The sequence below is a fragment of the Lathyrus oleraceus genome, chromosome 6 (assembly GCF_024323335.1).
Source record: "Lathyrus oleraceus cultivar Zhongwan6 chromosome 6, CAAS_Psat_ZW6_1.0, whole genome shotgun sequence".
NCBI lineage: Eukaryota > Viridiplantae > Streptophyta > Magnoliopsida > Fabales > Fabaceae > Lathyrus > Lathyrus oleraceus.
The window spans coordinates 293,369,395-293,441,483 of record NC_066584.1 but is presented as its reverse complement, the minus strand read 5'-3'; positions in this window follow the sequence as shown (position 1 = coordinate 293,441,483).

Genomic DNA, 72,089 nt, shown 5'->3' with positions numbered 1-72,089 from the left:
CTTATCATGGTCATTAGATGGATTTGCCTCAGGATTTGAGTTTGGTCCTTTTTAGGACATGTTCTTACTTGAATAAATGTGCTTCATGTTGAATATTGGCTGCTGTTTTGACTTTTTGCTTTCCCTTTGACCCTAGTCTTGGTACTAGTGGTTTGTACTCATCTTTTGAGCTTTGTATTTCAGGTTCAAGCTAGTCGCTCTAGTGGTTGATGCAATATTATGACTTGAGATGCAAATTTGCTTTGTCCACTAACCTTTGCTGTGTTGTAGGATCCTTGGTGATGAACTCACTTGAGTTGTTGACTTGCATTGTGTGCATATTGGTTGTAACACTGTTGTTGACTGTTTGGGTTTGTCTGAATGTGAATACTGATTGTTTAGCTTTTCTTACAGGTACTTTAGTAGCTTTAGCTCATTGCTTGAGCTTTTCTTTGCTTGTGGTTGGCTAACCACCTAGGTAATCATCCTCTAACTCCATGTAGTCTGGAAGCCCTGTCGTTTCTTTTGGCAGGCATTTGGCTGAAGTCCTCCTTAAGAGGCAATGACTGTGTTTGTTTACTCATTGTGCCATGTTACTTAAGTCCTCCTAAGTGAAGAGGCAATTGGCAGATAGAAGGGACTAGCAGTCAGTCCCCTACTAATCGTTGTGTCGTTCATTATGCTCGCACTACGTGCTGAGGCTCTTGGACACGTCCCCCAGATCTTGTATATAGAGTCAGTCCAGTGGAGTAGGGTCCCTCATTCTGGATCCCCACGTTTTCATTGATTGAAGCTCACCCAGGCCCGGGTTAAGAGCCATGAGGTCCAATCCTCATTACCCTTTCATCTGCTCACCCTGACGGTCAATGTCAGTGGTTAAGAGCCTTCATGCCCTGCAGTTGGCTTGTTCGTCGAGGTTGATATGACCCCTTGACTAAAGCCCGACTTGTTTGTCGAGGTTGATATGACCCCTTGACTAAAGCCTCACCCTTGATGTTTGAGCCCCTTGTTGGTGTGTTTATTTCATGTTATATGTTTTTGTGTGTGGTGATTGTATCCTCATAGGATTGCTAGACTTCGCATAGTCTCTCGTTTGCATGTCAATTAAGGTAGCACAGTTCCTTCGTCTAGGACTTCCTTTCTTGCGTGACCTTTCCTAAAACACAAACAAACTTGATCTTCTCTTAAGAACACGTTAACTCCTTCTACTACAGGTGAGTAAGTCTCCCAAGGTCGAGCATCCGGTAGATTGCATAGTAACGTCGTTCACCTAAAAAACATAAAACAAACAGAAATAGTTTAGCCGAACTACGGCAACTCTGATTCTCATGTTCAGATGAGATACGTAGGCACGAGATGCGATGTCTTGTCGAGTTTGACTAACGACTAACATTAATCCTTTTCTCTCGCCCTCGTTGCGATCGAGACCTTCCTTTTCTCTTGCCCTAGTTGCAATCGAGACCCTCCCTCTTGTGTGTGTGTTAGGAGTCGGATGTAAGACCATCCATTGGCATTCCGTTTCCTGTTGGCGTTTGCTTGTCTGGAGTTGGATGTAAGTCCATTTATTGGCATTCCATTTCCGGTTGTGTGTTTGTTTTGACGTCTCAGCGTCTCTGTTTGGTGTTTGTTTCGGCGTGCGTTAGCCGAGCTACGAGTGCTCTGATTCTTACTCTGGTTAGAGAAGATACGTATGCATAGGATGCGATGTCCTAGCGAGCATGTTTCCCATTTCCCCGAACTACGTCGACTCTGATGTTTGTTTCGGACAAACTACGTAGGACCAGGATGCGACATCCTGCCGAGTCTGCTTCCTCCGTCTTCTTCCGTCTGTGTTTTATTCCAGTGTGTGTGCATTGTTTTGAGCAGTTATTTAGCAACCTTTTCCTATTCTTTTGAGCGTGGATCTCGTCGAGTACGACGGACGTGAGGGGTGCTAATACCTTCCCCTTGCGTAACCGACTCCCGTACCTTGCAATCTCTGGTCGTAAGACCATTCCTTTCCTTTTTCAGGTTTACTTCGAGCGTTTCCTTTCCCTCCTATGGGATAAATAACGCACGGTGGCGGCTCTGTGTCTTTTCCCGCCGGTTGTTTTTCGCGTATGCGACAGCTGGCGACTCTGCTGGGGACACTAGAGAAGTTGACCTCTTGCTGGTCCATCTTCCCTAAGCGAGTAAATCCTAGCGCCCTCTAGGATAGTTTTGGTTGCTTGTGCTGCTTTATTTATTGCATTTATGATTATTATGCTGTGATTGTATATATTTACATATGTGTTTGCATGCATCATATTATCATTGTGCTGGATCCTGTACAGGTTGTTCCTCTAATTTGGGGTGGGTGTTCTGAGTGGGGCTAAAACCCAGGCCCGAGTATACACCTAGGATTAGCGTGGTCTCATGTTTCTTCACATGTTGTCATGACATGATGGGGAGGCGTGACATACCACAGCTGGACGAGATTCATTGGAGAAAGCCCTTCCGGGTGGAGTTATTCCGCTTTGGTTGGGTTGCCTCTTTTGAGCTGTTGACTTCGGTGACCGTTCTTTCCCGGATCTTTGGTTTAGATGATCTTATGAGAGCTACAACGACACACCCGAAAGGGCAAACCCGTTGAGTATCTTGCCCGATTGTCGAGACCATTATCCGCCTTAGGATGACCTTGTTAGAATTCACCTGTGAGGGGAGGGTTTAATTCCTACAGACACAGGTTCTGTCAGTGATGCTGTGATGGTAACTTTGGTTCAGTCGGACTTATGGATTTCTGGGACGCCGGAGGTTTGTCCGTGGTATTTATCAGCGGGTTCCGTTTATTTCGGATCCTCGGGTTGAATCGAAGGGTACTTGTTCAGAGGATCTGGTTGTCATCCGTTTAGTGGATGTTCCTGTGATGATGGTGATATATCCTTCGTTCCGTTTATTTCGGAACTCCCAAAGTTGGATTTATGGTTACTCGGGCCCTCAGATGATTGTAATCAGTTCAGAGACCGGTCCAGTACAGTTGATCTTCAGATGACTTGGAGGATGCACAGTGACTCGCATTCATGCATCTGCATCATTCCCATGTTGCATTCATCCGCATCCAACTTATGTCTATCCATACTCAGGGTACATTCTCGATTGAGATTCTGATTGAGAGACATCTTGATGTCAGAATGTTATTGTCAAATTATTATCTATCTCGATGAAGCCAGAATCAAAGGACAGAATCTTCCTCATACGGATAGACATTGCATTCATGCGTGAGTCATATTAACCTGTTTTCTGTTTTGTAGGTGTCAGTATCTAACCTGTTTGGTTGACAGAGGAATCACTGCTCGCGCATGCCGAGTCATTCTCTTGCACATAGCTCGTCCGCTCAGACATCCTGCCAGACACAACAAATCCAAGCTGATGGATCCACCCAACGCTGACATTCTCGAATTGAAAGAGATGATGAGGGAGTTGATCAATGTCATGCAAGGGTTCGCCTTGGGGCAGAAAGCGATCGCCGAAAAGGTGGATAAGGCCGAGGCTTTAGCCAGGGCAAAAAGAAACATGCGGTGAAAGAGGATAAGTTTGGGATTGGCTATCAGCCGGGCCAAGGCTCGTCTGGACAAAACAGAGGGCGTCGTCAACCGTTCACGTTCACCAGTGCTGGAATGCAAGATTCAGATCGTGCCTATGCAAAGGGTGAAGAGATTGACAGTGACTGCGAGCTCGATCATTGGATAAAATCGTGCGTACCAGGGAACTGGAAGGCCTAAAAGATCATCATTGTCACTCTACGTAAAGAGTAGTGTTTCTGTTTTTCAATTCTGTTTGCATGAAAGCCATACGTTTTGCCCGAAACGTAATGGTCCATTGTAAGGGCCACCTCATGTGTTTCATTTTGCAACATTTTGCATCATTAATAAATGGATTTTTTTGCATTAAAAGCGGTGTTCCCTGTTTTTCATTTATTTTTACAGTAAAAATAATAAAAATGGCAATGTTTATTTTCATTTTTCCTTCCTTTTGATTGGCTTCGTTCTGACTTTTGTATTCTCTGGATCTCATTGATAACGATTCTGTTACACCCTGTATGACTTCGACAATCTAATCTATCATGACCGAAGAAGAAGGCGAAGAAGATTGTGAACTGCCGGAAGAATTAGCCAGGTTGTTGAATCCAGAGGAAAAGGTGATTCAGCCGCACGAAGAGTGAGTTGAGGATGCCAATCTGGGCACCGAAGAGGTCGAAGGGAAGTGAAGGTTGGGGCCACCTTGGAGGAGAGTGTCAAGAGCGGAGGTGATGCCATTCGGTCTCAAGAACGTCGGTGTCACGTATCAAAGGGCTATGGTGACTTTGTTTCATGATATGATTCATCATGAAATTGAATGTTGTGTTGATGACATGATAGCAAAGTCCCAAACAGAAAAGGGGCATTTGGCAGATCTGGCCAAGTTGTTTGACTAGTTGAGACAATTCAAACTGAGGTTGAATCCGAGTAAGTGCACTTTCGGAGTGCGGTCCGGTCAGTTGCTGAGGCTTATTGTGAGCGAAAGAGGAATCGAGGTTGATCCTGCAAAAAAAAAGCAATACAAGAAATGCTTGAACCGAGAATAGAAAAAGAGGTTCGTGGTTTCTTAGGTAGATTGAACTGCATTTCACGGTTCATATCTCATCTAACTGCCACGTGCGAACCCATATTCAAAAAAAAAAAGATCAAACGGTCAGGTGGAGTGATGATTGCCAGGCGGCCTTTGAAAAAAATAAAAGAATATTTGCAGGAGCCTCCGATTCTATTGCCTCCCGTGGAGGGACGACCGTTAATCCTGTACTTGACGGTCTTCGAGGGATCTATAGGGTGTGTACTGGGGCAGCATGACGAGTCTGGTCGAAAAGAGCATGCAATTTACCTTAGCAAAAAGTTTACCGACTGTGAAACAATATATTCACTGCTCGAGAGAACTTGTTGTACTTTGGCATAGGCTGCTCGCCGACTGAGACAGTATATGCTGGTTCATACCACTTTATGGATTTCCAAGATGGATCCGATCAAGTATATATTTGAGAAGCCAGCATTGAGAAGCCAGCATTGACCGGACGGGTTGCGAGAGGGCAAATGATTTTGACTGAATACGATATTCAGTACACGTCTCAGAAGGCCATCAAGGGGGGTATACTGTCTAATTACCTCGCCCAGCAACCCATTGAGGATTATCAACCGATGAAGTTTGAGTTCCTTGATGAGGACATCATGGTTCTCGAATCAAAAGATTATGAGAAGCTGATCCCGGATGAGGGGCCTGACCCTGAATCCGAACGGATTCTGATGTTTGATGGGGCCGTAAACGTTGATGGTAACAGAGTTGGTGTTGCTTTGGTTACGCCAAAGGGGATCCCACGGTCCTTTTGCTGCCCGACTAGCATTTGAATGCACCAACAACAATGTGGCTGAACACGAAGCTTGTATCCTGTGTATCGAACCTCGGTGCATACATCTACTAGGGCAACGCCTTTCTCGCTTGTGTATGGGACGGAAGCCGTGCTACCGGTCGAGGCCCAGATTCCGTCATTGGGAGTCCTGATGGACGTGAAATTGAAAGAGACGGAGTGGGTAAGGACTCGGTACGAAGAGTTGAGCCCGACTGAGGAAAAGAGGCTGGCAGCCATTTGTCGTGGGCAGTTGTACCCAGCGAATGAAGTGGGCTTTTAACCAAAAGGTACGACCTCGTGGGTATCGTGTGGGAGACGTGGTGTTGAAAAGGATCCTTCCTCCTCAGAACGATCGTTGGGGCAAGTGGACACCCAATTATGAAGGTCCATTCGTGGTCAAGAAGGTCTTCTCTGGTGGAGCCTTGTCGTTGACGACCATGGATGGTGAGGATTTTCCATCCCCTGTGAATGCGGACGCAGTTAAAAAATACTTCGTATAAGAGACCCGCTGGACGAAAAGAATAAAAGAGTCCAGGAAAAAAGGGGCATCCCGGCGAACCGAAAATAAATGAAAGTTCGGGCAAAAATTAGGGATAAAAAGAAAAAAGTTGTACACCCGGCAAGTCGAAAACCCCACAAGGGCGGCTTGGGCAAAAAAAGGGTATCCCGGTGGACTGAAAACCCGAAAGGGCGGTCCAGGCAAAAGAGGGATTGAAACGAACAACTGCGTCCAGCATGATCGTTTGTACTCTGGTTAAGACACCTGGATAATCACCGGCAGAGATCGATCGGAAGCGTCTTATTCAGAAGGCAGAAAGTGCGGAGAGTCTTGAGGACATATGGGGTGTAACCGAGTTGGAACTCGATGAGATCACGGTTTCACATTGCCATTAGGATAAATTTTCCTTTTGTGCGCAATCACCTCTTTTCAGGGATTTCTTCCTTTGTGCTGCTCTGTTACGAGCCACACCTTTTTCAGTCAATAAAATGCATGTTCAGTCAAATAATTTTGTTTTTGTTTTCATGACCGCTTTGATTGCAAAAACATCTGTTTGTTTTGATAAAGAATCTTTGCATTTTGAGACATGGAGATCCCATCCAATGCATGCTTATAAGATTGAAAACGTGAAATCTTATTCGGAAGGTTGAGTGACCTAGGTGTTGAAATTTTGGCACGCCTGGGGCACGCTTTTATCTAACGATCTCTTTTGCATGTGCTGTTGGTTGTTTTCACTCACTTGCAGGTAGTGATGTGAAGCATTCTGACAAGAGATCCCCGCAGAGTTCAATCTGGGACGAGGGATAGAAGAACGGTGAAAAGACGGCGAAAGAATGGCGACTATCCTAGAGGGTAATCAAGAAGACTCTTCAAAGTCTGAAGACTAGAGAGTCAGCCCGGATCTGAGGAGATCGATTATCTCGAAGCAGAGAAAAGCCGAGAATACAAGGTAATGAATCAGAAGAGACCGGATGAGTCTGGGAGCTCTCAAAAGTGGAAAGCCGACACTGTGGTGGGATGGTGAACACCAGTGTTCGACGAGTCGACGGGCGGTCCGTGTCAAGTAGGCCGTATCTCCCCAGCGGGTTCGAGGTCGTTATCTCCCCAGCGGGTTCGAGATCGGTGTTCCCTCGGCAGCCAAGCCTGAGATTGGTTATATCCCCCAGCAGGGTGGAGTTTGGTACCTCTCCAGCGGTTTGAGATTGTTATCTCCCCAGCGGGTTCGAGATCGGTGTTCCCTCGGCAGCCAGGCTTGAAGTGTTGTAATCCCCAACAGGGTTGAGAATGTTATTTCCCCAGCAAGTCTGAAGTTTGCTGCAATCCCCAGCAGGGTTGAGAACGTAATCCCCAACGAGCCTGAAGTTTGCTATTTCCCCAGCGGAGGTGTCTGTGGGTGGTTTGTTCCTCAGCAGCCAGGTTTAGAATTTGTTGTAATCCCCAACAGGGTTGTGACTGTTAGTTCCCGAGCTAGTTTGAAGGTTACTATTTCCCCAGCTAGTCCGAAGTGTTGTAATCCCCAATAGGGTGGTTTGTTCCTCAGCATCCAGGCCTGAAGTGTTGTAATCCCCAGCAGGGTTGAGAATGTTATTGCCTTAGCAGGTCTGAAGTTTTTTGTTTCCCCAGCGGAGGTGGGGTGTTGTTTGTTTTCCCCCAGCGAAGTCCCCAAGCGGATCGAGTTCAGCGGAGGTCGTCCCCAGTGAGGATTATCCTTTCCCCAACAACAGTGCTATTCCCCAGCAGGGTGGAGACTGTAGTGATATTGAGTTCCTCAGCAGAGTTCCTCGAGCTCCCCAGTAAAGTCCCCGAAGGGGGATATTTTTTATGCATTCATCATTTAGATAAGCATAGAATATTGCATCATTAATTGCGTAGCATTTCCATGGTTATGGAGCATTACGCTGGAAAAAAAATTCATGCATCAGCATTGCAAGCATAAACTAACCCTAAGCTGTGGTTATCATCCGAGAATTGGTTTAGATGGTTGGTGAATATGTTACTCTGATAAGCTTAGCATCACGACGTTGGGTCATCTGGGTCGATTTCAGAATTGGTTTCCCCAGCATGGTTGAGAGGTTGGTGTTTTCCCAACAAGTGACTCCCTAGTTGAGTGGGTTTCTCTGCCGTTTCGAGAATGACAGATCAGCAAGCGTCCCCAGCAGTGCTACTCCCCACAGAGTTGGGAGATCGAATCAGGAATTGTGTGCTCAGCAGAGTGATCATTTGCTTTCCCAGCAGGAGTTTTCCTCCCCTTGCATCTTGCAGGCTTGGATCATATCCCCAGTAAGGGAGGATCAGTTTTCAACATCTGAATGGCACATTTGCATCGGTTACTCTTGACAACATTCAGAATTGACAATCCCTAGAGAGGTTTATTTCCTCACCCGTCCGTGAAAGGAAAGCGTGACTCCCCAGTGTAGTCCCTGGCAAGTGTCTGCCTTGCTTGACATATGTGGATGTCATCCTTACGATACCAGTAGGTGTCTTGTTGATCCCCCACGTGGGTCTCCTTGTCTCCTTTCTTTTGGTGTCAGTAGACATCATCTTTCGATGTCCGTAACATCGAGTCTCTTCCCATTCGTCCGTTGACATCTGGTCGTGGTTTCTCTTCCCATTCGTCTGTTGACGTCTGGTCGTGGTTTCTCTTCCCATTCGTACGTTGACGTCTGGTCATGGTTTCTCTTCTCATTCGTCCGTTGACGTCTGGTCGTGGTTTCTCTTCCCATTCGTCCGTTGACGTCTGGTCGTGGTTTCTCTTCCCATTCATCCGTTGATGTCTGGTCGTGGTTTCTCTTCCCATTCATCCATTGATGTCTGGTCGTGGTTTCTCTTCCCAGTCATCGGTAAATGTCTGGTCGTTCTTTTTTGGTGTCGGTAAACATCGAGTTCCTTCCCAGTCATCGGTAAATGTCTGGTCGTCTTTTTTTGGTGTCGGCAAACATCATCTTTCGATGTCGGTAAACGTCGAGTTCCTTCCCAGTCATCAGTAAATGTCTGGTCGTCCTTTTTTGGTGTCGGTAAACATCATCTTTCGATGTCGGTAAACGTCAAGTTCCTTCCCAGTTATCGGTAAATGTCTGGTCGTCCTTTTTTGGTGTCGGTAAACATCATCTTTCGATGTCGGTAAACGTCGAGTTCCTTCCCAGTCATCGGTAAATGTCTAGTCGTCCTTTTTTGGTGTCGGTAAACATCATCTTTCGATGTCGGTAAATGTCGAGTTCCTTCCCAGTCATCGGTAAATGTCTGGTCGTTCTTTTTTGGTGTCGGTAAACATCATCTTTCGATGTCGGTAAACGTCGAGTTCCTTCCCAGTCATCGGTAAATGTCTGGTCGTTCTTTTTTTTGGTGTCGGTAAACATCATCTTTCGATGTCGGTAAACGTCGAGTTTCTTCCCAGTCATCGGTAAATGTCTGGTCGTTCTTTTTTGGTGTCGGTAAACATCATCTTTCGATGTCGGTAAACATCGAGTCCCTTCCCAGTCATCGGTAAATGTCTGGTCATGTATCTTTTCAAAATCCCCAGTAGAGTCGTCGGTAAACGTCTTGTCTGGTTCCAGTTGTAAATATCTTTTTCCTCCCTAGTCGAAGCCGCCATCGGTAAATGGCCCCGCTTTCCTTGATATTAGTGTATATCAAGTCGACTGTTTTGAAGCCGCCATCGGTAAATGGCCCCGCTTTCCTTAATATGAGTGTATATCAAGTCGACTGTTTTCAAGCCGCCATCGGTAAATGGCCCCGCTTTCCTTGATATCAGTGTATATCAAGTCGACTGTTTTGAAGCCGCCATCGGTAAATGGTCCCGCTTTCCTTGATATCAGTGTATATCAAGTCGACTATTTTCAAGCCGCCATCGGTAAATGGCCCCACTTTCCTTGATATCAGTGTATATCAAGTCGACTGTTTTCAAGCCGCCATCGGTAAATGGCCCCGCTTTCCTTGATATCAGTGTATATCAAGTCTCCCCAGCTGAAGCCGCCATTGGTGAATGGCCTCGCTTTCCTCGATACACCCCCCCGCATAGTGCAAATTCCAGGTTCTTTTGGTATTCAATCCCTGTTTACCTTGAAGGTCTGACAGCCGTTGCTCTCATCCGTTTAGGTTCTCAGTTGATTGAATAGGGGCAGCTGTAGCACCTCAAATTTGCACCCCCATTCATGCATTCATTTCATTTTTTAGGTCATATATCATTACATATTGCATTGCACCATATCAATAAGCATTGGCATCAAGGAGATTCATCAGTGCAAAAGAGTAAGTATTTACTTGATATGAAGGCCACATGACTATCTTGAAGATCTTTTATGAGCCAAGGTTCATTTTGAAGCAACTGTACCAAGTGGTAGAGACTCAAAGTCATCAGTGCATTGCCAGGTCATCTGAGGCCCATAAAAGTCAACTGCAAGTCAACTGAGGGCTAGGAGGTGGAGAAATGGTTTGAGACACTTCATTCATGTCTAAAAGGAGCCTATTCATCATGTCAAACATCTATATTGAAGATTTTGAAGTCAGATCAAAAGTTTCCAAAAATGGAAAGTGGCCTGTAATTTCAAGTTTCCAAAAATGGCAAGTTTTTGGACCACTTTCAACTTGACTTTCCAACATCAAAGAAGCTTCAAATGAAATTTTGGTCAACATGAAAGTTGAATATCTTTCTCTCCCATTTATAAAAAACCAAGATCATGAGCATCTGATGAATGGTTGAGGAGTTATGAGCAAATGATCACCAAGTGTGCTTGAAACTTCCAAGAGCCATAACTTTTGGTTCAAAACTCCAATTTGAGTCCCTCTTTTTGCATTATGCTCCTTATGATTCATATTTTCCAAATCCAACATTGCATTGCATGAAATTTATTCATATGATCATTTGCCCATGCATGTTCATTTTGGAGGGAAAATGGAGAATTTGAATTCTATTGATCATACATGAAAAATACCATTGCCATTGTGTTTATTGGATAATTTTGAGTAAGTTTTGGTCATGCACCTCATTCTCATTAATCTTCCATTAGCCAATGCCTAATCTTGATTAAAGCATGATTAATACATAGTATAAAAGCCATTTTGCTAATCACAATCAGAAAAATAACAGAATTTGGATCAGATTTTTCACTTCCCTCTCAAATTTGTCTCTCTTCAATTTTCAAAATTCTTCATCTAATTCATCAAAATCCTTGTAGAATCGTGTTCATAATGTGTCATTGAGTAGGATTTGGCTATTGATTTGAAGAATTGGAGCCAAGGTCAAGCTGCACCAGCTCAAGAACATGAAGATGGAGGTTGCAATCTGAGCGAGATCTAGGTGGAATCAAGCATCAATTCACACACAAAGCTTCATAACATCAATATAGGAGTGGATCTAGATCGTTTGAGCATGTGAATCCACTGTTTTCATCCACTTCTCTTCAAGAAGGTTGGAAATTGAACCTTTTAATTCTTCATCTTATGCACCTAGTATTGTAGATCTTTGACTGCTGATTACACTGATATGAACACTTTTGAAAATGGATGAGAATTGACTGAGTTAGGTTGATTTGAAGTTTTGACATGCATTATGTTTGCCTTCGATTCGCACGATCCATTGAGTTATAGGCCTAAATAATGTTAGATTTGTATTCTACGCATCGAGACGGTTTCAATGATGTATATATTGCGTGTTTCTGGAAAAATTTGTTGGATGTCACTGTTGAATCGCCGCCGTCTCAACGAAGAAGACGGTGGAAACCACCGTCCTCCACCGTGCGTGTACAGTAACTAGGGTTTCCTGGTTCAGCGTTTGAAATGTACTGGAGAAGCGCCTTTCACCATTGCGTCTTGTGTTCGATACCGTGCGCTAGCATTTTGATTTTCCACTTATTTCCCTGCCTTGGCCAAAACGGCAGCGTTTCCATGTTAGCGCTTGCAACCTCGTTTCGGTTCCAGGCGTGGAAAATTCCACTTTTATTTTCCAAGCGCTCCTTGTGACTCACTTCAATTCTTGCTGGTTGTATGCTGATGTTTTTTTCATTTTCAATTAACATTTTCTATTGCTTTTCCATTATTTTCATTATTTTTATCAAATTCAAAAAATCATAACAAATTGAAAACAAATCCAATTAAATCCAAATTTTTTGCTACATGTTCATCTTGATGTCTAGTATTTTGTGGTGTTGATTTTCTGATTTTATCATTGCTGGAATTTTAATTGTGTTGGCTTATTTGAACATGTATGCAAATGTACCATGCTTCATTCAATTGATTGTGAAATGCTCATACATTGGCCAATTGCTTTGAAATTTGATATGATGGTTCCTAACATGTTACATGATTTTTGAGGCTTGGTTGTGAATTTTTAGCATATTTCATCTCTGTTTTGGACACATGAATGTATGGTGTGACAATGTGTGTCACACATTTTGATGTTGATCTTGTTCATTTTCATTGACATGTCAATTGAGCTCTTCTGATTCCAATTTTTTGCATGATGCTTGTGTTTAATATGTGGATATCACACAAAAAGTTTCATGATTATTGGATGTGTTTCTGATTTAATGTGAATTTTCTCTTCTTGATGCCCAATTGTTGATCCCATTGTATGCCTTTTCCTTATCATGGTCATTAGATGGATTTTCCTCAGGATTTGGGTTTGGTCCTTTTTAGGACATGTTCTTACTTGAATAAATGTGCTTCATGTTGAATATTGGCTGTTGTTTTGACTTTTTGCTTTGCCTTTGATCCTAGTCTTGGTACTAATGGTTTGTACTTATCTTTTGAGCTTTGTATTTCAGGTTCAAGCTAGTAGCTCTAGTGGTTGATGCAATCTTATGACTTGAGATGCAAATTTGCTTTGTCCACTAACCTTTGCTGTGTTGTAGGATCCTTGGTGATGAACTCACTTGAGTTGTTGACTTGCCTTGTGTGCATATTGGTTGTAACACTGTTGTTGACTGTTTGGGTTTGTCTGAATGTGAATACTAATTGTTTGGCTTTTCTTACAGGTACTTTAGTAGCTTTAGCTCATTGCTTGAGCTTTGCTTTGCTTGTGGTTGGCATACCACCTAGGTAATCATCCTCTAACTCCATGTAGTCTGGAAGCCCTGTCGTTTCTTTTGGCAGGCATTTGGCTGAAGTCCTCCTTAAGAGGCAATGACTGTGTTTGTTTACTCATTGTGCCATGTTACTTAAGTCCTCCTAAGTGAAGAGGCAATTGGTAGATAGAAGGGACTAGCAGTCAGTCCCCTGCTAATCGTTGTGTCGTTCATTATGCTCGCACTACGTGCTGAGGCTCTTGGACACGTCCCTCAGATCTTGTATATAGAGTCAGTCCAGTGGAGTAGGGTCCCTCATTCTGGATCGCCACGTTTTCATTGATTGAAGCTCACCCAGGCCCGGGTTAAGAGCCATGAGGTCCAATCCTCATTACCCTTTCATCTGCTCACCCTGACGGTCAATGTCAGTGGTTAAGAGCCTTCATACCCTGCAGTTGGCTTGTTCGTCGAGGTTGATATGACCCCTTGACTAAAGCCCGGCTTGTTTGTCGAGGTTGATATGACCTCTTGACTAAAGCCTCACCCTTGATGTTTGAGCCCCTTGTTGGTGTGTTTATTTCATGTTATATGTTTTTGTGTGTGGTGATTGTATCCTCATAGGATTGTTAGACTTCGCATAGTCTCTCATTTGCATGTCAATTAAGGTAGCACGGTTCCTTCGTCTAGGACTTCCTTTCTTGCGTGAGCTTTCCTAAAACACAAACAAACTTGATCTTCTCTTAAGAACACGTTAACTCCTTCTACTACAGGTGAGTAAGTCTCCCAAGGTCGAGCATCTGGTAGATTGCGTAGTAACGTCGTTCACCTAAAAAACACAAAACAAACAGAAATAGTTTAGCCGAACTACGACAACTCTGATTCTCATGTTCAGATGAGATACGTAGGCACGAGATGCGATGTCTTGTCGAGTTTGACTAACGACTAACATTAATCCTTTTCTCTCGCCCTTGTTGCGATCGAGACCTTCCTTTTCTCTTGCCCTAGTTGCAATCGAGACCCTCCCTCTTGTGTGTGTGTTAGGAGTCGGATGTAAGACCAGCCATTGGCATTCCGTTTCCTGTTGGCGTTTGCTTGTCTGGAGTTGGATGTAAGTCCATTTATTGGCATTCCGTTTCCGGTTGTGTGTTTGTTTTGACGTCTCAGCGTCTCTGTTTGGTGTTTGTTTCGGCGTGCGTTAGCTGAGCTACGAGTGCTCTGATTCTTACTATGGTTAGAGAAGATACGTATGCATAGGATGCGATGTCCTAGCGAGCATGTTTCCCATTTCCCCGAACTACGTCGACTCTGATGTTTGTTTCTGACAATCTACGTAGGACCAGGATGCGACATCCTGCCGAGTCTGCTTCCTCCGTCTTCTTCCGTCTGTGTTTTATTCCAGTGTGTGTGCATTGTTTTGAGCAGTTATTTAGCAACCTTTTCCTATTCTTTTGAGCGTGGATCTCGTCGAGTACGACGGACGTGAGGGGTGCTAATACCTTCCCTTTGCGTAACCGACTCCCATACCTTGCAATCTTTGGTCGTAAGACCATTCCTTTCCTTTTTCAGGTTTACTTCGAGCGTTTCCTTTCCCTCCTATGGGATAAATAACGCACGGTGGAGGCTTTGTGTCTTTTCCCGCCGGTTGTTTTTCGCGTATGCGACAATGGGGGCAAGAGAAAGCAAGAAGCAACAAAAACCCCGTAGGTGATGAATCATCAATCATTCCGGCTGGGGACAGGAGTTTATTGCACAGATAAAATTTGTTGTATAAGCAACTCCACTGGGGAATCTATCCAAGGGATAAAGGGATTCTGGGGATGAACTACCAAGTACCGTATCCACCAAGGAGATCACATTTGCTGAGGAGGAAAGGTCGCTGCTCCACTGGAAGGGAGAGTGGTGAATATCTCAACAAGCATTCCACTCAGTAGGATAAACCACAAAAGGCTCCGGAGGAAGAAGATACAGTCATGCCAGGAAAATGAACAAATATCTTACCCTGTTGGAGATCATACCATCCTTGGGAGAGCACTGAGGATCTCCTAAGTATCTTTTCGTCGTAGTGAATGTTCACTTTGTTTAAAAAACGAGTTATGAAAAATACTTTTCTTCAAAATAATGATATTTTCTTAATTAAAACATGCAAAATATTTGTCGAATAGAAACAAATGAGAGAGTGCAAATAATTGGATAAAAGGCTCAAATTTATTTGATGGGATGGTAGTCTGCAAATGGCAAGACTCCATAGATCTTTTACAAATTTGAAATTGGTGATATATATTGGAAAAGGGCTACATTGAACATAATGACAATTTCTCCACCAATTCTGAATTCGATGTATTCGAAGCTTCGATTGATGACGAATGGGCGAGAATCTTTGACGGATGACAAAGTCTTGTCAGGATGCAGTTACTTGCCAAATCTTTAATTTTTGCCTAGATTGCCCCAGGATGAGGTACTCAATCTAGCGGGATACCTATATTCATTTTTCATGTCTCTAACTTTTGCCTGGACCGCCCTTTCGGGTTTTCAATCCACCGAGACGCTCATTTTTTCCTAAGCCGCCCTTTCGGGTTTTCAACTTAGCGAGCTATTCTGTTTTTATTTCTAGGCGAAGTATTTCTTGACTGCATCTGAATTCACAGGACGAGTGAAATCCTCCCCATCCATAGTTGTAAGTATCAAAGCACCGCCTGAAAAGGATTTCTTAACAACATATGGACCTTCATAGTTTGGAGTCCACTTGCCCCTGGAATCGGGCGCGAAAGACAAGACTTTCTTGAGCACAAGGTCACCTTCTCGGAACACACGGGGCTTGACCTTCTTATCAAAAGCTTTCTACATTCTTTTTTGATATAACTGACCATGGCACATGGCAGTCAATCTCTTCTCTTCTATCAAGTTCAGCTGGTCATAACGACTCTGAACCCATTCAGTATCGGTCAACTTGGCTTCCATCAAGACTCTCATTGATGGGATCTCCACCTCTACTGGGAGTACAGCCTCCATGCCGTAAACAAGAGAGAAATAGGTTGCCCCTGTTGAAGTGCGGACAGACGTACGATATCCATGTAAAGCAAATGGCAACATCTCATGCCAATCCTTATACCTGACAACCATCTTTTGGATAATCTTCTTGATATTCTTATTAGTAGCTTCAACAGCCCCATTCATCTTGGGTCTATAAGGAGAAGAGTTGTGATGCGCAATATTGAACTCACTACACAGTTCTTTCATCATTTTGTTGTTCAAGTTAGATCCATTATCAGTAATGATCTTATCTGGCACACCATAACGGCATATGAGTTGATTCTTAATAAACTTCACGACCACCTGCCTGGTCACATTTGCATACGATGCCGCTTCAACCGACTTGGTAAAGTAATCAATTGCGACGAGACTAAATCTGTGTCCATTGGACGCTTTCGGCTCTATCATGCCAATCATGTCAATTCCCCACATGGAGAAAGGCCATGGTGATGAAATCACATTCAGAAGTGTCGGGGGAATATGAATCTTATCCGCATAAATCTGACACTTATGGCATTTCTTCACATATTTGCAGCAATCAGATTCCATTGTCAGCCAATAGTAGCCTGCTCTCAACATCTTTCTAGCCATGGCATGTCCATTAGAATGAGTACCAAATGAACCCTCATGGACCTCAGTCATCAACAGGTCTGCTTCGTGTCTATCCACGCATCTTAGCAACACCATGTCAAAATTTCTCTTATAAAGCACATTGCCATTGAGGTAGAAACTTCCTGATAATCTCTTTAAAGTCTTCCTATCTTTCACAGATGCCCCAGGCGGGTAAACCTAGTTCTTAAGGAAGCACTTGATGTCGTAATACCATGGCTTATCATCTTTCACCTCTTCTACTGCAAACACATGAGCTGGTCTGTCCAAGCGCATCACAATGATATTGGGGACTTCGTTCCAAAGTTTTACCACAATCATCGAAGCAAGAGTAGCAAGAGCATCTGCCATCCGATTCTCATCTCGAGGAATATGATGGAAGTCAACCTCAGTAAAGAATGTTGAAATCCTCCTCGCATAATCCCTATATGGAATGAGACCAGGCTGATTCGTTTCCCATTCACCCTTAATCTGATTAACAACGAGGGCCGAATCACCATATACATCAGGATGCTTGATCCTTAGATCAATGCACTCCTCCAATCCCATAATACAGGCCTCATACTCAGCCATATTATTCGTGCATTTGAAAGTTAGCCTTGCTGTAAAAGGAATATGTGTGCCCTGAGGAGTAATAATCACTGCCCCAATGCCATTTCCATACTGATTTACAGCGCCATCAAACACCATACTCCATCCGGAACCAGGCTCTGGCCCTTCATCGAGTGTAGGCTCATCGCAATCTTTCATTTTCAAATACAGAATCTCCTCATCCGGAAAATCATATTGAACTGACTGATAATCCTCGATCGGCTGATGTGCCAAGTGGTCAGCCAAGAGACTACCTTTAATAGCCTTCTGAGCTCGATACTCAATATCATACTCAGATAATAACATCTGCCACCGGGCGATCCTCCCTGTTAAAGCAGGCTTCTCGAAGATGTACTTGATTGGATCCATTCTGGATATCAACCAAGTCGTATGATTTATCATGTACTGGCGTAAGCGCTTAGCAGCCCAAGCCAAAGCACAACATGTCTTCTCAAGCATTGAGTATCGAGACTCACAATCAGTGAACTTCTTGCTCAGGTAGTGAATAGCATATTCCTTCTTTCCCGATTCGTCTTGATGACCAAGGACACAGCCCATTGAGTCTTCAAGAACAGTCAGATACATAATCAAAGGTCTTCCTTCCACGGGCGGAGACAGGATCGGAGGCTCAAACAGATACTCTTTAATACTGTCGAAAGCTTTCTGGCAATCCTCGGTCCAATCATGGGACTGATCTTTCCGGAGGAGCTTGAATATCGGCGCACATGTGGCAGTCATGTGGGATATGAATCTGGAAATATAATTCAAGCGGCCAAGAAAACCTCGGACTTGCTTTTCAGTTTTGGGCGCAGGCATCTCTTGTATTGCTTTGACCTTTGCAGGATCCGCCTCAATACCTCTTTCACTGACAATAAAGCCTAATAACTTGCCGGAACGGACTCCAAATGTACACTTGTTGGGATTCAGTCGAAGCTTGTACTTCCTCAAATGCTGAAAAAGCTTCAACAAGTGCTCTACATGTTCAACTCCCGTTCTTGACTTGGCGATCATATCATCAACTTATACCTCGATCTCCTTATGCATCATATCATGAAACAAGGTGGTCATAGCTCGTTGGTACGTGGCTCCGGCGTTCTTCAAACCTAAGGGCATCACTCGATAACAGAATGTTCCCCAAGGTGTGATGAATGTTGTCTTCTCCATATCCTCGGGTGCCATCTTAATCTGATTATATCCGGAAAATCCATCCATAAATGAGAAGACATTGAATTTAACTGTATTATCTACCAACATATAAATGTTGTTGGTGTAAGCCCTAGAGGCCAATACTTTTGGTACTTGTATCGAATTATTTAAAGGCATTTTCTTTATTATGGTTGATTAATAAAGTCCCTGGAATAGATAGTCCGTTTAATGTATTAAGTGTGACTTAATCATGAGAACACATTAAACATAAGGACACTATTCTTAAAGTATCCGTAGTCGAGCTTTAGTGTGAAGTGGGATAACATTAAAGCATTAAGACTATTATGTTTGTAGACTGATGATCACATCTCATGGATCATGGATAAAGAGTTATCAAGTCTTAAACATAGGTATGAATATTAGGATTAATATTTATACCGGATTGACCCGCTATGAGAATACTATATAGAAAGTTATGCAAAGTGTCATAAGTTATTTTCATGGTGATAATAGTGTATACCACTCTTCGACCTGAAACCACTATGGATACTAGATGTAGAGTCGAGTGCTTTATTGCTGATCCAACATTGTCCGTAACTGGATAACCATAAAGACAGTTGATGGGTACTCCACGAAGCATGCTGAGGGACATGAGTGTCCTAGATGGAATTTGCCAATCCTGCGTAACAGGATAAATGTCTATGGGCCCAATATTGAACTGGACAAGGGTGACACGGTCTATACCTTGTGTTCAATATAGACATAAGGGCAAAGGGGTAATTATACACATAATTATTATCACAGGAGGTTTTGTCAGATCACATGACATTTTCGTGACTTGGGTAGCAGTGATGTGTTGCTAGATACTTCTCACTGTTTATTATGTTAAATGCGTGATTTAATATAATTGCCAACGCTGCAAAAACCTATAGGGTCACACACAAAGGACGGATTGATGAGAGATAGAGTAACTAAGGAACACCGTAAGGTACGGTGCACTTAAGTGGGAGACGAAATATGGTAAGGTACCAAATACTTAAGTGATTTTGGGCATATTATAAGATATGGGCTAAAATACACTTACGTGGGCTTTTTAGCTTGAAGCCCACACAAGTGGTTCTATAAATAGAACCCCTTGGGTAGAAGCATTGTCACTCTCCACTGCACAATATCAGTATCTAGACCGGGCATGTCTTCATATGACCAGGCAAAGACATTAACATATTCTCGTAGCAATTCAATCAACCCCTCCTTAACAGATACTTCCAGGAGTGCCCCAATCTTTACTTCTCGCACACAATCTTCAGACCCCAAGTTGACTGTTTCCAGATTCTCGAGATGCGGCTGAATGATCTTCTTTTCATGCTCAAGTAGACGGGTAATCTCATCAGGAATCTCTTCAACATCATCTTCTTCCGCCTCAAATACAGGGAATTCAAAGTTGGGAGATGGTGTTGGGTCATTATGTTCAATGGGTCTAGAAATCAACCTGCATAATGATTTTGGATATGAAAAGCTTTAGAATTCAAACAAGGCAAATCATTATGCAGATGAGAAGATTGATTTTATTTTATTTTTAGGTTTTTAGGGTTTTATGTGATCACCAATTTCATGCAAAAATCGAAAAGGGAAAATAGTTGGAAAAACAAACATTTGACATGAATTTATTGAATGAAAATATCATTGTATTTATGCGCCAAGAATGTCATCACTCCTCCTTTTGGCATGGGAGGAGGGTTTTTTAAACACAATGAACATTACTTCGACTTATGGATAACTGTTGGAATATCCACAGCGACCCAATTATTGCAGATTCCCCCAGGGATGATGAAGTTGCCATAATCCTCTGCATCCTCTTCCAAAATGGCAGCAGCCTCCTCATCTTGACCAGTGTGGATGAAACCTCCACTCTTGAAAAGCCTTTGTGAATTAGAAACCCCAGAAGAGTAACTGATGCCAGCCCGAGACTTATTGTCTTCTAGCTCAATCATTTTCCCTAAACCAGTAGTTGCACCACACTTAACGCCCAACTTTGCATCTTTATAGGAAGCAAATGAAGGAGTTTTCTTCTCAATAGGCTCAACAATAGATAAAGCTTGGAAAGGAGTTCCAACTTCATCCTCAACATCTATGTATGAGAAGGAAGACAAGTGGCTAACCAGGAGAGCCTTTTCCCCCCCTACCACCACCAGTTTCTTATTCTTCACAAATTTCAGTTTCAAGTGTAGGGTGGATGTCACGGTGCCTGCCTCGTGAATCCATGGTCTGCCCAGGAGACAGCTATACGATGGGTGAATGTCCATAACCTGAAAGGTAATCTGGAAATCACTCGGTCCAATTTTGACTGGGAGATCAACCTCCCCAATCACAGTTTTGCGAGACCCATCGAAAGCCTTCACAACTACTCCACTCTGCCTCATGGGAGGCCCTTGATATGACAGTTTCGAGAGAGTGGATTTTGGCAATACGTTTAATGATGACCCAGTGTCCACCAGCACATTGGACATGGCATCGTCTTTGCAGTTCATAGATATATGCAATGCCAAGTTGTGGTCTCTTCCCTCCTCGGGGAGATCAGAGTCACAGAAACTCAGGTTGTTACAAGCGGTGATGTTTGCAACAATGCTATCAAATTGTTCTATTGTGACGTCGTGATCCACATATGCCACATCCAAAACCTTCTGCAGAGCCTCTCGATGTGGTTCTGAGTTCAAAAGCAATGATAGCACCGATATTTTGGATGGCGTTTGTAGAAGTTGGTCTACAACATTGTACTCACTTCTCTTGATGAGCTTCAGCATCTCATCACAGTCTTCTTTCATATTGCCGCTTGGGCCAACAGAAGCAGGAGTTCCCAATGTAGAGGAGGGCTTAACAACAGGTGTCGGATTCGGAGCGCTCACAGCATTCCCAGAATCAGCATTAGCTTTGGGCTTTGAGGGTGCTGAAAATACACGACCATTGCGGGTCAAACCACTAACATCCGTAATGTTAACAACAGAGGAAGATGGCAAGGACACTTCTTTCCCATTTGCTACCGCAACAGCATTGTAGTGATAGGGAATCGCCTTTTCAGAAGAGTATGGTATTGGTCCGGCTGGCTTGATGGTTAATGTAGGAGAAACCTTCTGCTTGCTACCATCATACTTGATGATAACAGGTTCGGGGATCCGGAATACTGGAGAAATTACGTTGACCTCGTCAGCATCTTCGTCAACATTTCTATTTTGAAGGATCTCAATAACTCCTTCATCCAGCATTTCCTGAACATCTTTGCGCACCTGGCGACAACCTCTTTGATTGACAGAGCAAACTCGGCATCTATCGTAGTCATGCTCATAATGACTATAACCACACAACAAATGATGCATCTCGACCAGCGATTATCGAATATGACTGACATATTTGACTTTGTATTTGCCAGGGCAGCCCTGAACCATGTTGACAAATTTCCCATGCTCGGGCAATGGGTTCTTCTTCACATTATGACCTACATCCTCGAAACACAGAATGCCACACCTCACAAGGTCTTGAACCTTGGTCTTCAAAGGGTAACAATTCTCCACGTCGTGGCCGGGAGCACCGAAATGGTAAACACAGTGTAATTCAGGCTTATACCACCACTGGGGGTTAGCAGGTATAGCCGGTGGGTCTCGCGGAGTAATCAACTTCCTCTCTATCAAAGAGGGATATAATTCTGCATATGTCATTGGAATAGGATCAAAGGTGACCCTTTTCCTCTCGTAATTCGTGCTGGTTTGATTACTGTTTCGAGGCTGGTAGGCCTGCTGCTGCGGACGGTGTTGTTGATGTTGATATTATGGATGTGGTTGCTGATTGTTGTTATGTTGCTGGTACTGCTGATTATCTCTGAAGACAGGTGCTATATGAGCCACCTGGTGTTGGTTATCGGCGGGACACACGGTCTTCCTCCTCACAGAGGGTCTTCTTGGTTTTACATGGGGGATCACAGCATGTGCCTCGCCATCTTTCTTCTTTGCAAACGCCCCATAAAGTTTGGCAGAAGAGCCTTCTTCTCTGGTCAGACGTCCTTCTCTAACACCTTCTTCTAGACACATCCCCATATTCACCATCTCGGTGAAGTCAGAAGGAGTGCTAGCAATCATCCGCTCATAATAAAAAGAACTTAAGGTCTTCCAAAAGATCTTAGTCATCTCTTTCTCTTCTAGCGGAGGCACGATTTGTGCTGCTAACTCTCGCCACCTTTGGGCATATTCTTTGAATGTTTCCTTGTCCTTCTGGGACATGGCCCGCAATTGATCCCTATCGGGAGCCATATCCACATTGTACTTGTACTACTTGACGATGGCCTCGCCAAGATCGTTGAAGGATCGGATGTTCGCACTGTCTAAACCCATGTACCAACGCAGAGCGGCACCGGACAGACTGTCTTGAAAGTAGTGGATGAGCAATTGGTCATTGTCGGTCTGAGTCGACATCTTCCTGGCATACATGACCAGGTGGCTGAGAGGGCAGGTATTTCCCTTGTATTTTTCAAAGTCAGGGACCTTGAATTTCACGGGGATCTTCACATTAGGAACCAAGCAGAGTTCGGCAGCAGACTTACCGAAAAGATCCTTTCCTCTGAGAGTTTTCAATTCCTTGCGAAGCTCAAGAAATTGATCATTCATAGCATCCATTTTCTCATAAATATCTGGACCCTCAGACGGCTCAGAATGATAGATGGTGTCGTCTACCCTGGGCATAGTATGCACGACAGGAGGAGGAACAGCAATGACCGGGCTAGATGTCAGCATAGAAGCAAAGGTGGGAGCAGGACCCTCAGGCATGAAATTGGGAGGCATCCCCCACGGGAATCCGGCTAGCATGGCCGTTGGAGAAAAGTGTGCACTGGCTGCAGGCACAACCGAGGAGACAATCTCAAAGATGACTGTCCTCTGGGGAGGAGTTGAAGGTGTCGGAGAAGACTGGCTCTGGGCAGCCAAGAATGATTCCATCAAGGAACTTAATCTGGCCACTTCCTCTTTCAGATCGCGGTTCTCTTGTTCTAGATGATCCATCAGTCTTGAAATGTTGGCTCTGGTGTAGTACCGGTGAGTCAGCTTATCTTCAAAATAAATGAAGAACACAAAGTTAGACCACAGGACAAGGAGCCGGGAACAAAACATGCTTATGCACATGATGCATGCAATGCTTGTGCATATGATTTTCCTTTTATTTTCAAAGGAACTTTTAGGGTTCTATTTTCAAATTTTTGGAAATATCAAACATTTATCACATATGGAAATATCTCATCAAATAATATCGGGGAAAAGAAGTACAGCATTGTCAATCATATACAAGAGAAAAGGAAAATAGTCATCCTATGGATCCCTAGAAACAATCATCCAAAGCTCGGGACACAGGAAGATAGGATGCACGAAGCCTCTTCACCTCCCTCTCGTAGGCTACCTCCATATCTGCTTTCTCCTTGGCGAGACGATCATACTTCCTCTTCCAAAACCTGGAAGACTGAGGAAGTAGAGAAGTCCATGCATCATCAGGATCATCAATAACCTGATGTTCGAGGAACTCTATCAAAGCGTCCTTCTCCTTAATCTACTGAAGCAACTCTTCTCGTTTACGGATCCAAGCACGTGATCGGTCTTCGTCTCTCAACTCCTCTACTCCTTGGTCATTGAAGGCCCAGCCATAACCAAAGGTGTAGGTCTCGGATACTCGTAAGGCATGAGATACTCAGACGCTCTCTTCCTAACCCAAGCAGTGTACGGCTCCGTAGCAGCACAATTCTTAGGACCCAACTCCTTCCTTCCTTTCTTATGGATCTTGCGCCAAGCGCGGATCATTCTGCCCTTCAAGCCTTAGGGATATTTACCCTCCTGAAAGAACACACCCTCTAACAAAATATTATTGGGTTTATCCTTTAGGGGGAACCCAAGCTGACGACGTGCCAAAACAGGGTTGTAGTTAATCCCACCACATGTACCAAGAAGAGGTACATTGGAGAATTCACCACAAGAATCGATAATCTGCACACCGTCATACACACGGTTGTACCAAGAGATATCATCATTAGTGAGAGACATAAGTCTCGTGGACCACCGTAGCCATCCCTTGTTCTCCTTGAAAGCGACCGTCTGAGGTAAGTGAGAAATAAACCACTTATACAACAGAGGCAAACAACACACAATGGCACCACCACCCTTTGCATTCCTCATATGCAAAGAAAAGTAAGTGTCACCCAACAGAGTTGGAACGGGATTAAGAGTAGAGAAAATCCTAATAGCGTTCACATCCACAAACTTGTCGATGTTGGGGAACAATAGCAACCCATAGATGAGAAATACAAATAGGGCCTCAAAGGCGTCCTCACTCATTGTCGGTCTGAGTCGACATCTTCCTGGCATACATGACCAGGTGGCTGAGAGGGCAGGTATTTCCCTTGTATTTTTCAAAGTCAGGGACCTTGAATTTCACGGGGATCTTCACATTAGGAACCAAGCAGAGTTCGGCAGCAGACTTACCGAAAAGATCCTTTCCTCTGAGAGTTTTCAATTCCTTGCGAAGCTCAAGAAATTGATCATTCATAGCATCCATTTTCTCATAAATATCTGGACCCTCAGACGGCTCAGAATGATAGATGGTGTCGTCTACCCTGGGCATAGTATGCACGACAGGAGGAGGAACAGCAATGACCGGGCTAGATGTCAGCATAGAAGCAAAGGTGGGAGCAGGACCCTCAGGCATGAAATTGGGAGGCATCCCCCACGGGAATCCGGATAGCATGGCCGTTGGAGAAAAGTGTGCACTGGCTGCAGGCACAACCGAGGAGACAATCTCAAAGATGACTGTCCTCTGGGGAGGAGTTGAAGGTGTCGGAGAAGACTGGCTCTGGGCAGCCAAGAATGATTCCATCAAGGAACTTAATCTGGCCACTTCCTCTTTCAGATCGCGGTTCTCTTGTTCTAGATGATCCATCAGTCTTGAAATGTTGGCTCTGGTGTAGTACCGGTGAGTCAGCTTATCTTCAAAATAAATGAAGAACACAAAGTTAGACCACAGGACAAGGAGCCGGGAACAAAACATGCTTATGCACATGATGCATGCAATGCTTGTGCATATGATTTTCCTTTTATTTTCAAAGGAACTTTTAGGGTTCTATTTTCAAATTTTTGGAAATATCAAACATTTATCACATATGGAAATATCTCATCAAATAATATCGGGGAAAAGAAGTACAGCATTGTCAATCATATACAAGAGAAAAGGAAAATAGTCATCCTATGGATCCCTAGAAACAATCATCCAAAGCTCGGGACACAGGAAGATAGGATGCACGAAGCCTCTTCACCTCCCTCTCGTAGGCTACCTCCATATCTGCTTTCTCCTTGGCGAGACGATCATACTTCCTCTTCCAAAACCTGGAAGACTGAGGAAGTAGAGAAGTCCATGCATCATCAGGATCATCAATAACCTGATGTTCGAGGAACTCTATCAAAGCGTCCTTCTCCTTAATCTACTGAAGCAACTCTTCTCGTTTACGGATCCAAGCACGTGATCGGTCTTCGTCTCTCAACTCCTCTACTCCTTGGTCATTGAAGGCCCAGCCATAACCAAAGGTGTAGGTCTCGGATACTCGTAAGGCATGAGATACTCAGACGCTCTCTTCCTAACCCAAGCAGTGTACGGCTCCGTAGCAGCACAATTCTTAGGACCCAACTCCTTCCTTCCTTTCTTATGGATCTTGCGCCAAGCGCGGATCATTCTGCCCTTCAAGCCTTAGGGATATTTACCCTCCTGAAAGAACACACCCTCTAACAAAATATTATTGGGTTTATCCTTTAGGGGGAACCCAAGCTGACGACGTGCCAAAACAGGGTTGTAGTTAATCCCACCACATGTACCAAGAAGAGGTACATTGGAGAATTCACCACAAGAATCGATAATCTGCACACCGTCATACACACGGTTGTACCAAGAGATATCATCATTAGTGAGAGACATAAGTCTCGTGGACCACCGTAGCCATCCCTTGTTCTCCTTGAAAGCGACCGTCTGAGGTAAGTGAGAAATAAACCACTTATACAACAGAGGCAAACAACACACAATGGCACCACCACCCTTTGCATTCCTCATATGCAAAGAAAAGTAAGTGTCACCCAACAGAGTTGGAACGGGATTAAGAGTAGAGAAAATCCTAATAGCGTTCACATCCACAAACTTGTCGATGTTGGGGAACAATAGCAACCCATAGATGAGAAATACAAATAGGGCCTCAAAGGCGTCCTCACTCATGGCCTTCCCATACATAATAGCTTGAGCGATGAGGAACTCATAAGGGAGACCTTGAATTCCACCTTTGGTAGTCATATGAGCACCAACCAGCCAACCAAAGATTCATCTATGTGTAACATGTCTGCTATCTCTTGAGAAGTAGGAACCTTCTCCAAGCCACTGAACGGCAACTGATCCAGAATAGGTATGCCCACAAGATAAGCATACTCCTCAAGGGTAGGCAAAAGCTGGAAATCCGGAAACGTGAAGCAACGGTACAGAGGGTCATAAAACTGCACCAATACACTCATCAATCCTTCATCCACCTGAGTAGTCAGAAGAGGAAGAAGCTTCCCAAAACGAGCCTTGAAACCCAAGGGATCTAATACATAAGATGTCAAATTCCTTAACTCTTTCAAATCTGGTTGTCTGAAACTGTACTTCTTCGTATTCCTTCTTTGCTTATCCATGTCTGAAAATTTGCAAATAGACCTCTTAAGTTCCTTGAAAATTTTCTTATTATTTTGATGATACGGATTCAAATGGGTGCATGAATGCATGAATGCAACAATCACACTCAAGGATCAAGCAAAGCACACCAAACAAAGGTCATGGGATGGATCATATCATCCTTAATATCAATCATCCATTTTGGTGGATTATGGTTTACACCTTATCAACACCCAAGTTCCATTGATATTAAGGATACATGAACGGATCAACCATGAATCAAGGGTTTGTTGCAAGTCACGAGCATGGGGTCTCGGTTAAGAACCAACCAAAGGGAGTGTACTAGGGTTTAAACCTGCCAAACATGTTCTACAAGAGGTTCCCATAGTCATCATCCCATCTTTCGGATATTATCGGAGAAACGACTACTCGTATTCCAAAAATATTCTCAAGAGAGACTCTTATGAGCGTAGTATCGCGTAACAATCGTATCAAATCTTACACTTGAACGACTTTCGCACTACATCCTAAGAATAGGCCAAGATGGGCTTGGTAAACTAAGGTCCTTGGCTTCTAAGGTCTATATTGGAAAGAGTAATGTCTAACCATAACTTACTTGTGTGACATTATTGATCCCAACATGACCTCCACCAAGTGAATGGACTTGCAAGTCAACTTGCTAAGGAATAACTCCACACAAGTCAACAAGACTACGCCATTCTCCTATCCTAAGTGCACTCGAGTCCGGGTATAGAACTCATCCCACAAAGATCACCAAGCATACAAGGAACTAATATCAAGTAAATCAATCATTACATACAATACAGTAATCCCAAATTGCACAAAAATATGTCACAAAACAATACAATACAATAAATATGAAAAGTAGGCAAAACCCACTAGGCAAATTCCCCAGCAGAGTCGCCACTTTTTTGTAGTGGGGTATTTGTTACCATTAGAGATATTGACTAAATCCAAGGTAAATCATACAAGTCGAGTCGCCACCGCACTTCTATTTATCCAAAGGAATGATTAGAAAGCGAACAAAAACCTAAAAGTTTTAACAAAAACTAGTAAAAGAGAAATAGAGATCTGGGTAAGGGGGTTGGTTATATAATGGGAAGGTGTTAGGCACCCAAACATCCTAGGTACTCCTAGGGAGCCCTTTTCACACTTATTGCAAGGTTGTTGTTTTGTGAAAATTTTGTTTGTGCAAACATGATTGAAGAGATGAGAAGAGAATATACAAGTTTATTTACATTTTGTGTTTGGATGGATAAACCCATTGCCTACGTACCATCTTAAAAAAGATTAGGATCAAAACCTCGTAGTTTGGGGTAAAAATCTCAAAATGACTTGGTGAATTGATTGGTCCAAAAGCCTTAAGGTTTTTTGTTATCCAAGGGAGAAAACTCAACCTAAAAAGAACCACAAATCCACCATGTGAGGATAGCTTCAACATGCTAGTGAGGGGTTAACCCTATAATAAGCATGGAAGACTCATTGTCCATCACTAAGGATATAGGTGAGTATTACATCTACCTCCAGGATAACTCAAACCTAATAGCTAAAGGCTATGAAAAAGTTTGATTAAGGAAGTGGCCATTGAAACCACAAAAGACATTTGAATGGGTTATATTTACCAATTAGAAGTATATATAAAAATGGTCAAAGTTGACTTAAAGATTCAATTCAAAATAAGTGTTATGAAAAGAAGGTTTGAAAATCAAAAGCCTAAGGCTTAGGTTTCTAATGTTTGAAAACAATAGTTAAATGTTTGCACAAAAGTTTTGGCTTGGGTTAGAGTGGAGAGAAGAAGAAGAAGGGCTAAAGTCCTAAGCATACAAGAGGTGAGGGAAAAGAGAACAAAACCACACAAGGAGTTCCTCTCTTGAGATCATAGTGATGATCCAAGTAGCTCCCATCCTTTGGAATAAGCAATCACACAAGCATAAGCAATCAACAAACAAGCCTCTTAAGAGATCCTCAATTTATCTTGTGTCTTTCACTTTGGATGAACATGGCAATGGTCCTCCAATTAAGCTCAAGTGGGAACCCCTAGCACAAGAACACACACATCAAAAGTTCCATGAAGTAAATCAAGAATGGACAAGAGTGAGTTTAGAGATTTGGTCCATATTCATCATTAAGGTCCTTTTACTCCAATTTTGCATAGGGAAAGTCCTAGAATCTAAGTCCATTTCTCCATTCTTTGCATAGGGTATGTCCTAGAATCTAAGTCCATTTCTCCTTGCATTTGGTTCACAACAATCAAAACAAAAATACAAGCACAATAGTATATACACAATTATGTGCTCAAGTGAGCAAAAGGCAAATGGCATTAACATAAACATGTGCTCAAGTGAGCAAAGAGAAAAGAAAATGGATAATATGTGCAAGAATAGCAAATTGCATAAAAGTAAAGAGCAAAAAGTAAATGTTAGTTGTTAATGGTTAGTGTTAGTAATTAGTGTGCCATAAGGCAAATTTAGTGCTATGTTAAGCAATCGTAATTGGACTTATGTAGAAGTCACAACTATCTGAGGCCGGTCAATAAGAATGTAGGCAACAACACAAGTTGGAAGTCTTGATTAGTGAACCAAGTTCCAACAACTTGCCATGCCAAAAAGGAAAAGAGAATTGATCTTGTATTGGTTTAAGCCTTTTGCATGATTTAGAAAACAACCTATCCTTAATGCAAAGCCATTCACTTTATCAACCTTTAACTCATTGATCAAAAGGAAGAAAGAAGAAGAAGTAAGAAGGAGATGAAGAAAGGGTAATGAAAATGGAAAGATCAAAATGCATAAAGTGAAATAATATGTACCAATCCATATGTATTGACTAAATGACATTGAAAGTCAAAGTCAAACAATGAGAAATCAGAAGTGAGATAAAGATTGGAGATCAAACAATAAGCATAATATTTTTTGCATTTTTAATATTAAAATAAACTTGAATTAAAAATAAAAGAAAGGTCAAACTTCAAAATTACTTCAAATCAACCTTGAAAGGTCCAAGTAATTTATCCTAAGTTCAACAAGGTCAAACAAAGTTTGACAAAAAATTTCAGCATTTTTAAAAGTCAGAAACTATTTTTAATCAATTAAAAATGAATAAAAATAACCTAATTGAACTAAAATCTCAAATAAATCTCAAATCAATTAAAAAATTGATAAGAATATTTTTCAAAGATCCATCATCATTCAAATATGTTAGGAAAATATTTTTGTATTTTTTGAATATCAAAAACTATTTAAAATGAATTAAAAATAACAAGAAAAGAAAAAATTCACAAAAAATATCAAATGACAAAATAAAAAATATTAAAAATCAGAAATAGAAACTAGAAACTATTTGGAGACTAACGCAATTGGTCCCATAATTTTTGGATTAAAAATGAGAGAGTTATGAATTTTTGAAATAAAAGGGAATTAAAGAAAATAAAATCAGAAATTAAAAAAAAAGGAAAATCAGGAAGCGTTGGATCACGTTCATTAATTGATGTGGCCAATCTGATGGTCCTAAAGCGCGCGCTCATGGTGAGTCTAGGTCAATGCAACCACACGCTGATTAAACAAAAGTCATAACATCTAAAGGTTGGGATTGAATATGGAGATGAGATCCAACGATCCAGATTCAAACTGGAAATGGGCGGCCACCGGAGCCACCTTCTTCTCCGGTGAGCTTCCAAATTCCGGCCAGATTTGCAGGTTTTTAAACCTTCACCATTTTGCACGATCCTTATACCAAAATGAAGCTGGGGTGATGTACATCACCCCTGTAACCTTGAATCACACTCAAGATTCCTATAGGTTAAGAAATTTGAGGTGGAAGATTCAGGTATGAAAAATGCAGATCAAAGAAAAATAAAATTGAAGCTACCACTAGCTTGCCTCTCAGGTGAGGACTTCAGAAAACACTTTGGCCAGGCAAATGGATCAATATATGATGAGTTTCGAAGAAAATACCAGTTGGAGAACAAACTTGAATTCTGGAGATTTGAGCTCGATTCCTTGCTTGCTTTGCCAAAACTGGAGATCAATGAGCTGAAGGATGAAGGTTTAGAAGCTCTAGATCCAAGGATTCAACCAGATGTAGTTGAATTTTGGATCTGAAAATTTTGAAGAAAAATGCAATAGCTTCTTTGGTAATGGTTATGGATTCAGTTGTGCAGCATCTTAGGCGCCATTAGGTTGAGAATTGAATGAAGAGGGGCATGTATTTATAGCTGAGCTTGAAGCAATGCAAGGCAATACTCGTGTGCATGAGAATTGGGTCCTCCATGCATGGGCCTGTACAGGCGCATGTGAGGCCCAAAAGCTCATGCAAATGAATGCTGAACACAAACCAAGTTGAATTGGACGTGTAATTTGAATGGCATTTGCTTGTGTATCAAGATTTCATGTGAATTCCATATTTGGACCTAAATGTTCCCTTCTTCGAAAGTCCCATTTGGAAAATCCAAACATGGGCATGTGAGTAATGGTTGGAAAGGTTTTGATGTAAGGAACAATTGTTATGTTGGGCAAAAATCCATTTGAAGTGTGGAAATTGGTGAAATTGGAGTTTAAAGTGCAAGGTGCAAAACATGCAAAGGCAATGTTTCTAAATTTGGCCAATGTTCAAGCCCTTCTGTTTTGATGATGCAAGCCTCAAATGAAAAACCCTCCAACATAAACGTTGTAGATCTTTTCAGTAAAATCAAAATGGACTTAAATTTTGCATCATTTGGATTTTTGATGAAAGAGTTATGGGCACTTGAAGTTGGACTTTCTTGCCTTTTAATGCATTTGGCCCAAAATGACCTATAATGCCTTGCATTATCACATGTATTTACTTTGCGATTTTAAAATTTTGTTCAACATAAAATTTGAAGTAGACATCTTAATCTTTCCAATGCATTTGACCCCACCTCAAAATCATAAAAAAATGAATGAGTTATGTCCTTGGGAAGTTGATCCAAAATTAGGGTTTTAGTCAAAATGATCTATAATGTATTGGAATGGGATATGGCCTTCCAAGCTTAAAATCAATTTTTGATAAACATGAAACTTGTTCATATTGTCCTTAAGAACATTTGTTCTTTTCGAACCATCTCCATTTGACCAACCCATAAAAAGTTAGGTCTCAGTGCATTTCAAAATAGTTAGATGAATTGACTGATCAACTTCTCAAGGCCATGACTCATATCTTGATGAATTGATGATTGAGAACACTCAAATAATTTCAAATATGCATGAAATGATGAATTAAAGGACTTCCTTTGATTTCATTTGATCATGGGCTGAGGTTGCTTTAAGAGCAAGGCATTGTGGTGCATAGATGAATTAGGGTTTCCTTGGGGCACAAACCTCAAACCCTTGGACTTGCTTTGATCAAAATGATGAATTGAGATGATAGGGAGGCATATTTGATGGATGAGAGCTTTGGGAACCATTATCATGCTTGCTATCATCTCCTCTTGACCTTATCATTTCACAAAGGATCTCCTCGAAGCTCTTGACCTGGTGATTGCTCAAGCTACAAACAAAAGATGTTAGTGATATATTTTTGTGCTTTTGGTTAGTAAACAAAATAAGAAAAGCAATGATATACAAATCAAGCATGCTTGGTGATCTCAAACCACTCACAAGAAGTCCCACCCAAAAGCAAAGGGAACCAAGATGCTTATGATCCTTGAGGCAATGCAAGTGCAATGTTATGATGCCATCAGGGATCTTAGGGACAAAATTGGTGTCTTACAGTCTGAATCCTAACAAGTGTACATTTGGAGTCCGTTCCGGCAAGTTATTGGGCTTTATTGTTAGCGAAAGAGGTATTGAGGTTGATCCTGCAAAGGTCAAAGTAATACAAGAGATGCCTACGCCCAAAACTGAGAAGCAAGTCCGAGGTTTTCTTGGCCGCTTGAATTATATTTCCAGATTCATATCCCACATGACTGCCACATGTGCACCGATATTCAAGCTCCTCCGGAAAGATCATCCTCATGATTGGACCGAGGATTGCCAAAAGGCCTTTGATAGTATTAAAGAGTATTTGTTTGAGCCTCCGATTCTGTCCCCGCCTGTGGAAGGGAGACCGTTGATTATGTATCTGACAATTCTTGAAGACTCTATGGGTTGTGTCCTTGGTCAGCAAGACGAATCAGGAAAGAGAGAGTATGCTATTTACTATCTCAGTAAGAAGTTCACTGATTGTGAGTCTCGATACTCGATGCTTGAGAAGACATGTTGTGCTTTGGCTTGGGCTGCTAAGCGCTTACGCCAGTATATGTTGAATCATACGACTTGGTTGATATCCAAAATGGATCCAATCAAGCATATCTTTGAGAAGCCTGCTTTAACCGGGAGGATTGCCCGTTGGCAGATGTTGTTATCCGAGTATGATATTGAGTATCGAGCTCAGAAGGCGATTAAAGGTAGTATCTTGGTTGACCACTTGGCACATCAACCAATTGAGGATTATCAGTCAGTTCAATATGACTTCCCAGATGAGGAGATTCTGTATTTGAAAATGAAGGATTATGATTAGCCTACGCTCGATGAAGGGCCAGAGCCTGGTTCCAGATGGAGCATGGTGTTTGATGGCGCTGTGAATCAATATGGAAATGGTATTGGGGCAGTGATTATTACTCCTCAGGGCACACATTTTCCTTTTACAACAAGGCTAACTTTCAAATGCACGAATCAGCCTGGCCTCATCCCATATAGAGATTATGAGAGGAGGATTTCAACGTTCTTTACTGAGGTTGACTTCCATCATATTCCTCGAGATGAGAATCGGATGGCAGATGCTCTTGCTACACTTGCTTCAATGATTGTGGTTAGACTTTGGAATGAAGTTCCCAATATCACTGTGATGCGCTTGGACAGACCTGCTCATGTATTTGCAGTAGAAGAGGTGCAAGATGATAAGCCATGGTATTATGATATCATGTGCTTTCTTCAAAGCCAGATTTACCCGCGTGGGGCATCTCTGAAAGATAGAAAGACTTTGAGGAGATTGTCAGGCAGTTTCTACCTCAATGGCGATGTGCTTTATAAGAGAAACTTTGACATGGTTCTGCTCAGATGCGTGGATAGACACGAAGCAGATATGCTAATGACTGAGGTCAATGAGGGTTCATTTGGTACTCATTCCAATGGACATGCTATGGCTAGAAAGATGTTGAGAGCAGGCTACTATTGGCTGACAATAGAGTCCGACTGCTGCAAATATGTGAAGAAATGCCATAAGTGTCAGATTTATGCGGATAAGATTCATATTTCCCCAACACTTCTGAATGTGATTTCATCACCATGGCCCTTCTCCATGTGGGGAATTGACATGATTGGCATGATAGATCCGAAAGCGTCCAACGGTCACAGATTCATTCTCGTAGCAATTGATTACTTCACCAAGTGGGTCGAAGCGGCGTCATATGCAAACGTGACCCGGCAGGTGGTGGTGAAGTTTATCAAGAATCAACTCATATGCCGTTATGGTGTGCCAGACAAGATCATTACTAACAATAGATCTAACTTGAACAACAAGATGATGAAAGAGCTGTGCAGCGAGTTCAAGATTGCATATCATAATTCTTCTCCTTACAGACCCAAGATGAATGGGGATGTTGAAGTTGCCAATAAGTATATCAAGAAGACTATCCAGAAGATGGTTGTTACGTATAAGGATTGGCATGAGATGCTGCCATTTGCCTTGCATGGATACCATACATCTGTTCGCACTTCAATAGGGGCAACCCCTTTCTCTCTTGTTTACGACATGGAGGTTGTGCTCCCAGTAGAGGTGGAGATCCCATCAATGAGAGTCTTGATGGAAGCCAAGTTGACTGATGTTGAATGGGTTCAGAGTCGTTACGACCATCTGAATTTGATTGAAGAGAAGAGATTGACCGCCATGTGTCACGGTCAGTTATATCAGCAAAGGATGAAGAAAGCCTTTGATAAGATGGTCAAGCCTCGTGTGTTCTGAGAGGGTGACCTTGTGCTCAAAAAAGTCTTGTCTTTCGTGCCCGATTCCAGGGGAAAGTGGACTCCAAACTATGAAGGTTCATATGTTGTTAAGAGAGCCTTTTCAGGCGGTGCTTTGAGACTTACAACTATGGATGGGGAGGATTTCACTTGTCCTGTAAATTCAGATGTAGTCAAGAAATACTTCGCCTGCAGAAGTCTTTATTTCCTGGTACCTCTTGCCCCCATCAGATTGGGTGATCTCCATTGGGCCGGGCTTTCTCTTGAGATGTAGTACCGGATTTTTGTTTATTAATTCTTGGACCTGTTTGTGTTAGATATGTCTGTTTTGTTAGCATTCATCATACATAAACCATGCATATATGCATATTTTTTACATTCAAATATTCATGTTGTATTCTTTGCCATATATCTTTGTTTGTTATCTCCTGCTAGTTGGTAAAATATTTCCCCAAGCAGATGTTTGTGTCTGATCTCCCCATGTAGAGTCATCCCCATAAGCAGAAAGTGTTTATCCTGCCTTCCATATTCCCCACTGAGTTATGTCCTCGTGGATGATGGTTGTTTCTGTTTCCCTCCCAACACATATACTGGGATGGAACCCCCCTGAGTTATATCCTCGTAGGGATGAGTCTTGTTTTGTCATGCCTATCTAGTTCTTTTCCCTAGATTGGTTTCTGGTGTTTTTCCCTGATCTTCCTCGTAGTTTAGATGAATGATTGCTCACTAACAAGCTATTGTCCATCTTTTCCCAGGCGGAGTCTTTAGCCTTCTACCCGATAGTTATAAGTCCTATTTTTGTGGTTTTCTACCCTCATACGGGTAGTTGTAAACCCTATTTTATCCCCCTGCAAAGTTAACCTTTTGTTCATCCTAACCGATGACGGTTACTCTTCCGTGGTTTTCTACCCAATATCTGGTAGATGTAATTCCCTCTTTGACGGTTATCTTCACCTTTTGAGTGTATCGCCCAGTAGCCGGTGATATATCTCCCGGGTCGTTGCCTTTGTCAATGTATCCCCAGCAGGTCATCTTTCATTTGCCTTTTGTCGGCAATGATTGTTTCTCCCTTTGTGATTGGTCATTATTTTATACCTAGTATTTGGTATCCCGATGCCCTTTCCTTTCGGTCGATTCATCCTTTATTAACCCAGTAACTGGTTGTGGATAATCTTCCATGCGAGTATGTTATCTATGTTCTGACGGTAATAGATAATATATCTCATGCGCTCTTTGCTTGAAGTCTTTTGTTCTTCCCCAGTCGAGCAAGATTCGTATCCCTTTTTGTGGAATCGAATGCCCATCCTATAATCGATTCTGCTTTTTAGCCCTCTTTTGGATGATGAGTGTCTTGGAAATGTTCCTCAATTCACGCTTGGTCGGTCACCTATTATATGCCCAGTAACCGGTATGCCTGGTGTTCCTTCTTATCTGCTCTCTATTATGATTTTTCGTCCTCTGTGGAGTCATATTTCCTGAGTTAAAGTATACCTTTTTAGGTTTTCCTCAGATGATTTCGGATGTTTGATATCTCTCACCCTTATACCGGTCTTAGATATTCATTCTCCCCGAGTATGTTGTTCTTCCACCATCATACCGGTGTTTGGATCACATGTCTCTTTGAGCTTATTACCCAGTAACCGGTAATACCTCGCCCTGGTGTTGCCTCATCAAGGTCCTTTGTGGTTTTTCCCCAGCGGAGTCCCTTAGTGGATTCTCCCAGCCTGAGTCCGGATTTTTATCTGAGGTATCCTTTTTGGATAATCTGGCTGTATTGGCATATTCCCCAATACATGCATCTTTAAGTCATCTCGAGTCCTTCCGTTGATTTATTCTCTTGGAATTCCTCTCGGGTCTCAGCAAGTTCTAAGTCGTGACCTGCTCACGCAATTTATCTTCTTTTCTGTCCACATAAGAGTCCCAAAGTCTCTGTCCCATGGAGTGAATTACTCATATGGATCGTCAGTTTCTCCGGATTTCTTTTCTTCTTTGTAGACACATATCCCCACAGAGTACTATACTATTGCATACATACATTTTCATCATGAGGTCTCTTAGGGACCAAAATTTGTCTCTTTGTTATTATTTAAGCTCATTCTACCTCGTCGAGACGAAGATTGTAACCTTCACTTCTCCGGCTAGAATGACCTTAAATAGGGGCATCTGTAAGACAGTAATTTTGGCCCCAAGATCCCTTATGGCATCGTAACATGGAATTTGCATAGCCTCAAGGATCATAAGCATCTTGTTTCCCTTTGCCTTTGGGTGGGATCTCTTGTGAGTGGTTTGAGATCACCAAGCATGCTTGAATTGTATATTATTGCTTTTCTCATTTTATTTACCAATCAAAAGCACAAAAATATGTCACTAACATCTCTTGTTTGTAGCTTAAGCAGTCACAAGGTCTAAAGGCTTCTAGGTGATCCTATGTGCAAAGACCTGGTCAAGAGAAAATGAAAGTGTAAGACCCCAATTTTGTCCCTAAGATCCCTCATGGCATCATAACATTGCATTTGCATTGCCTCAAGGATCATTAGCATCTTGGTTCCCTTTGCCTTTGGGAGGGACCTCTTGTGAGTGGTTTGAGATCACCAAGCATGCTTGAATTGTATATCATTGCTTATCTCATTTTGTTTAATAACCAAAAGCACAAAAATATGTCACTAACATCTTTTGTTTTGTAGCCTGAGCAATCACAAGGTCCAAAGCTTCTAAGAGATCATTGGTACAAAGACATGGTCAAGAGGAGATGAAAGCAAGCATGGTAATGGTCCCCAAAGCTCTCATCCATCAAATATGCCTCCCTAGTACCTCAATTCATCATTTTTATCAAATCAAGTCAAAGGGTTTGAGGTCTTGTTCTTCAAGGAAACCCTAATTCATCTGTGGATCACAATGCCTTGCTCATGAAGCAACCTCAGCCCATGGTCAAACATAATCAAGGGAAGTTTTTTAAATATTCATTTCATGCATATTTGAACTTATTTGAGTTTCCTCAATCATCAATTCATCAAGATATGGGTTGTGGACTTGAGAAGTTGATCAGTCAATTCATCTAACTATTTTGAAATGCACTGAGACCTAACTTTTTATGTGTTGGTCAAATGGAGATGGTTCCAAAAGAAACAATATTCTTAAGGATAATATGAAAAACTTTCATGTTGATCAAAAATTGATTTGAAGCTTGGAAGACCATATGCCACTCCAATACATTATAGGTCATTTTGACTGAAACCCTAATTATGGGTCAACTTCCCAAGGACATAACTCATTCATTTGTTATGATTTTGAGGTGGGATCAAATGAATTAGAAAGCTTAAGATGTATAATTCAAATGTTATGTTGAACAAAATTTCAAAATCTCAAAGGAAATACATGTGATAATGCAAGACATTATAGGTCCGTTTTGACCAAAGGCATTAAAAGGCAAAAAAGTCCAACTTCAAGTGCCCATAACTCTTTCATAAAAAATCCAAATGATGCAAAATTTAACTCCATTTTGATTGTCTTCAAAATATATACAACTTTTATGTTGGAGGTTTTTCCATTTGAAGTTTGCATCATCAACACAAAAGGGCTTGAAAATTGGCCAATTTTAGAAACCTTGCCTTGACATATCATGCACCTTTCACTTTAAACTCAAATTTCATAAATTTCCACACTTCAAATGAGTTTTTGTCCAACATAACATTTGTTCCTTATACAAAGACCTTTCCAACCATTACCCACATGCCTATGTTTGGATTTTCTAAATGGTACTTTCGGAGAGATGAATGTTTAGGTACAAATGAGGAATTCACTTGAAATCTTGGTACATAAGCAATTGCCTTGCAAGTCACACGTCCAAATTCATTTGGCTGATGCTCAGAGTTCATTTGGCATTGTTTTTGGGCCTTGTGCATGATCATGCAAGCCCATGCAATGAAGCTTCACATGCCATGCACACGGATTACTCACATTCTCCTCGCCACTTTCTCTATAAATAGAGACTTCATTCCATTCATTTCACACGCCTGATTCAACCTGAAATGCTGCTGAATTCTCTCCATAGCCATTACTAAAGAAGCAATTGCATTTTCTTCAAAAAAATTCAGATCCAAAATTCAACTTCATCTGGTTGAATTCTTGGATCTTAAGCTTCTAAACCTTCATCATTCATCTCATTGAACTTCTGTTTTAGCAAAGCAAGCAAGGCATCGTGCTCAAAGTACCAGAACTCAAGCTTACACTCCAACTGGTATTTTCTTCGATTCTCATCATTCATGGACCTATTTGCTTGGATCTTGTGTTAGCTGAAGTCCCCTCAATAGAGGCACCATGTTTATGCTTTTAATTTCTGAAATTCATTGAGTTCATGATGAACACCAGATTTTTCAACTTCTGATTACTCAAACCATAGAAATCTAGAATGAAAATGGATGGTACAGGGATGATGTACATCACCCCAACTTTCTAATGATGTATAGATCGCACGATTTGATTAAGGTTTGAATCTCTGTAAATCTGGCCGGAAACTGCATGCTCACCGGAGAAGACGGTGGCTCCGGTGGCTGCTTCATTGCCAGATTTAATCTGAACCGTGTGATGGTGTTTCCAGATTCGATCCCATGCGTCCAATGTTATGACCTTTTTAAATGCATCATGCGCTTCAGTTGACCAAGGCATATGGTATGCGCGCATCTCTGGAGCGTGTGATCTGCCAGCTCAATTAATGAGCTCAGATCTAACGCTCCATGTTTTTTTGCATTTTTATTTTCTGATATTCCTTTTATATCAAAAATCAATATCTCTTTCATTTTTAATCCAAAAATTATGGGACCAATTGCATTATTTCCCAAATAAATTCTAGTTTCTATTTCTGATTTTTAATTTTTTTTATTTTGTCATTTGATATTTTTTGTGAATTTTCTCTTTTCTGGTTATTTTTAATTCATTTTAAATAGTTTTTGATATTCAAAAAATGCAAAAATATTTATCTAACCTATTTGAATGATGATAGATTTATGAAAAATATTCTCATCAATTTTTGAATTGATTTGAGATTTATTTGAGATTTTAGTTCAATTAGGTTATTTTTATTCATTTTTAATTGATTAAAAATAGTTTCTGGCTTTTAAAAATGATGAAATTTTTTGTCAAACTTTGTTTGACCTTGTTAAACTTGGGATAAATTACTTGGACCTTCCAAGGTAGATTTGAAGTAATTTTGAAGTTTGACCTTTTCTTTTATTTTTAATTCAAGTTTATTTCAAATATTAAAAAATGCCAAAAATATTTTATTCATTCCTTGACTACCAATCTTCATCTCACTTCTATTTTTGATTGTTTGACCTTGACTTTCAATGTTATTGGTCAACATATGAGGATTGGTACATTGTATTTCATTTAATGCACTTTAATTTTGCCTTTTCCATTTCTCTTCTTTCTCTTCTTCTTCTTCTTCTTCATTTTCCTTTTGATCAATGAGTTGAAGGTTGATAAGTTAGCATTGGTTAGGGAGATTTAATCTTCCTTGATTCAAATCTAATTCATCTTGATCAAGTGAATGGCTTTGCATTAAGGATAGGTTGTCTTTTAAATCATGCAAAAGGCTTAAACCAATACAAGATCAATTCTCTTCTTCTTTTTGGCATGGCAAGTTGTTGGGACTTGGTTCACTAATCAAGACTCCTAACTTGTTTTGTTGCCTACATAAGTCCAATTACGATTGTTTAACATAGCGCTAAATTTGCCTTATGGCACACTAACTACTAACACTAACTATTGACAATTAACATTTACTTTATGCAATTTACTTTTATGCAATTTACTATTCTTGCACATATTATCCATTTGCTTTTCTCTTTGCTCACTTGAGCACATGTTTATGTTAATGTCATTTGCCTTTTGCTCACTTAAGCACATAATTGTGTATATATTATTATTGTGCTTGTGTTTTGTGTGATTGTTGTGAACCAAATGCAAAGAAATGGACTTAGTTTCTAGGACTTTGCCTATGCAAAGAATGGAGAATTGGACTTAGATTCTAGGACCTTCCTTATGCAAAATTGGAGTAAATGGGCCTTAATGATTGAAGATGGATTAAAAGGACCAAATCTCTAAACTCACTTTTGTCCATTCTTGTTTTACTTCATGGAACTTTTGATGTGTGTGCTTTTGTGCTAGGAGTTGCCATTTGAGCTTAATTGGAGGACCATTACCATGTTCATCCAAAGTGAAAGACACAAGACATTGAGGATCTTTTATGAGACTTGTTTGATTGCTTATGCTTTGTGATTGCTTATTCCAAAGGATGAGAGCTACTTGGATCATCAATATGATCTCAAGAGAGGAACTCCTTGTGTGGTTTTGTTCTCTCTTCCCTTCTCTCTTTTTTGTTTTACTTAGGACTTAGCCTTTCTTCTTCATCTCTCCACTCTAACCCATGCCAAACCCTTTTGTGCAAACATTTAACCTTTGCTTTCAAACATTAGAAACCTAAGCCTTATGCTTTTGATTTTCAAACTTTCTTTTCACAATACTTATTTTGAATTGAACCTTTAAGCCAACTTTGACAATTTTTGTATATACTTCTAATTGGTAAATATAACCCATTCAAATTTCTTTTTGTGGTTCCAATGGCCACTTCCTTAATCAAAATCTTTCATAACCTTTAGCTATTAGGTTTGAGTTATCCTTGTGGTAGATGTAATGCTCACCTATATCCTTAGTGATGGACAATGAGTCTTCCATGCTTATTATAGGGTTAACCCCTCACTAGCATGTTGAAGCTATCCTCACATGGTGAATTTGTGGTTTGGTTGAGTTTTTCTCCCGTTGATAACAAAAGACCTTAAGGATTTTGGACCAATCAATTCACCAACTTGTTTTGAGATTTTTACCCCGAACTACGAGGTTTTGATCCTAATCTTTTATAAGATGGTACGTAGGCAATGGGTTTACCCATCCAAACACAAAATGTAAATAACTTGTATATTCTCTTCTCATCTCTTCAATCATGTTTGCACAAATAAATTTTCACAAAACAAACAACCTTTGCAACAAGTATGAAAAGGGTTCCCTAGGAGTACCTAGGATGTTTTGGGTGCCTAACACCTTCCCATTACATAACCAACCCCCTTACCCAGATCTCTGTTTCTTTTACTAGTTTTTGTTAAAACTATTAGGTTTTTGTTCGCTTTCTAACCATTCCTTTGGATAAATAGAAGTGCAGTGGCGACTCGACTTTGTATGATTTACCTTGGATTTAGTCAATATCTCTAATGGTAACGAATACCCCGTTACAGAAAAGTGGCGACTCTGCTGGGGAGCATTTGCCTAGTGGGTTTTGCCAACTTTTCATGCTTGTTGTATTGTATTTGTTTTGTGACATATTTTTGTGCAATTTGGGATTACTGTATTGTATGTAATGATTGAGTTGCTTGAATATTAATTCCTTGTATGCTTGGTGATCTTTGTGAGATGAGTTATGTCCCCGGACTCGAGTGCACTTAGGATAGGAGAATGGAGTAGTCTTGTTAACTTGTGTGGAGTTATTCCTTAGCAAGTTGACTTGCAAGTCCATTCACTTGGTGGAGGTCATGTTGGGATCAATAATGTCACACAAGTAAGTTGTGGTTAGACATTACTCTTTCCAATATAGACCTTAGAAGCCAAGGACCTTAGTTTACCAAGCCCATCTTGGCCTATTTTTAGGATGTAGTGCGAAAGTCGTTCAAGTGTAAGATTTGATACGATTGTTACGCGATACTACACTCATAAGAGCCTCTCTTGAGAATATTTTTGGAAAACGAGTAGTCGTTTCTCCAATAATATCCGAAAGATGGGATGATGACTATGGGAACCTCTTGTAGAACATGTTTGGCAGGTTTAAACCCTAGTACGCTCCCGTTGGGTGGTTTTTAACCGAGACTCCATGCTCGTGACTCACAACAAACCCTTGATTCATGGTTGATCCGTTCATGAATCCTTAATATCAATGGAACTTGGGTGTTGATAAGGTGTAAACCATAATCCACCAAAATGGATGATTGATATTAAGGATAACATGATCCATGCCATGACCTTTGTTTGGTGTGCTTTGCTTGATCCTTGAGTGTGATTGTTGCATTCATGCATTCATGCACCCATTTGCATCCATATCATCAATAATGAAGAAAATTTTCAAGGAACTTAAGGGGGTTTATTTGCAAAATTTTCAGACATGGAAAGACAAAGAAGGAATACAAAGAAGTACAGCTTCAGGCAACCAGATTTGAAAGAGTTAAGGAATTTGACATCCTATGTACTAGATCCCTTGGGTTTCAAGGCTCGTTTTGGGAAGCTTCTTCCTCTTCTGACTACTCAGGTGGATGAAGGGTTGATGAGTGTATTGGTGCAGTTCTATGATCCCTTGTACCGTTGCTTCACGTTTCCGGATTTCCAGCTTTTGCCTACGCTTGAGGAGTATGCCTATCTTGTGGGTATACCTATTCTAGACCAGTTGTCGTTCAGTGTCTTGGAGAGTATTCCTACTTTTCAAGAGATAGCTGACATGTTGCACATAGATGAATCTCTGTTTGGTGCTCATATGACTACCAAAGGTGGAATTCAAGGTCTCCCTCTGAGTTCCTCATTGCTCAAGCTACTGTCTATGGGAAGGCCATGAGTGAGGATGCCTTTGAAGCCATATTTGTACTTCTCATCTATGGATTGGTATTGTTCCGCAACATCAACAAGTTTGTGGATGTGAATGCTATTAGGATTTTCTCTACTCTTAATCTCGTTCCGACTCTGTTGGGTGATGCTTATTTCTCTTCGCATATGAGGAATGCAAAGGGTGGTGGCGCCATTGTGTGCTGTTTACCTCTGCTGTATAAGTGGTTTATTTCTCACTTACCGCAGATGGTCGCTTTCAAGGAGAACAAGGGATGTCTACGGTGGTCTACGAGACTTATGTCTCTCATTAATGATGATATCTCTTGGTATAACCGTGTGTATGATGGTGTGCAGATTATCGACTCTTGTGGTGAATTCTCCAATGTGCCTCTTCTCGGTACATGTGGTGGGATTAACTACAACCCTGTTTTAGCACGTCGTCAGCTTGAGTTCCCCCTAAAGGATAAACCCAATAACATTCTGTTAGAGGGTGTGTTCTTTCAGGAGGGTAAAGATCCCCAAAATTTGAAAGCTAGGATGGTCCGCGCTTGGCACAAGATTCATAGGAAAGGAAGGAAAGAGTTGGGTCTTAAGAATTGTGTTGATATGGAGCCTTATACTACTTGGGTAAGGAAGAGAGCGTCTGAGTATCTCATGCCTTACGGGTATCCGAGACCTACACCTATGATTATGGCTGGACCTTAAACCCTCCCTAATCAAGGAGTAGAGGAGTTGAGAGACGAAGACCTATCACGTGCCTAGATCCGTGAAAGGGAAGAGTTGCTTCAGCAGATTAGAGAGAAGGACGCTTTGATAGAGTTCCTCGAACATCAGGTTATTGATGATCCTGATGATGCATGGACTTCTCTACTTCCTCGGTCTTCCAAGTTTTGGAAGAGGAAGTATGATCGACTCGCGAAGGAGAAGGAGGATATGGAAGCAGCCTACAAGAGAGAGGTGAAGAGGCTTCATGCATCCTATCTTCCTGTGTCCCGAGCTTTAGATGATTGTGTCTAGGGATCCATAGGATGATCATTTTCCCTTTCTCTTGTATATGATTGACAATGCTGTACTTCTTTCCCCGATATTATTTGATGAAATATTTCCATATGTGATAAATGTTTAATATTTCCAAAATTTGCAAATAAAACCCTAAAGTTCCTTTGAAATAAAAAAACAAATCATATGCACAAACATTGCATGCATCATGCGTATAAGCAAGTTTTGTTTCCAGCTTCTTGACCTGTGGTCTAACTCTGTGTCCTTCATTTATTTTGAAGACAAGCTGACTCACCGGTACTACACTAGAGCCAACACTTCAAGACTGATGGATCATCTAGAGAAAGAGAACCGTGAACTCAAAGAGGAAGTGGCCAGATTAAGTGCTTTGATGGAATCATTCTTGGCTGCCCAGAGCCAGTCTTCTCTGACGCCTTCAACTCCTCCCTAGAGGACAGTCATCTCTGAGATTGTTTCCTCAACTATGCCTGCAGCCAGTGCACATTTTGCTCCAGCGGCTATGCCAGCCAGATTCCCGTTGGGGATGCCTCCCAATTTCATGCCTGAGGGTCCTGCTCCAACCTTTGCTTCTATGCCGACATCTAGCCCGGTCCTTGTTGTTCCTCCTCCTGTCGTACATACTACGCCCAGGGTAGACGACACCATCTATCATTCTGAGCCGTCTGAAGACCCAGATGTCTATGAGAAGATGGACGCTATGAACGATCAATTTCTTGAGCTTCGCAACAAATTGAAGACTCTTAGAGGAAAGGATCTTTTCGGCAAGTCTGCTGCCGAACTGTGTTTGGTTCCCAATGTGAAGATCCTTGTGAAATTCAAGGTCCCTGACTTTGAAATATACAAGGGAAATGCTTGTCCTCTCAGCCACCTGGTCATGTATGCCAGGAAGATGTCAACTCAAACCGATAACGATCAATTGTTCATCCACTACTTTTAGGACAGCTTGTCCGGTGCCGCTCTGCGTTGGTATATGGGTTTAGACAGTACGAACATCCGATCCTTCAATGACCTTGGCGAGGCCTTCGTGAAGCAGTACAATTATAATATGGATATGGCTCCCGATAGGGATCAATTGAGGGCCATGTCCCAGAAGGACAAGGAAACATTCAAAGAATACGCCCAGAGGTGGCGAGAGTTGGCAGCACAGATCGTGCCTCCGCTAGAAGAGAACGAAATGACCAAGATCTTTCTAAAGATTTTGATTTCATTCTATTATGAGCGGATGATCGCTAGCGCTCCTTCTGACTTCACCGAGATGGTGAATATGGGGATGCGTCTAGAAGAAGGGGTTAAAGAAGGACATCTAACCAGAGAAGAAGGCTCTTCTGCCAAATGTTATGGGGCGCTTGCAAAGAAGAAAGATGGAGAGGCACATATTGTGACCTCCCATGTGAAATCTAGAAGACCCTCTGTGAGAAGGAAGGTCGTGCGTCCCGCCGGTAACTAGCACCAGGTGGCTCATATAGCACCTGTTTTCAGAGACAATCAACAGTATCAGCAACATAGTAATAATCGGCAACCACATCCGCAATATCAGCAACAACAGCCCCGTCCGCAACAGCAGGCCTACCATCCTCGAAACAGTAATCAAACCAGCACGAGTTACGAGAGGAAAAAGGTCACTTTCGATCCTATTCCGATGACGTATGCAAAATTATATCCCTCTTTGATAGAGAGGAAGTTGATTACTCTAAGAGACCCACCGGCTATACCTGCTAACCCCCAGTGGTGGTATAAGCCCGAATTACATTGTGTTTATCATTCTGGTGCTCCCAGCCACGACGTGGAAAATTGTTACCCTTTGAAGACCAAGGTTCAAGACCTTGTGAGGTGTGGCATTCTGTGTTTCGAGGACGTAGGTCCTAATGTGAAGAAGAACCCATTGCCCGAGCACGGGAAATCTGTCAACATGGTCCAGGGCTGCCCTGGCAAGTAAAAAGTCAAATATGTCAGTCATATTCGACAGTCTCTTGTCGAAATGCATCGTCTGCTATGTGATTACAGTCATTATGAGCACGACCATGATAGATGCCGAGTGTGCTCTGTTAACCGGTTGGGTTGTCGCCAGGTGCGCAAGGATCTTCAGGAAATGCTGGACGAGGGAGTCATTGAGATTCTTCAGAATATGAATGTTGACGAAGATGAGCCTGAGGTCAACGTAATTTCCCCAGTATTCTGGATGCCCGAGCCTGTTGTCATCAAGTATGATGGTAGCAAGCAGAAGGCTTCTCCTGTTCTTACCATCAAGCCTTCCAGTCCTGTACCGTTTTCTTCCGAAAAAGCCATCCCCTTTCGTTACAACGATGTTGCTGTAGAAGATGGGAAAGAGATGCCCTTACCATCTTCCTCTGTTGTTAATATCGCAGATGTTAGTGGTTTGACCCGCAGCGGTCGTGTGTTTTCAGCACCTCCTAAGCCCCAGGCTAATGCTGATTTTGTTGAACGCCCGATTGAGAATGTTATGTGCACTCCGAATCCGGCACCTGTTGCTAAGCCCTCCTCTACATTGATAACTCCTACTTCTGTTGGCCCAAGCGGCAATGTGAAAGAAGACTGCGATGAGATGCTGAGGCTCATCAAGAAAAGTGAGTACAATGTTGTAGACCAGCTTCTACAAACACCATCCAAGATATCTGTGTTATCATTACTTCTGAAATCAGAACCACATAGAGAGGCACTGCAGAAAGTTTTGGATGTGGCATATGTAGATCATGATGTCACAATAGAACAGTTCGATAGTATTATTACAAACATCACTGCTTGTAACAACTTGAGTTTCTGTGACTCTGATCTCCCTGAGGAGGGAAGAGACCACAACTTGGCTTTACACATATCTATTAACTGCAGAGACGACGCCATGTCCAATGTGCTGGTGGACACTGGGTCATCACTGAATATATTGCCAAAAACCACTCTTTCTAAACTATCATATCAAGGACCTCCCATGAGGCAGAGTGGAATTGTTGTGAAAGCTTTCGATGGGTCGCGTAAAACAGTGATTGGGGAAGTTGATCTCCCAGTCAAAATTGGACCAAGTGATTTCCAGATTACCTTCCAGGTTATGGATATCCACCCATCGTATAGCTGTCTCTTAGGCAGACCATGGATTCACGAGGCGGGCGCCATGACATCCACCCTACACCAGAAACTGAAATTCGTGAAGAATAAGAAGCTGGTAGTGGTAGGGGGAGAAAAGGCTCTCCTGGTTAGCCATTTGTCTTCCTTCTCATACATAGATGTTGAGGATGAAGTTGGAACTCCTTTCCAAGCTTTATCTATAGCTGAGCCTATTGAGAAGAGAACTCCTTCATTTGCTTCCTATAGAGATGCGAAGTTGGCCATTGAGTGTGGTGCAACTGCTGGTTTAGGAAAAATGATTGAGCTAGAAGACAACAAGTCTCGGGCTGGCATAGGCTTTTCTTCTGGGGTTTTCAACGAGAAAGGGTTGTTCAAGAGTGGAGGTTTCATCCACACTAGTCAGGATGAAGAAGCTGCTGCTGTCTTGGAAGAAGATACAGAGGATTCTGGCAATTTCATTATCCCTGGAGGGGTCTGCAACAATTGGGTCGCTGTGGATATTCCTACGGTTATCCATAAGTCAACGTAATAATCACTTTGTTTAAAAACCCTTCTCCCATGCTAAAAGGAGGAGTGATGACATTGTTGGCGCATAAATACAATGATATTTTCATTCAATAAATTCATGTTAAATGTTTGTTTTTCCAATTATTTTCCCTTTTCGTTTTTGCATGAAATTGGTGATCACATAAAACCCTGAAAAACAAAATAAAATAAATCTTTTCATCTGCATAATGATTTACCTTGTTTGGATTCTAAAAGCTTTTCATATCGAAAATCATCATGCAGGTTGATTAAACCCATTGAACATAATGATCCAATACCACCTCCCAATTTTGAGTTCCCTGTATTTGAGGCGGAAGAAGATGATGTTGAAGAGATTCCTAACGAGATTACCCGTCTACTTGATCATGAAGAGAAGATCATTCAGCCGCATCTTGAGAATCTGGAAACAGTCAACTTGGGGTCTGAGGATTGTGTGCGAGAAGTGAAGATTGGGGCACTCCTTGAAGAATCTGCCAAGAAGGGGTTGATTGAATTACTACGAGACTATGTTGACGTCTTCGCTTGGTCGTATGAAGACATGCCAAGTCTAGATACTGATATTGTGCAACATTTCTTACCTTTGAAGCCTGAGTGCGTGCCTATGAAGCAGAAGCTCAGAAGAAACCACCCTGATATGGCATTGAAAATCAAAGAGGAAGTTCATAAGTAAATTGATGCAGGGTTTCTGGTGACTTCTACATATCCTCAATGGGTGGCTAATATTATGCCCGTGCCCAAGAAAGATGGAAAAGTCCGGATGTGTGTGGACTATAGAGACTTGAATAAAGCTAGTCCGAAAGACGATTTTCCTCTACCACATATTGATATGTTGGTAGACAATACAGCTAAATTCAATGTCTTCTCATTTATGGATGGATTTTCCGGATATAACCAGATCAAGATGGAACCCGAGGATATGGAGAAGACAACATTCATCACACCTTGGGGAACATTCTGTTATCGAGTGATGCCCTTCGGTTTGAAGAATGTCGGAGCCACGTATCAACGAGCTATGACCACCTTGTTTCATGATATGATGCACAAGGAGATTGAGGTGTATGTTGATGATATGATTGCTAAGTCAAGAACGGAGGTTGAGCATGTAGAGCATTTGTTGAAGCTTTTTCAGCGTTTGAGGAAGTACAAGCTTCGTCTGAATCCCAACAAGTGTACATTTGGAGTTCGTTCTGGCAAGTTATTGGGCTTTATCGTCAGTGAGAGAGGTATTGAGGTTGATCTTGCAAAGGTCAAAGCAATACAAGAGATGCCTGCGCTCAAAATTGAGAAGCAAGTCCGAGGTTTTCTGGGCCGCTTGAATTACATTTCCAGATTCATATCACACATGACTGCCACATGTGCGCCAATATTCAAGCTCCTCCGGAAAGATCAGTCTCATGATTGGACCGAGGATTGCCAAAAAGCTTTCGACAGTATTAAAGAGTATCTGTCTGAACCTCCGATTCTATCTCCGCCTGTGGAAGGAAGACCTTTGATCATGTATCTGACTGTTCTTGAAGACTCAATGGGTTGTGTCCTCGGTCAGCAAGACGAATCAGGGAAGAAGGAGTATGATATTTACTACCTGAGTAAGAAGTTCACTGATTGTGAGTCTCGATACTCAATGCTTGAGAAGACATGTTGTGCTTTGGCTTGGGCTGCTAAGCGCCTACGCCAGTATATGATAAATCATACGACTTGGTTAATATCCATAATGGATCCAATCAAGTACATCTTCGAGAAGCCTGCCTTAACAGGAAGAATTGCCCGTTGGCAGATGTTGTTATCTGAGTATGATATAGAGTATCGAGCTCAGAAGGCTATTAAAGGTAGTATCTTGGCTGACCATTTGGCACATCAGCCTATTGAAGATTATCAGTCAGTTCAGTATGACTTCCCGGATGAGGAAATTTTGTATTTGAAAGGGAAAGATTGCGATGAGCCTACACTCGATGAAGGGCCAGAGCCTGGTTCCAGATGGAGCATGGTGTTTGATGGCGCTGTAAATCAGTATGGAAATGGTATTGGGGCAGTGATTATTACTCCCCAGGGCATGCATATTCCTTTTACAGCAAGGCTAACTTTCAAATGCACGAATAATATGGCTGAGTATGAGGCCTGTATTATGGGATTGGAGGAATGTATTGATCTAAGGATCAAGCATCTTGATGTATATGGTGATTCGGCCCTCGTTGTTAATCAGATTAAGGGTGAAAATGGGAAACAAATCAGCCTGGCCTCATTCCATATAGAGATTATGCAAGGAGGATTTCGACGTTCTTTACTGAGGTTGACTTCCATCATATTCCTCGAGATGAGAATCGGATGGCAGATGCTCTCGCTACGCTAGCTTCAATGATTGTGGTAAAACTTTGGAATGAAGTTCCCAATATCACCGTGATGCGCTTGGACAGACCAGCTCATGTGTTTGCGGTAGAAGAGGTGAAAGATGATAAGCCATGGTATTATGACATCAAGTGTTTCCTTCAAAACCAGGTTTACCCGCCTGAGGCATCTGTGAAAGATAGGAAGACTTTGAGGAGATTGTTAGGCAGCTTCTACCTCAATGGCGAAGTGCTTTATAAGAAAAATTTTGACATGGTTCTGCTCAGATGCGTGGATAGACACGAAGCATACCTGTTGATGACTGAGGTCCATGAGGGTTCATTTGGTACTCATTCCAATGGACATGCCATGGCTAGAAAGATATTGAGAGCAGGCTACTATTGGCTGACAATGGAGTCTGACTGCTGCAAATATATGAAGAAATGCCATAAGTGTCAGATTTACGCGGATAAGATTCATATTCCTCCGACACTTTTGAATGTGATTTCATCTCCATGGCCTTTCTCCATGTGGGGAATTGACATGATTGGCATGACAGAGCCAAAAGCATCTAATGGGCACAGATTTATTCTCGTAGCAATTGATTACTTTACTAAGTGGGTTGAAGCGGCATCGTATGCAAATGTGACCAGGCAGGTGGTCGTGAATTTTATCAAGAATCAGCTCATATGCCGCTATGGTGTGCCAGATAAGATCATTACTGATAATGGATCTAATTTGAACAATAAGATGATGAAAGAGCTATGTAGAGAGTTCAAGATTGCACATCATAATTCTTCTCCTTATAGACCCAAGATGAATGGGGTTGTTGAAGCTGCTAACAAGAACATCAAGAAGATTATCCAGAAGATGGTTGTCACGTATAAGGATTGGCATGAGATGTTGCCATTTGCTTTACATGGATACCGCACGTCTGTCCGCACTTCAACAGGGGCAACCCCTTTCTCTCTTGTTTATGGCATGGAGGCCGTACTCCCACTAGAGGTGGAGATCCCATCAATGGGAGTCTTGATGGAGGCCAAATTGACTGATGCTGAATGGGTTCGGAGTCATTATGACCAGCTGAATTTGATAGAAGAAAAGAGATTGACTGCCATGTGCCATGGTCAGTTGTATCAGCAGAGAATGAAGAAAGCCTTTGATAAGAAGGTCAAGCCTCGTGTGTTCCGAGAAGGTGACCTTGTGCTCAAGAAAGTCTTGTCTTTCGCACCCGATTCTAGGGGCAAGTGGACTCCAAACTATGAAGGTCCATATGTTGTTAAGAGAGCCTTTTCAGGCGGTGTGTTGATACTTACAACTATGGATGGGGAGGATTTCACTCGTCCTGTGAATTCAGATGCAGTCAAGAAATACTTCGCCTAGAGATAAAAACATAATAGTTCGCTAAGTTGAAAACTCGAAGGGGCGGCTTAGGCAAAAATGAGCGTCTCGGTGGATTGAAAACCCGAAAGGGCGGTCCAGGCAAAAGTTAGAGACATAAAAAATGAATATATGTATCCCGCTAGATTGAGCACCTCACCCTGGGGCAATCTAGGCAAAAATTAGGGATTTGGCAAGTAACTGCATCCTGACAAGACTTTGTTCTACAACTGTCATCCGTCAGAGATTCTTGTTCATTCGTCATCAACCGAAGCTTCAAATACATCGAATTCAGAATTGGTGGAGAAATGGTCATTATGTTCAATGTAGCCCTTTTCCAATATACATCACCAATTTCAAACTTGTAAAGATCTAGGGAGTCTTTCTGTTTGCAGACTACCATTCCATCAAATAAATTTGAGCCTTTTTTCCAATTATTTGTTTCTATTCAACAAACGTTTTGCATGCTTTTAATTGAGAAAATATCATTGTTTTGAAAAAAAATGAATTCTTTTTCATAACTTGTTTTAAACAAGGTGAACATTCACAATGATGAAAAGGATACTTAGGAGATCCTCAGTGCTCTCCCAAGGATGGTATGATCTCCAACAGGGTAAGACATTTGTTCATATTCCTGGCCTGACTGTATTTTCTTTCTCCGGAGCCCTGAGTGGTATGCTTGTTGAGATATTGATCTCTCTCCCCTTCAGCGGAGTAGCGATCTTTCCTCCTCAGCAGAGGTGATCTCCTTGGTGGGTACGGTGCTTGGTGGTTGACCCCCAGAATCCCTTTATCCCTCGGATGGATTCCCCAATAGAGTTGCTTATGTGGCAGATTCTACATGTGCAATAAACTCTTTTCCCCAGCTGTGGCTGATGATTCATCCCCTGTAGAGATTTTGTTGTTTCCTGGTATTTCTGATCCCCGGCAGATTGGATACTCTCCGTGGATTTTGGTTTTCTCTTGGGATGTAGTACCGGATTTTTGTACTCCTTGGGGCTGTTTGTGTTAGAAATGTCTGTTTGTCAGCATTCATCATACATAAACCACGCATATGTGCACATATTTTTTCAAACATTTGGATATTCATATTGCATTTTCTGCCATATATCTTTGTTTATTATTCCTCTGCTAATGGGTAATACTTTTCCCAAGCAAGATGTCGGTGTCTGATCCCTCAATATAGAGAGTCAGCCCCTTAAGCAGAAAGTGTTTATCTTTCCTTCCGCATTCCCCACTAAGTTATATCCTCGCGGACGACGGTTGTTTTCGCTTCCTCCCAACACATATATTGGGAGGGGTTTCCCTATTGAGTTATATCCTCATTAGGACGAGTCTTGATTCAGGTCGCCTCTTTGGTTTGATCCTAAATTAGCCTCTTGTGACTGTTTCTTGTGTTTCCCCGTGGTATAGATAAATAATTGCTCAGTAACCAGTAATCATCCATCCTATCCCTGGCGGAGCCTATGGTTTTCTACCCTTGTACCGGTAGTTGTAAATCCTATTTTCTCCCCTTTGCAGAGTTAACCTTGTTGCTCATCCTAGTCGATGACAATTACTTTTCCGTGGTTTTCTATCCCATATCCGGTAGATGTAATCCCCTCCTTGATGGTTATCATTATCCAATATTCAGTATTGATATTCCCTCCTTCTTTTGGATAATTGCTCTGATTAGACAATTTATCCCCAGCAAATCATCTTTCATACCGGTTGTCGGTAATGTTTGTTGCTCCCCTTGATTGGTCATCATTATATACCTAGTTGTGGTATCCCGATGCCTTTCTCTTTGTCGGTCGATTTATCCTTTATTAACCCAGTAACCGGTTGTGGATAATCTTCCATGCGAGTATATTATCTATGTTATGACGGTAATAGATAATATATCTCATGCACTCTTTGGTCGAAGCCTTTTGCTCTTCCCCAGTCGAGTAAGATTCGTATCCCTGTTTTGGAATCGAATGTCTATCCCTTAATCGAGTTTGCTTTTCGCCCTCTTTTTGGATGATGAGTGTTTTGGGAATATTCCCCAATTCACGCTTTGGTTGGTCACCTATTATATGCCCAGTAACCGGCATCCCTGGTGTTCCTCCCTTCTGCTCCCTATTATGACTTTTGTCCTCTGTGGAGTCAGATTTTCCTGAGTTGAGTTATACCTTTCTAGGTCTTCCTCAGATGATTTGGTTGATTGATATCTCTCACCCTTATACCGGTCTTAGATATTCATTCTTCCCGAGCATGTTGTTCTTTCACCCTTATACCGGTGTTCAGATCACACGTCTCTTTGAGCTTATTACCCAATAACCGGTAATACCTCATCTCATTGCTTCCCCAGGAGAGTCCTTTTGGATATCCCCAGTGAGGTCCCTCAGTGGATTATCCTCACATGAGTCCAGATTTTTATCCGAAGTATCCATTGTGGATAGGGTTGCTGTGTTGGCGTATTCCCCAACACATGCACCTTTGAGTCAGCTCGAGTCGTTCCATTGGATTTGCCTCCCGTTGGAATTTTGTTCCCCGAGTTTTGAGTCGTGACCTACTCACGCGTATTCACCCTTTACTCCCCCAGAGTCTATATCTCCCTAGTGAGGGTATTACTCCTATGGATTGTCGTTTTCTCCGGGTTTCTTTTCTTCTTTGTGGACACATATCCCCACAGAGTTTTTGCCATTTGCATGCATACCTCTACATCATGAGGTCTCTTAGGGACCAAAATTCGTCTCTTTGTTATTATTTAAGCCCATTCTACCCCGTCGAGACGAAGATTTTAACCTTCACTTCTCCGGTTAGAATGACCTTAAATAGGGGCATCTGTAAGACCCCAATTTTGTCCCTAAGATCCATCATGGCATCATAACATTGCATTTGCATTGCCTCAAGGATCATTAGCATCTTGGTTCCCTAAGCCTTTGGGAGGGACCTCTTGTGAGTGGTTTGAGATCACCAAGCATGCTTGAATTGTATATCATTGCTTTTCTCATTTTTTTTACTAACCAAAAGCACAAAAATATGTCACTAACATCTTTTGTTTTGTAGCCTGAGCAATCACAAGGTCCAAAGCTTCTAGGAGATAATTGGTACAAAGACATGGTCAAGAGGAGATGAAAGCAAGCATGGTAATGGTCCCCAAAGCTCTCATCCATCAAATATGCCTCCCTAGTACCTCAATTCATCATTTTGATCAAAGCAAGTCAAAGGGTTTGAGGTCTTATTCTTCAAGGAAACCCTAATTCATCTGTGCATCACAATGCCTTGCTCATGAAGCAACCTCAGCCCATGGTCAAACATAATCAAGGGAAGTTCTTTAACTCTTCATTTCATGCATATTTGAACTTATTTGAGTGTCCTCAATCATCAATTCATCAAGATATGGGTTGTGGACTTGAGAAGTTGATCAGTCAATTCATCTGACTATTTTGAAATGCACTGAGACCTAACTTTTTATGTGTTGGTCAAATGGATATGGTTCCAAAAGAAAAAATGTTCTTAAGGACAATTTGAACAACTTTCATGTTCATCAAAAATTGATTTGAAGCCTGGAAGACCATCTGCCACTCCAATACATTATAGGTCATTTTGACTGAAACCCTAATTGTGGGTCAACTTCCCAAGGACATAACGCATTCATTTTTTATGATTTTGAGGTGGGTTAAAATGAATTAGAAAGCTTAAGATGTCTACTTCAAATGTAATGTTGAACAAAATTTCAAAGTCTCAAAGGAAATACATGTGATAATGCAAGACATTATAGGTCCTTTTTTACCAAAGGCATTAAAAGGTAAAAAAGTCCAACTTCAAGTGCCCATAACTCTTTCATAAAAACTCCAAATGATGCAAAATTTAAGTCCTTTTTGATTGTCTTGAAACGATCTACAACTTTGATGTTGTAGGTGTTTCCATTTGAAGCTTTCATCATCGAAACAGAAGGGCTTGAAAATTGGCCAATTTTAGAAACCTTGCCTTGACATATCATGCACCTTGCACTTTAAACTCAAATTTCATAAATTTCCACACTTCAAATGAGTTTTTGTCCAACATAACATTTGTTCCTTATACAAAGACCTTTCCAACCATTACCCACAAGCCTATGTTTGGATTTTCTAAATGGTACTTTCGAAGAGATGAATTTTAGGTACAAATGAGGAATTCACTTGAAATCTTGGTACATGAGCAATTGCCTTGCAAGTCACACGTCCAAATTCATTTGGTTGATGCTCAGAGTTCATTTGGCATTGTTTTTAGGCCTTGTGCATGATCATGCAAGCCTATGCAATGAAGCTTCACATGCCATGCACACGGATTGCTCACATTCTCCTCGTCACTTTCTCTATAAATAGAGACTTCATTCCATTCATTTCACACGCCTGATTCAACCTGAAATGCTGTGTAATTCTCTCCATAGCCATTACTAAAGAAGCAATTGCATTTTCTTCAAAAAAAATCAGATCCAAAATTCAACTTCATCTGGTTGAATTCTTGGATCTTAAGTTTCTAAACCTTCATCATTCATCTAATTGAACTTCTGTTTTAGCAAAGCAAGCAAGGCATCATGCTCAAAGTACCAGAACTCAAGCTTACACTCCAACTGGTATTTTCTTCGATTCTCATCATTCATGGACCTATTTTCTTGGATCTTGTGTTGGTTGAAGTCCTCTCAATAGAGGCACCATGTTTATGCTTTTAATTTCTGAAATTCATTGAGTTCATGATGAACACCAGATTTTTCAACTTCTGATTTCTCAAACCATAGAAATCTAGAACGAAAATGGATGGTACAGGGATGATGTATATCATCCCAACTTTCTAATGATGTATAGATCGCACGATTTGATTAAGGATTGAATCTCTGTAAATCTGGCCGGAAACTGCATGCTCACCGGAGAAGACGGTGGCTCCGATGGCTGCTTCATTGCCAGATTTAATCTGAACCGTGTGATGGTGTTTCCAGATTCGATCCCATGCGTCCAATGTTATGACCTTTTTAAATGCATCCTGCGCTTCAGTTGACCAAGGCACATGGTAGGCGCGCATCTCTGGAGCGTGTGATCTGCCAGCTCAATTAATGAGCTCAGATCTAACGCTCCATGTTTTTTTGCATTTTTATTTTCTGATTTTTATTTTCTTTATTTCCTTTTATTTCAAAAATCAATATCTCTTTCATTTTTAATCCAAAAATTATGGGACCAATTGCATTATTTCCCAAATAAATTCTAATTTCTATTTCTGATTTTTAATTTTGTTTATTTTGTCATTTGATATTTTTTGTGAATTTTCTCTTTTCTGGTTATTTTTAATTCATTTTAAATAGTTTTTGATATTCAAAAAATTCAAAAATATTTTCCTAACCTATTTGAATGATGATAGATCTATTAAAAATATTATCATCAATTTTTGAATTTATTTGAGATTTATTTGAGATTTTACTTCAATTAGGTTATTTTTATTCATTTTTAATTGATTAAAAGTAGTTTTTGACTTTTAAAAATGATGAAATTTTTTGTCAAACTTTGTTTGACCTTGTTGAACTTGGGATAAATTACTTGGACCTTCCAAGGTTGATTTGAAGTAATTTTGAAGTTTGACCTTTTCTTTTATTTTTAATTCAAGTTTATTTCAAATATTAAAAAATGTCAAAAATATTTTATTCATTCCTTGACTACCAATCTTCATCTCACTTCTATTTTTGATTGTTTGACCTTGACTTTCAATGTTATTGGTCAACATATGAGGATTGGTACATTGTATTTCATTTAATGCACTTTAATTTTGCCTTTTCCATTTCTCTTCTTTCTCTTCTTCTTCTTCTTCTTCATTTTCCTTTTGATCAATGAGTTGAAGGTTGATAAGTTAGTATTGGTTAGGGAGATTTAATCTTCCTTGATTCAAATCTAATTCATCTTGATCAAGTGATCAAGTGAATGGCTTTGCATTAAGGATAGGCTGTCTTTTAAATCATGCAAAAGGCTTAAACCAATACAAGATCAATTCTCTTCTTCTTTTTGGCATGGCAAGTTGTTGGGACTTGGTTCACTAATCAAGACTCCTAATTATTTTGTTGCCTACATTATTATTGATCAGCCTCAGATAGTTGTGACTTCTACATAAGTCCAATTACGATTGCTTAACATAGCGCTAAATTTGCCTTATGGCACACTAACTACTAACACTAACTATTGACAATTAACATTTACTTTATGCAATTTACTTTTATTCAATTTACTATTCTTGCACATATTATCCATTTGCTTTTCTCTTTGCTCACTTGAGCACATGTTTATGTTAATGTCATTTGCCTTTTGCTCACTTGAGCACATAATTGTGTATATATTATTATTGTGCTTGTGTTTTGTGTGATTGTTGTGAACCAAATGCAAAGAAATGGACTTAGTTTCTAGGACTTTACCTATGCAAAGAATGGAGAATTGGACTTAGATTCTAGGACCTTCCTTATGCAAAATTGGAGTAAATGGGCCTTAATGATTGAAGATGGATTAAAAGGACCAAATCTCTAAACTCACTCTTGTCCATTCTTGTTTTACTTCATGGAACTTTTGATGTGTGTGCTTTTGTGCTAGGAGTTGCCATTTGAGCTTAATTGGAGGACCATTATCATATTCATCCAAAATGAAAGACACAAGACATTGAGGATCTTTTAATGAGACTTGTTTGATTGCTTATGCTTTGTGATTGCTTATTCCAAAGGATGGGAGCTACTTGGATCATCAATATGATCTCAAGAGAGGAACTCCTTGTGTGGTTTTGTTCTCTCTTCCCTTCTCTCTTTTTTGTTTTACTTAGGACTTAGCCTTTCTTCTTCATCTCTCCACTCTAACCCAAGCCAAACCCTTTTGTGCAAACATTTAACCTTTGCTTTCAAACATTAGAAACCTAAGCCTTATGCTTTTGATTTTCAAACTTTCTTTTCACAATACTTATTTTGAATTGAACCTTTAAGCCAACTTTGACAATTTTTGTATATACTTCTAATTGGTAAATATAACCCATTCAAATTTCTTTTAGTGGTTCCAATGGCCACTTCCTTAATCAAAATCTTTCATAACCTTTAGCTATTAGGTTTGAGTTATCCTTGTGGTAGATGTAATGCTCACTTATATCCTTAGTGATGGACAATTAGTCTTCCATGCTTATTATAGGGTTAACCCCTCACTGGTATGTTGAAGCTATCCTCACATGGTGGATTTGTGGTTTGGTTGAGTTTTTCTCCCGTTGATAACAAAAGACCTTAAGGATTTTGGACCAATCAATTCACCAACTTGTTTTGAGATTTTTACCCCGAACTACGAGGTTTTGATCCTAATCTTTTATAAGATGGTACGTAGGCAATGGGTTTACCCATCCAAACACAAAATGTAAATAACTTGTATATTCTCTTCTCATCTCTTCAATCATGTTCGCACAAATAATTTTTCACAAAACAAACAACCTTTGTAACAAGTATGAAAAGGGTTCCCTAGGAGTACCTAGGATGTTTTGGGTGCCTAACACCTTCCCATTACATAACCAACCCCCTTACCCAGATCTCTGTTTCTTTTACTAGTTTTTGTTAAAACTATTAGGTTTTTGTTCGCTTTCTAACCATTCCTTTGGATAAATAGAAGTGCAGTGGCGACTCGACTTTGTATGATTTACCTTGGATTTAGTCAATATCTCTAATGGTAACGAATACCCCGTTACAGAAAAGTGGCGACTCTGCTGGGGAGCATTTGCCTAGTGGGTTTTGCCAACTTTTCATGCTTGTTGTATTGTATTTGTTTTGTGACATATTTTTGTGCAATTTGGGATTACTGTATTGTATGTAATGATTGAGTTGCTTGAATATTAATTCCTTGTATGCTTGGTGATCTTTGTGAGATGAGTTATGTCCCCGGACTCGAGTGCACTTAGGATAGGAGAATGGAGTAGTCTTGTTAACTTGTGTGGAGTTATTCCTTAGCAAGTTGACTTGCAAGTCCATTCACTTGGTGGAGGTCATGTTGGGATCAATAATGTCACACAAGTAAGTTGTGGTTAGACATTACTCTTTCCAATATAGACCTTAGAAGCCAAGGACCTTAGTTTACCAAGCCCATCTTGGCCTATTTTTAGGATGTAGTGCGAAAGTCGTTCAAGTGTAAGATTTGATACGATTGTTACGCGATACTACACTCATAAGAGTCTCTCTTGAGAATATTTTTGGAAAACGAGTAGTCGTTTCTCCAATAATATCCGAAAGATGGGATGATGACTATGGGAACCTCTTGTAGAACATGTTTGGCAGGTTTAAACCCTAGTACACTCCCGTTGGGTGGTTTTTAACCGAGACTCCATGCTCGTGACTCACAACAAACCCTTGATTCATGGTTGATCCGTTCATGAATCCTTAATATCAATGGAACTTGGGTGTTGATAAGGTGTAAACCATAATCCACCAAAATGGATGATTGATATTAAGGATAACATGATCCATGCCATGACCTTTGTTTGGTGTGCTTTGCTTGATCCTTGAGTGTGATTGTTGCATTCATGCATTCATGCACCCATTTGCATCCATATCATCAATAATGAAGAAAATTTTCAAGGAACTTAAGGGGGTTTATTTGCAAAATTTTCAGACATGGAAAGACAAAGAAGGAATACAAAGAAGTACAGCTTCAGGCAACCAGATTTGAAAGAGTTAAGGAATTTGACATCCTATGTACTAGATCCCTTGGGTTTCAAGGCTCGTTTTGGGAAGCTTCTTCCTCTTCTGACTACTCAGGTGGATGAAGGGTTGATGAGTGTATTGGTGCAGTTTTATGATCCCTTGTACCGTTGCTTCACGTTTCCGGATTTCCAGCTTTTGCCTACGCTTGAGGAGTATGCCTATCTTGTGGGTATACCTATTCTAGACCAGTTGTCGTTCAGTGTCTTGGAGAGTATTCCTACTTTTAAAGAGATAGCTGACATGTTGCACATATATGAATCTCTGGTTGGTGCTCATATGACTACCAAAGGTGGAATTCAAGGTCTCCCTTCTGAGTTCCTCATTGCTCAAGCTACTGTCTATGGGAAGGCCATGAGTGAGGATGCCTTTGAAGCCATATTTGTACTTCTCATCTATGGATTGGTATTGTTCTGCAACATCGACAAGTTTGTGGATGTGAACGCTATTAGGATTTTCTCTACTCTTAATCCCATTCTGACTCTGTTGGGTGATGCTTATTTCTCTTTGCATATGAGGAATGCAAAGGGTGGTGGCGCCATTATGTGCTGTTTACCTCTGTTGTATAAGTGGTTTATTTCTCACTTACCGCAGACGGTCGCTTTCAAGGAGAACAAGGGATGTCTACGGTGGTCTACGAGACTTATGTCTCTCACTAATGATGATATCTCTTGGTATAACCGTGTGTATGATGGTGTGCAGATTATCGACTCTTGTGGTGAATTCTCCAATGTGCCTCTTCTCGGTACATGTGGTGGGATTAACTACAACCCTGTTTTAGCACGTCGTCAGCTTGAGTTCCCCCTAAAGGATAAACCCAATAACACTCTGTTAGAGGGTGTCTTCTTTCAGGAGGGTAAAGATCCCCAAAACTTGAAAGCTAGGATGGTCCGCGCTTGGCGCAAGATTCATAGGAAAGGAAGGAAAGAGTTGGGTCCTAAGAATTGTGTTGATATGGAGCCTTATACTGCTTGGGTGAGGAAGAGAGCGTCTGAGTATCTCATGCCTTACGAGTATCTGAGACCTACACATATGATTATGGCTGGACCTTCAACCCTCCCTAATCAAGGAGTAGAGGAGTTGAGAGACGAAGACCTATCATGTGCCTGGATCCGTGAAAGGGAAGAGTTGCTTCAGCAGATTAGAGAGAAGGACGCTTTGATAGATTTCCTCGAACATCAGGTTATTGATGATCCTGATGATGCATGGACTTCTCTACTTCCTCAGTCTTCCAAGTTTTGGAAGAGGAAGTATGATCGACTCACGAAGGAGAAGGCGGATATGGAAGCAGCCTACGAGAGAGAGGTGAAGAGGCTTCGTGCATCCTATCTTCCTGTGTCCCGAGCTTTAGATGATTGTTTCTAGGGATCCATAGGATGATCATTTTCCCTTTCTCTTGTATATGATTGACAATGTTGTACTTCTTTCCCCGATATTATTTGATGAAATATTTCCATATGTGATAAATGTTTAATATTTCCAAAATTTGCAAATAAAACCCTAAAGTTCCTTTGAAATAAAAAAACAAATCATATGCACAAACATTGCATGCATCATGCGTATAAGCAAGTTTTGTTTCCAGCTTCTTGACCTATGGTCTAACTCTGTGTCCTTCATTTATTTTGAAGACAAGTTGACTCACCGGTACTACACTAGAGCCAACACTTCAAGACTGATGGATCATCTAGAGCAAGAGAACCGTGAACTCAAAGAGGAAGTGGTCAGATTAAGTGCTTTGATGGAATCATTCTTGGCTGCCCAGAGCCAGTCTTCTCCGACGCCTTCAACTCCTCCCTAGAGGACAGTCATCTCTTAAATTGTTTCCTCAACTGTGCCTGCAGCCAGTGCACATTTTGCTCCAGTGGCTATGTCAGCCGGATTCCCGTGGGGGATGCCTCCCAATTTCATGCCTGAGGGTCCTGCTCCAACCTTTGCTTCTATGCCGGCATCTAGCCCGGTCCTTGCTGTTCCTCCTCCTGTCGTGCATACTATGCCCAGGGTAAACGACACCATCTATCATTTTGAGCCGTCTGAAGGCCCAAATGTCTATGAGAAGATGGACACTATGAACGATCAATTTCTTGAGCTTCGCAAGGAATTGAAGACTCTTAGAGGAAAGGATCTTTTCGGCAAGTCTGCTGCCGAACTGTGTTTGGTTCCCAATGTGAAGATCTCTGTGAAATTTAAGGTCCCTGACTTTGAAAAATACAAGGGAAATACTTGTCCTCTCAGCCACCTGGTCATGTATGCCAGGAAGATGTCAACTCAAACCGATAACGATCAATTGCTCATCCACTACTTTTAGGACAGCCTGTCTGGTGCCTCTCTGCGTTGGTATATGGGTTTAGACAGTACGAACATTCGATCCTTCAACGACCTTGGCGAGGCCTTCGTCAAGCAGTACAAGTATAATGTAGATATGGCTCCCGATAGGGATCAATTGAGGGCCATGTCCCAGAAGGACAAGGAAACATTCAAAGAATACGCCCATAGGTGGCGAGAGTTGGCAGCACAGATCGTGCCTCCGCTAGAAGAGAAGGAAATGACCAAGATCTTTCTAAAGACTTTGAGTTCATTCTATTATGAGCGGATGATCGCTAGCGCTCCTTCTGACTTCACCGAGATGGTGAATATGGGGATGCGTCTAGAAGAAGGGGTTAGAGAAGGACGTATAACCAGAGAAGAAGGCTCTTCTGCCAAATGTTATGGGGAGTTTGCAAAGAAGAAAGATGGAGAGGCACATACTGTGACCTCCCATGTGAAATCTAGAAGACCCTCTGTGAGAAGGAAGGTCGTGCGTCCCATGTGAAATTTATCATGTTGAAGACTTTCATGTTGAAGATTTTATCATTTGGAGTTTGCATCATTGAGACAGAGGGGCTTGAACATTGGCCAAATTTGGAAATTTCACATATGCATGTTTTGCACCTAACACTTCAAGCTAAATTTTCGTTAATTTCCAAGGCCCAATTGGAGTTTTGATCAACATAGCATTTGTTCCTTATGCAACAAGCTTTCCAACCATTACCCATAAGCCTATGTTTCAATGTTGGAAATATCATTTTCGAAGAGGAGAACATTATAGTGCATTTTGTGAAATTCATTTCAAACACATTGCATGAGCTGTTAACATCCAATTTGCACGTCCAATTCTTATTTGGTGATGTATAGCAATCAATTCCAATCAGAATTGGGCCATCCATGCGCCTGTACAGGCCCATGCATGGGGGCCCTCTTCTCCCATGCACACTTTGTTCATGCACTTTCAGATGGCTTTGGCTATAAATACATGGAATGTGAGCTCTCATTTCTCAACCTAAAGGCGCCTAAACCTCTGCTGAACTCAAAACACAACCCTCACCAAAGGAACTTTTCACTTTCTTTCAAAAATTTCAGATTTGAAATTCAATTGCATCAATTGAATTTTAAGATCCATAGTTCCTAAACCTTCTTCATTTGATCCATAGAAGCTTCTGTTTGCAAAAGGAATCAAAGATCGTGACTCATTTCTTCATAATTCAAAGGTTTTGTTCAACTGCATTTTGCTTCGAAACAGCCTATACATTGTTCCATTTGCCTTGATTTTGTGTTGTTTGAAGTCCTCTGCATAGAGGCATCATTGTTGTGTTCTTAATTTTTGAAATCAAGCAAGTTCAGTTGAACACCACCAAAGTTCCATCTCTGATTTCTCTCTCAATAGGGATCTAGAGTGGAATTGAGTGGCATAGGAGTGATGTACATCACTCCACCTTTCATTTCGTACCTGGATCGTGCATTTTGGTGCACATTTGCTCTTCTGCAATTTTGAGCTCTCACCGGAGCTAGCCGGAGAAGACGGTCGCGCTGGCCACCGTCTGGTCTCCAGATCCAATCATGGTCGTCCGTGTTCATTTCCAGATTAGATCTAGGCCTCTCATTGTTATGACTTTTTATTAAACAACGTGTGGTTGCATTGACTTTGGAACACGTTGGGCGCGCGCTTGTGGATGCTTGGATCTGCCAGCTCAATTAATGAACTCAGATCTAAGGGCTCACGCTTTTTCCTTTTTTTAATTCTGATTTTTATTTTCCATTTTATTTTTTAATTCCATTTCATTTTCTAAAATTCATATCTCTTTCATTATTGGTCCAAAAATTATGGGACCAATTGCATTATTTCTCTTTTAATTTCTAGTTTCTAAAAATGATTTTTAATATTTTTTATTTTACCATTTGCTATTTTTTAATAATTTTCTCTTTTCTGGTTATTTTTAATTCATTTTAAATAGTTTTTGATATTCAAAAAATACAAAAATATTTTCTCAACCTCTTTGAATGAAGATAGATCTATGAAAATATTCTCATCAATTTATTAATTAATTTGAGATTTATTTGAGATTTTAGTTCAATTAGGTTATTTTTTATGCATTTTTAATTGATTAAAAATAGTTTCTGACTTTTAAAAATGATGAAATTTTTTGTCAAACTTTGTTTGACCTTGTTGAACTTGGGATAATTCACTTGGACTTTTCAAAGTTGATTTGAAGTGAGTTTGAAGTTTGACATTTCTTTATTATTTTAATTCAAGTACTATTTTAAATATTAAAAATGCCAAAAATATTTTGTTTATTTCTTGACTTCTAATCTTCATCTTGCTTTTGTCTTCTATTGTTTGACCTTGATCTTCTATATCTTTGGTCAACATTTGTTGATTAATACATTCCATTTCATTTAATGCACTTTAATTCTTCATTTCTATTTTTCTTCTTCTTTTTCTTTTTTGATCAATGAGTTAAAGATTGGTGGTTAGCATTGATTAGGGAGGTTTAATCTTCCTTAATTCAAATCTAATTCATCTTGATCAATGATCAAGTGAATGGTTTTGCATTAAGGATAGATTGCTTCCTAAATCATGCAAAGAACCTAAATCAATACAAGATCATTTCTCATCTTCTTTTTGGCATGGCAAGTTGTTGGAGTTTGATTCACTAATCAAGACCTCTAACTTGTGTTGTTGCCTACATTATTATTGATCGGCCTCAGATAGTTGTGACTTCTACATAAGTCCAATTACGATTGCTTAACATAGCGCTAAATTTGCTTTATGGCACATTAACTACTAACACTAACCATTAACCATTAACATTTAATTCTTGCTCTTTACATTTATGCAATTTATTATTCTTGTACATATTATTCATTTGATTTGCCCTTTGCTCACTTGAGCACATGTTTATGTTAATGCAATTTGCCTTTTGCTCACTTGAGCACATAATTGTGTATATTATTGTGCTTGTGTTTTGTTTTGATTGTGGTGGACCAAATGCAAAGAAATGGACAAATGGACTTAGTTTCCAGGACTTTCCCTATGCAAATTGGAGTAAAAGGACTTTAAATGTTGAAGATGGATTAGAAGGACCAAACCTCTAAATTCACTCTTGTCCATTCTTGATTTACTTCATGGAACTTTTGATGTGTGTGCTTTTGTGCTAGGGAATTCTATGAGAGCTCAAATTGAATAACCATTTCCATGTTCATCCAAAGTGAAAGATACAAGATACATTGAGGATCTTCCAAGAAGCTTATGTGATTGTGTTGTTTGCTTGAGCTTACTATTATTATGCTTGCATATTCCAAAGGATGGGAGATACTTGGATCATCAATATGATCTCAAGAGAGGAACTCCATTTGGGGTCTTGTTTCTTATCCCGTATCTCTTGTATGATTAGGACTTTAGCCATTCTTCTTCTTCCCTCCACTCTAACCCAAGCCAAAACTTTTATGCAAACATTTAACACTTTTTTTCAAACATTAGAAACCTAAGCCTTATGCTTTTGATTTTTAAACTTTTTTTTCATAACACTTATTTTGAATTGAACTTTTAAATCAACTTTGACCATATTTTGCAAATACTTTTCATTGGTAAATACCACTCATTCAAATACCTTTTTGTGGATTCAATGGCCACCCTCTTAACCAAATTTTCCATAACCTTTAGCTATTAGGTTTGAGTTATCATTGAGGTACATGTAATACTCACCTATATCCTTAGTGATGGACAATGAGCCTTCCATGCTTATTATAGGGTTAACCCCTCACTAGCATGTTGAAGTTATCCTCACATGGTGGATTTGTGGTTTTAGGTTGAGTTTTCTCCCTTGGATAACAAAAGACCTTAAGGCTTTTGGACCAATCAATTCACCAACTCATTTTGAGATTTTTATCCCGAACTACGAGGTTTTGATCCTAATCTTTTTAAGATGGTACGTAGGCAATGGGTTTATCCATCCAAACACAAAATGTAAATAACTTGTATATTCTCTTCTCATCTCTTCAATCATGTTTGCACAAACAAATTTTCACAAAAATACTAACCTTACAACAAATGTGAAAAGGGCTCCCTAGGAGTACCTAGGATGTTTTGGGTGCTTAAAACCTTCCCATTGCATAACCAACCCCCTTACCCCGATCTCTGACATTTTTACTAGTTTTTTATTCAATAAAACTTTTAGGTTTTTTTTCGCTTTCTAACCATTCCTTTGGATAAATAGAAGTGCGGTGGCGACTGGACTTGTGTGGTTTACCTTGGATTTAGTGAATATCTCTAATGGTAACGAATTCCCCGCTACAATCCTTAATGCAGGATATCAATCAAGAAAAGGTTAACAATGGTTCTAAGTATCATATATCGACCCCCATGCTCTTTAATTGTCATTTTTATCAAGAACTCATCAGGAGTTTGAAGTTTGTTTGCCTTGGAAGCCCTAATTCATCTAGGTATCTTGTGTGACTTTCTCAACAAGTTTCTTCATCAATTGGTCAAATATATAAAGGGATACTCTATTATATATCATGTCAAGCATATATTATCCTCCATGATCCCCAAGGAGCAAAGGAACTTTAAGTTTACAAGTTGGTTCAAGGAGGTTGACCAGAAAAGTCAACTGATCAAATCTAGGGTTCCCTAGACCCTATCTCCTACAATGTTTATCATATTAAAATGATTCCAAGAGAAAAGTTACTCTTTATGAAATTACAAACAACTTTCATGTTGGCATCAAGAGTTAATTTTTCTTGGAAAGTCATTTTTTATGGTGAAAGATTATAGGTCATTTAGTTTGTGCCCTAGATGGAAGGTCAACTTCCAAGAACCATAACTTGCTCAATTATTTTGATATGAATACCATCCAAGTTTCATGATCAATTTTAATATGTCTTATCAAACTTTGATTCTTTGAGAAATGTCAAAATCTACTTGCAAGGGCATGTACCAAGAGGAAACATTATAGGTCATTTTGGGCCATTACCATTGAACAAACATTTTTCCTCAACTTCTAAAATCCATAACTACCTCATGCAAGATTCACGTGGTTTCAAATTTGTGACCAAATTGAATAAGAATTAAAGACCTACAACTTTGAAGAAGGAACCATTTTCATTTGAATCTCATAGAAAAAGTTATTCAAAGTGGAAAAAGTGATCATTTGACTTTATACTTAGAAAATTTTCAACTATGTTTGATTTCTCCAACTTTCACCTTAAAATTCATCATGATACAAGCTCCAAATTGAAAAAGTTTCAACATCAAAGTTACTCCCCTTCATGTTACCTTTCCAAAGAATACAAGATCATGGAATTTGGATCAATTTTGAGTGAATTTCACATAGGTGCAATGCATGGCCCCATTTGGAAGATTTTCATGACCAATTTCCATTCCATATTGCATGGCTTCATGAATTTCTTTCAGCATCACATGTGCATAAATTTGGACCAATTCCAATCATTCTTTGGGCCTAACACACGCCCATTCAAGCATGCAACCTTACATTGCTATTTTTGGAAAAAATTTAAAAGGTGTGGAAAGTAATCCTCATGCTATAAATACATGTCCCTTTAGCTCAGAAATGGATCCTTCTTGCCCATGCTTTGACCTTCTTCATCCCTAACCTCCGTTAAAGGATAACCTTGAGGATTTATTCTTAAAATCGAGTTTCAATTCTCATTCTGTTTTGGAATTGAAACTCCAAGAATCCAGACCTTTTAATCATCAATATCACTTCCTGCAAGTTGGTAGAAGCAAGCCCAAGCAAATTGAGATTAAGATCGAGCTTCCTCACTGCAAACAGAAGGTGAATTTTGTGAAATTTTTCTTCTTCGATTCTCCTTCAATTCTCCATCATTCCACTTGGTTCTTGGTTGCTTGAAATCCTACCAATGTAGGCAACAAGATTGAGTTGCTTTGAGGTCAAATTGAAGCAACCCAGTTCATACTCGTCAATTTTCAAATTCATGTATCTTTCAATATACTTGGATTGGAGAATTTTGAGGTCAAATTTGGATTCTTGACAATTTTCTCTTCATAACAGTGTACTCACTTTTCATTTTTATGAAAGTTGATGGTGGACCGGTCCGGTGAGGTCCACCGGAGAAGATGACCGGAGCCCTAGCTCCGGTGGTGTGGTGGCAAGGTCCTATCCATCAAATCATCTCTCCATGTTTTAATCTCATTTATTGCTTCTGATTACTCATGTTCCAACGTGTTCACTAAGGTCCTTGGTAGGCTGCACGCGATTGGCCATCAGATTTGCCACCTCAATTAATGAGGGAGATCTGGTGGCCCTTGTTTTTTCTTATTTTATTTTATTTTCTGATTTTATGTTTAATCTATTTATTTTGATTAATTCATGTTAAATTCATTTTTAATCCAAAAAATATGGGAGTTTCACCAAAAATCTTAAAATATTTTCCTCTTCTATATTCTAAATTAAAATCATTTTTTGGATTAATATTAATATTCTTTGTGAATTAATTGATTTTGGACTTGTTTTTAAATATTTTAAAATACTTATGACTTTCCAAAAATCATGAATTTTTTTGTCTAAGGTCCTTTACCCTTATTTGGCCTAGGATAAATCCCTTGTCCATTTATTTGGTGTTTTGAAGGGATTTGAGGTTTTGTCCATTTTAAAATGCATTTTAATTCATTTTTTAATTTGATTTTTGATTGAATAATTGTTTGAAAATTATGTTGATCCATTTTTATGGCCTTGTGTGTAGCGGTAAATTCATGAACATTAAGTTATGGATACACTTAACATCAATAAAACCAGAGTTGCCACTGCGCTTTTATTGTTTCCAAAGGAAAAGGGAAAAGTACGAACAAAACCCAAAGAAAAGAAGTTTTCAAATCAAAACTAATAAAATGTCAGAGATTACAGGTAAGGGGGTTGGTTACACAGAGGGAAGGTGTTAGCACACAAAGTGTCCTAGGTACTCCTAGGGAGCCCTTTTTTATGTGTGTATGTGTGTTTGGTATAAATAATGTTTGCAATAAAAAGAGTGTGGGGATGAGAAAAAGAATCCATTAATTATATTTTTATGTTTGACAAGACCTTCAGACTTATGCCTATGTACCAACATAAAAATGAGGGATCAAAACCTCGTAGTTCGTGATATCAATTTCAAAGTGAGTGGATTACTTTTAACAAAAATTTAAATTTAAAAGAGGCACAAAGGGGCCTAAAAAAGTTTGAATGATTGTTAGTTCTTTTTGTATTTTTGGAATTTTAAGTCAAATATGGTTAAGTTTATTTACAAGTTTGATTAAGAAAGGAGTTTAAAAATGCAATGGCATAAGGCCAAGGTTTCTAATTTGCAATAAAGTCTAAGTTTAGAAATCACAAGCAAAGAGGATTTTAAAAGGGGTAGAGATTTGAAATTGAAGAAGTGGGAGGAGATGAAGAGATTAATCTTAAGCAAAAATTTAAAAGTTAAGAGTTGAAAAGTACTGACAAGTAGGATGCAATCCAATAGACAAGAGTGTCATATAGAAACCCATTTTTCCTTTAGACTTTGGAATCAGGCAATGTCAATAAACAAGGAGCAAAATGAAGAGCAAGGCATCAAATAAAGATAGCCACATCCAAGTTAGCAATTTCATAGTCTTCTTCTTAATCTTCCCATGTATTAGGTGACATACTCATTGACTGGCTCAGAATAAGGCATTAGACACAGGTTTAAAGTAACATTTGCATAAAGACCATGTGGCAGATGAACTCAAGTGGGTCCCAATACTTGCATCAGATGAAAGCTCAAATCACAATAACTTGGTTTCAGAAATGTTGGCATTGGCCAAGTCCTTTTGCATAGGGAATGTTGCCTAATTCTAAGTCCAAAGCTCAGATCAAATCCAACAGTCAACACAAACACTTTTTAGCGTTTTTGTTGTTTATAAGTATTTTAAGGTCCTAAGACCATAAACACAAACAGGATACACAAACAAATATATACAATCACAATATATGGCTCAAATGAGCAAAGGAAAAATGGCATAAACATAAACAAGTTAAATGATATGTAAATGGAAAATGGTAAATGACTTGAATTTAAATGACATAAAGTAAATGACTTGAAATTAAAAGAAATAAGAATAAAAGTTAGTAAAATGTTAGTTGATTAGATGTTAGTATTGTTTTTCTTTTCAATTGATTAAATCATTCTTTGGAGAACACTCAACCCTCTATTCACAAGCATGGATCCTTGAACCAAGACATCTTCCAAAGGAAGGAAAAAAGGCCAAGTTTTTACACAATACCATGAAAGGGGGAGACTTACAATCCCACTTACTAGAATGATATGCCTTTAGGGTCAAAATTTAGCTCTATGTTAAGCAATCGTAATTGGACTTATGTAAAAGTCTCAACTATCTGAGGCGGGGCAACAGAAATTTAGGTGTTAATGCATGTGAGAGATATGGTATAATGAATCATACTCCTAAAACATACCACACTCAAAAAGAAAATTATCAAAGGATGGACCTAATCTCATACATACTTCTATTGGTTCATCTAACTTAAGTTATTGATGAACCAATTAGCCTTAGGATATTGAGATGTCATTCGCCAATGGAAGGGATGGGATAGAATGGGATTGAAGATGAAGAGGGATGAGAGATGAGACAAACACAAATTTGTCATGGGAGGAATTTTATCAAATTAAAATCATTCATTCATTTTGGGAGATGAAATGTACATTTCATCAATCCCCTAAATCCAATGATTTTAATCCAACGAAAGTCAAATCAACCTTGACCAAGGCCCAAACACAAAGTCGAACTTCACAAGTCAATAAAAATGGCTCAACACAATTTATTCACAATTAATCAATTACAAATTAAATTAAAATGCATTTAAATTAAATTATGTTTGATCAAAAACCTAAAACCTCTTCAAAACACCAAATAAATGGTCAAGAGATTTATCCTAGGTCAATGAAGGTCAAAGGAGCTTAGACAAAAAAATTCATAATTTTTTAAAAGTAAGAAGTATTTTTAAACAATTAAAAATATGCACAAAAACAATTAAATCATGAAAAATATCAATATTAATCCAAAAAATAATTTTAATTCAGAAAATAAAAAAGGAAAATATTTGAAATTCTTTGGTTAAAGTCTCATTTTTTTTGGATTAATAATGAGATTAATATTAATTAATTAAAA